The sequence below is a fragment of the Olea europaea genome, chromosome 12 (genome assembly GCF_002742605.1).
Source record: "Olea europaea var. sylvestris chromosome 12, O_europaea_v1, whole genome shotgun sequence".
In the NCBI taxonomy this organism is placed as follows: Eukaryota; Viridiplantae; Streptophyta; class Magnoliopsida; order Lamiales; family Oleaceae; genus Olea; species Olea europaea.
In genome coordinates, this window is record NC_036248.1 from 8019219 (window position 1) to 8091307 (window position 72089).

Below are 72089 nucleotides of genomic sequence, written 5' to 3' on the forward strand. Positions count from 1 at the left end.
GGTTTAAGAACTCCAGTCTAAATTTCTTTTCTTAGCATATTTTTTATCCAAGTAGACGCATGGACAAGGTCTTGCCAGCAGGTGGGTCAACTATCTCCATTTAGAAATTCCCAAAAAGTTGGGTGGAAATATTATTGTTTTTTATTGTTTAGCCTAATTAATATCATTTTTGGCCAAGGTCCCACCCATGTTCACGTTCTTCAGCATTTCAAATCCGCACCAAAATTTTATATGTTCATACTCCTGGGAAATACATAATGGGAAGGCGGAGCTAGGAGCAGAATTTAATTATGAAAAAATTTACAAACAAATTCCTTTTCGAAACTGTAGAGATGGAATAAAATGAAGGTTTGAGGAGGAAATGTAATTGGGAACGAAGAACAGGTCGGAAAATACATGGACCTTTCCTCAACGAAGGACACAGTCATTGCTCTAAAAAACTCGTTTAGACACAACTCGAAAATCACTTAACCACAACTTTTTATACTTTTTTAGCTCCCGTTTGAACCACATTATTGTAAAAATAAGAATGAAAAATATAGCCGTTATGAGCCTCATATAAAAGATAAAAAGTCAAATATAACGATTTGATGTGATGAATAACGATCATATTTTTCATTTTAATGAGAAAATAATAAGGCTCAAACAGGACCTTACGCCTTAATTTTGCCTAGGCCTCACGTACGTTCATCAAGCTTGTTCATATACATTTATTATAACATATCAATTAAATAAGAATATTCAANTATTTAATAAACATAAAGGAACTAAGTAAGAATCAATAATGCATCAGCGTCAAGAATTAGCGACAAAATGTTCAATAATATTCCGCAGAATGACTTTGAAAACTGGAGCTTGCACATATTTTACAATTACACAAGTGAATGACTCCCCAAATATAAAAGAAAACAAGAGCAGAAACAGCAAAATATAAAAATTCTATGAATTGTTAGACCACTGAATGCTAACTTATACCCATCCGATAATTGTAAAGCAGTAACTAGGTATCGGGTTTTACCATTCTTGAGATATCTGTAAATGTCATTTCATTTTAACAGCTATACAAGCGACACCATTTCTTTCTTGCAAGTACAAATGGAAGGTATGATTTGGACCCAAGTATCTTTTAATTTCATGCTTGAAGGAGGCGTTTATCGCCTGTCAATATCCTATAACTGGCATGAGGGCCCTCAGATGTGTCTCGAATTGATACATGCCAACCCATGGCTGTCGCGATCTCTTCAAGTTCATCCATAACAGCAAGAGAATCACGAATGTATACACGTCCACCGGGCCTTAAAATCCGATCCATTTCGAGCATGATGGTTGAGATATTGCATCTGAGGTAAAGAAACAGAAACAATTCTTGTGTACAAAACATCTGTATACAACTAAAACAAAATGGACTACTGAAACAAGATCATCCATGAACTTCTGCATATCAAATGCTTTCAATTGAAATGTCAAAAAATACTATTTTTTGTCCGTCAGTAATTATATGAAATTTAGTTGTTAACGCCAACTTTTAAAACTGAAATTCCTTGAGTCGATATTGCCAATTTGAAATGAAAGTAGTGTCTATGTAGCAAATAAAGATTAAAGAACTAGAGTACCTTTTTTGTTCAATGGAGAACAGGCCAGCAGCGTGCAGAAGGTCATAGGTTCTTGGGTATGTGTCAAACGGTTCACACCTGTAAAGTGGAATACAAGTAAATATACAAACATCTAACGATAATTCATTTGCTTAACAGCAGCAAACACTAATCCATGCCAGAAACCACCAAATACAATTAATGAACATTTTGTGATACAAATTGTGAGAAGGTTTGAGACATCAAGGTCCATTTCCAAGTATATATCTATCCTCTGATACTTGGACTCTTCGAAATGGTTGGAGTACCCATGTCGGACACGACACGACATGGTATTGGCATGGGATATGTATCCGATCCTCCAAGTGATAACCGGATACTTCGCCGTTTTTCACTTCTTCTTTCCTTTATTTCTTTTCCTTTTCTTTCCGTTTTTATTCTCTATAAACCTAGCACCACCACCGAAAGGGTGGAGAAAGGCGACGGCACTAGATTTTCCCTTCTTTTTTTTCTTTCCCTTTTTTTTAATTTATGTATCAGTGGTTTAAGGTTTTTTTTGTATAAATTGAAAATAGGTTCTATATAATATTACTTAATGCTCCGCTAAATTTAAATTGCAATCAAATCCCTCATTTTCTATTTTATGTAATATTTAGTAATTAACTTCTCATAATTGAAAATTAAATCCCAAAATCCTATTTTATTCGTCTTAACCCCTTATTCAATACTATTTCATTCCTTGTGAACAATTGATTTTCATCTATTCAAAATAACATCTTGAATTAATAAAAAAATTGAAATTTGAAAGTCGTATAAATACTCGTGTCCAAAATTTAGACTATTTTTAGCCATATCCCCGTATCCTATATTTTAGAAAATAAAATATCCGACACTTAGATATGTACCCATACTCGAGTCCGAGAATCATAGTATCTATCCAAATAATGCTATCTAGCACCAGATATGCGGCATTATGTGATATGTTCAAGTAAAGGTGAAATTGTGTGATAATTTAATTAAACTTATAATTTAATGTCGCTAGTGCTGCCACCTAGCCCCGGTTCGGCCCTCATTATTTGTAATTTTAATCTTTAGAATAGTGTTTTTTGAAAAAAATGTGGTTAAAAAAGTAGAAAAAGTGTTCAACTTACGTGTATATTATTTTATTAAAAAATGTGTGATTGAAAAAGAAAGAAAAAATGTATTAACATTTTAAGGTGTGCCAGACGATCACCTAGACTGGTGTTAAATACCAGTGGTGCTAAATAGCATTACTCATCTCATCCTCCCTAAAAGTTTGTGGCGTTTCTTTATTATTTAATTTTGGAGTAGGGGTGAGCAAGGGTTAGACTATGTAAGGAAGAAAATGAGCATGTATTATGCAATACATGGAACAAACATGAAACAATAACTATAAGAATATCATACAAATGTATGTCGAATTCATACCAGTCATGTGTAACTCCAATAAGACCACGGTCATATATGACGGGCAACGTATTGGGTCCACTAACAGGGACAACGTTGAGAACCCAGCAATCCAATTGATTTTCAATCAGTGCTGCTGCAAATCTGCAATCAATTGTTTAGAGTCAAATGATTGAACAAGAAATTTAAAAAAATACTTTTACACTTGTTTGGCAAATATAAAAATCAATTTAAAAAAAGAGGAACAGCAGTGAGTCCTACAAATTGTAAATAATAAATGAGTAGTAGTTATGAATGTGTGATTTAAATTAATGTTTGTCTTGGACTGAATTAATAAATTGATATATAAATTGGTTGCCAAACAAAGGCTTAGTGACGTCCAATGTAAAATATATAGATGCATAACAAAATAGGAAGCAAAAAAGCAAGTACCCTCCAAAGCCAGCTCTCATATCCAACACATTTCTAAGTTTGAACTTCTTCCAATGTAACGCGCGTACATAACTTTCAATTATTTCCTTCCAATATATTGATTCTGCCCTGAAAAGCTCATTCCTTGACATGTAAGCATCAATCTGTATGCTCTGGAGCCTATATGGAGGATTATGCAACCGTGCAGGCCAGGTGGTAATATTCGAGCCATATCCTTCCTCAGGCAATCGTGTTATACATGCCTTTAAATCAACATACCTAACATAATCAGCAACAGAATCTGTCAACGTAAGAACTAAGAAAATTTCTGTGTATCAAGGACAGAAAAATACGAAGAGAGCTCTAGTAACCCAACTCAGCTGGATGCAAAATTCAATCACCGGCATAAAATGGAAGGCCTTTACATTCATGAGCAACATTTTACAAATTTTAAATAATTATTATACATTCATAATTGACAAATCCCCATTATCTTCTAGTGTGATTCTTCGCTAGGAAATCACTCAAACAACACGTTTACCACTTGTAGTTCTTTTCACATTTATGTCATGCAAATTAAGAAACAATAATTGTCAATAATTTGTGGAAGAATTTTCTGAATAGAAAGTCATTTTGATGTCTCACATTTATTACTCATATGTCCCTTGAAAAAAATCTCTGCCTAAACAAGCTTTTAAGTTAATTCTAATGCTCAGAGAACAAATGTCAATACACAATCTGCTTTGCACTCTCATTTGTACAGCTTCATAACAGAAGAATATATAGCTGACCAACCATAATTTGCTAAATCTTTCAAAGAATCTACCGATTCTACAATCATTACATGCTAGAAATGTATATGATTGCATGAAGACAATGAAACAATTGTACTAGAAATCATTACATCCTATGTTAATCTGCTGATCACTTACAAAAAGATAAAACCAGAAAACAATAAAATATATACCAAACACCGTCTGGATCGTCATCTGGATCACACAACTGTGGTTTGGTTCCTTCCTCGCGGCTTAAATAGCAGCTATTGTTTAAGGGCTTCTGCCATATAGCAATGTATCCCTCCTTCTTGACAAGCTTCCAACAAAGACGACTGGTAAGCTTGACCATTTCTGGAAACAGTCAAAAGAAATTGATTTATCACAAAATGCTCTTGCTACTAGGAGGGGTGCCATCTGCTAAAGTTCAATTATGCAATACATAATCTGGAAGCCCTTGCTCAATTAGTTAGAATATGGTAACTTCAAAATATTACATTAAATTTAAAGAAATTTATATGAAATAGGGTGAGTTACCGAAAGCTCATGAACTAAGCTCTTTTTCATGGATGACAAGCCAAAAAGATGAACTGTTAGATTCTCATAGATAAACTGTTGCTAAAAGGGTTTCCGAGTTATGCACAATTTCAATGTTCTTTTACCTTCCCATTGCTCTTCGAGAATTGCTTCATGCTTATAAACAGGCTGTGCTGCCCAAGCAAAATATCCCCCGGCACGGAGAAGCCTATTGACCTCAAGTAGCAAGATCCCGTCTTTGACATGGCACATCAAAAGAGAAAGGAACAAATGAGAGTTTAACATCAGTAAAGAGCATTTAAAGCAGTTGATCTCTCACTGAACCAAAAAGAGTACAAAATTAGCAGGGAAGGTTTAAATAAATAATGATAGAAAATAGGACAAGCAATATCATATGGCAAAGATGATGGATAAACATGAAGACATCTTCAAATAATAATATCCTTCCCTCCCGTCCAGTGCAACAAGATGTTGAAATATGAATTGAAACAACTATTTCAAACCTTAAACCTTGGATTTTTCATGAAAGATAACCGAACTCCACTATAACTAGAATCCAATGCAGTCTTCAAAATTAAGATCCAAAATTACGAACATGGTAAAGACACATAATGTATAGCTAAATGGTCAACTTAATTTACAGCTTTATGGATTACAACCATTTACTATGATCTCAGTTGCCAGTTCAAAGGATGGATAGACTTATTTGGATTCTCCAGAAATTCTTTGATTTCTGGGAGCAAAAAAGCTCCATGAACCAAATCTCATTGGAGAACCATACAAAAACTAACAAAAACTTCAGTTGCACATTAATTCAATTTTGTAAAATAGAGAATAATAACTGAAGTACAATATGTAAAGATCATGTAGAAATCACTGAAGCTCTCTAACAAACAATAATATTAAGATCAAACCATAAAATAGCATACAAGATAGGATAACAAACCATCTCGAGTCCAATTGATTCTACATCTTGAACAATGTACCAAGTCAAATGCTTGACTTGGATACAACAATCTTCGTGTTGCAAAAGCCGCCACCATTGCAGGCACACCACGCTCAAGTGCAAATTGAATTTGGTTCTCATGAACGTCTTTTGGAGCTACAGATAAGGTGGTAACATTCCGTGACAATAGATAGGCACCAAAACTTGCCACACCACAACCAACATCCAACGTTACTCGGGTATGGTGGCCAAATGCAATTTCAGGGATCATCTACACAAATATGAATATTAAAAGAGTCAAAGCCCATTCTTTACATTACAATATTAGCAGTTTATGTAATCAACAGGAGCACCTTCTCAATCTGATCCAGATACTGATCTGCCCCATGTATAAATTGTGTGCCACCTCCAGGAAACTTGAACTTGTCCTTGTCTATGGTGATCCAATTTTGACCCCCTTTCTCCTCAGCTAAACGTGCATGAGGAACGTTGCTAAACCAAACCTGCATGTTATTACATGGAAAAGCGACAAAACTTCCCTAAACTGGTTCAAATAAAATCCTAATTTAAAAACTAGCCCACAAATAACACGACTCAATCATATTTTTCGCAGAAAAAGCAGATATTCATTCCCATTTCTGTTAATAAGTGTCAGTTCAAACTCATTCAAGAAATAACATTTTATATGCATTCCCACAAAATAATAGTAAAATTTATTCAAATTCACCGCATCATCCATCACACAGCACAATAAGAAACACGAAAACCAGATCATATACTCGCAAGTTACCTCATCGCGGCTTTGGGGCCATGGAATGGGCGTTTGATATCCTTTCGGAGAGGGGACCAAGCAATTCAATTCCTTGCCTTTTTCAGGACAATGCCGCTCAAAATTTTCCCCTTTCTCTGTAGATTTCAACTTCTTAATTGCCTCCTCGTTGTCCAAACAGGGAATGTACTCCCTCATACTCTCCGGACACAATGGAAACTTGTTAACCCTAACTCTAACCTTACCCCCTTTGCCATGACTCTCCAAATTCGCAGTATCATTTGCCTTCCCCCAATTCTCCACCACCTCCGTATCAAACTCCCCCACCTCAAAATCCTCCGCCATCACCCCATTCTCATCCACCACCCCCATCCTTTTCACCGCAGGAGCCGGCGGTGGCGGCGGCTGATTCGGTGGTGGTGAAACTGATCCTATGCTTTCCTGTTCTTTGTTTTCATTCTTTTGGACTGAAGAGGTGTCATTTATAAGGGCAGTGATATTAAAGAATTTATTGTGATTCGGGGAGAGTGCAACCGAGGACGGTGGCCCAGTAATTTCATTGTGATCTGGGTTTCGGTGGGAGGAGAAAAAAACAAGTTGCTGTGAAGAGCCATCGGAAAAATGCTTGCCCAGGTAGAAGAAAACCACGGATACAAGTATAAATCCTGAGATTTTCACTAAAGTGGAGGATTTGAACAGATCTGCTGCCCCTCCATTGCCCATTTCCTTCATACTCCAGTTTAATTCTATGAAATTGCTGTAGATTCGTATTTTAAGTAGAATTATGCACGTGGAATATAGCTTGAGAGTGAAGGAACTGTGACATCGAAGTGACTTAAACGTTGTTCTTAGTTCTTACGGTTTTGACGATCGAGGGAGTAAAATAAGAATGTAATGTGATAGTAATTCCCACAATCATTTTTGTTTTTCATGAATTGATGAGACTTGAGAAGGGAAATTGGAAATAAAGTAGTTGCAGTTATGAGATTAGAAATAAAGTAGTTGCAGTTATGAGATTAGACGAGTTAATTGTTCCAATGGTCACTAAAATTAAGTCTATATTTTTTATTTGTTTTAAAATGTCAAATTTTGGTTAATGAACGTATGTTAATGTCTTCTATTGCTCATTAGCCACTGAACTTAACTCTATATTTTTGATTTGTCACCAAAGTTTAAAATGTCGAATTTTGGTCATTGAACTTGTGTCAATGTTTTCTATTGCCTACTGAACTTATGTTCATGTTTTCGATTGCTCACTAAAATTTAAAATATCGAGTTTTGGTCACTAAATTTTGGAATATACTGTACGTTATCACTTACATAATTGTTGAATTTTGAAAAATATCGAGTTCACAGTGAGTAATGTACAGTATTTTTTAAAATTTAATGAGTAATGTACAATATTTTTCAAAGTTCAGTGGCTAAAACTCGATATTTTAAATTTCAGTGAGCAATCAAAGATATTGACCTAAGTTTAATGACCAATTAAAAATATAAACCTAAATTCAGTGGTCATTGAAACATTTAACTCAGATTAGACTCTGCTTAATAAATTCTGCTAGCTAGGAAAGGACGATGGAAGACGATAGCTATACTGTTACGCAACTTCAAAAGGTTGGTGTTTTGTCACATTCTATCTTCAATTATATTAGGGTAATTGACTGGTACTTGCCTCTACTTTTAAATACCCCTTACCTTTCAATTTGGTGTAAAATCTCTCTAGATTGCCCAAATCTAGTGAATTATTTCTACTATCCAGTTATGTTAGCTTACTTGTTAAGTGCAATAAATAGGGGCCAAATTTTAAAAGGTTGACAAAATAACCCCTCATATGTGCCTATTTTGCATAATACCTCTTAACATTTTGTTTTGGCGCAAAATCTCCCTAAATCATCCAAACTTTACGGAATACGACGTTTTCATCATTTTTCTTAATAAAATCTTGTAAAATGACGACTTTATCCCCATTTTAAAATTTTTTAAAAAAAAGGAAAAGAAAAAAATAAAGAATTAATTGTATTTATAAACCCCAATTTTTTTAAAAAAAGTGCAAATGAGACCCAATTAAAAAAAATAAAAATAAAAAGTTCTTTCATCTCCAACAATCCCACTTACCTGAGTTACCTCTTAGTCCCTACCCAATCACCACCACCCCCACAAATCCCATCTTCTCTTATTCTATCACGTTTGAGCTATATTATCTAAAAATAAAATTTCCTCCAAATTCATTTTTTAACCACATATTCTCTCAATAAAATAATTTTATACTTAAACATAAAAATTTTTCATATTTTTTAACTATACATTTTTCAGAAAGATCAATATTAAAAAATTCATTATTGGGTAAAAATGGGCTCAAGCATAGCCTCTGAGGAATGTAAATGTCCATAATTTTCTTTATAGGTTTTTGAAAAAAATTCGTATAATAACCTATTAAACCCATTTTAAAGTTACTTTTAGCGACAACTATAAAAGTCACGTTTAAAGAGAGAGACGTAAAACTAGTTTGACCTGCAACACAAGGGAGGAAGAGGACTCCTACCCTTAACTGAATGTGAGTCTCCAATCTATTTAAATTTGTTTATTTGGGTCGTGATTGAAATCGTCAACATGAGCATGTTTGGTAGAGATTTTAATCCAATTAAAATCAATCTTTTGACTATTATTTCACTATTTCAATAGTCATTTTTGAATTTTTCTCACATTAGTAAGACTTAATTTATTTCTAACAGTCAAAAAATCAATTAACAAAATTCTTACCAAACAAACACTAAGTATAGAGCATGTTCAGCAGTAATTTTAAGAATTGATTTTTTGACCGTTAGGGAGAAAAGTGGAGGCCATCTGTGAATGAAGAAGTAAATAATAACGGCTGGAATAATGAAATAATGGTCAGAAAATCAAAATTTTTTTGATGAAAAATCACTGATAAACGGGGGCTATGCATGCAACTAAAAGTTGGAGTGCAAACTCATCTCACGGATGCAAAATTTCGGGGTGAGTTATCATTGTTTGACCTTGAGATACAGGAAAAAGTTCATATGAAAATAGGTGTACTGTCCTGGATTAACTTACGTGAAAATTACGTACGATTTTAACTTCTAAGAGAGTCTTAGCCAAAGTAATTAACATGACATATCACATGCTGATACAAGGGAAGGTAGACCATCCCGTCCTTGTGACATTTAACACGCATGGTTGAGCCTCCCCATTAATTGATATATAAAAGGGAAACCTAACTCAATTAATTTAACATAGAACATAGTGAGAAATTTGAAAACCATTAATGGGGAGCAATGAAAGAGCTAGTGGTTTCTTCCGAGTGCCTCTACACTACCCTAGGTACACTCGAAAGGACTATGAGGACATGCCCGAATGGAAGCTCGATCGGGTTTTGGCCGAATATGGCTTATCAGCAAATGGTGATTTGTCCTACAAGAGAAAGTTTGCAATGGGCGCCTTCCTTTGGCCTAACTTCGTTGAAACACCCAGTAATTCTGCAGAGACGATTACTCAACTCAACATTATTGAATATGCTCTTCTCAAGAAAAATATATGAATAGTATCAAATAGTAATGTGCTTGAACTCCTAGATGATGAAGAAACATACATGTTTATGTAAAAATGAATAATCCTGAAATCTGGATTTTGTATTAGTTTTATTTTCAATCATGCTTTACATATTCAAGTTCAATCTCCTAAGAGTTATTAGATTTATCATTTTGCCGTCGCTTTCAACCAGAAGACATAAATTAACCGACAAACTAGCAACAGAAATAATGTGTAACTGAAGAACGTTGGTAATTCCGTCCCCTATGCCAATAACTATATATCGAGGAGCTAACCAAAATACACTCATGGACAATTTTCCAACTCTTCCTCCTGGTATAAATTCTTTCTGCATTCTTAATCTATTTCTTTCTACTGATCCTGCAGTTGCCATGGATAAAATTGTGATAATGCCAATGCCGATTTGTTGGAGGATTCTAGTGCCTCGCTCATTTCCAATTCATCTGCTCTGAACTGGAACTAGGATCTTTCGTAGATAGAGACTGAAATTATCATCCCAATTGCTGTAAGAGATGACTAGAGCCTGGTGGGATTTCAAAGTTATGGCCTACCTTTCGGTTCATTGTGCTGCTTTGTTTAGTGAAGAATGTTCAGGTTCTTGCTATAATAATAATGGTTGTGCCCCTATAATTTTGGGCCCTGTGTGATCGCATCACCTGTACATCCTTAGGGCCGCCCCTGGCACGAATCTTGCATATATACATGATTACATGCATTTTGGATCTAATACATTTGGTATGTATTCATGAATTTTCTTAATATAATTTATTTATGATCAAGCTTGTAGATTTTTATGAAATATAATTATTGTATACCTATCTTCATGATTTTCTTTTTAATATTCATGTTTCTTCATCAAGGTTCATCAGTAGGTAATTACCAAATAATACCAATATTAAATAAATCGTCTTCAACATTCATGACACATCTAGATAAACGTAAAAGAAGCAATTCACTCTTTTAAGGCTTCTTTTCATGCAAAAGATATAGCTCGATTGCATATTTTCTCACCAATTTTATTGGAGACAACTCGATTTTCACATAAGTTCAAGTTGATGTTGTTGTAGCTACTAGCTACTATCGTAAGTTGGTACCCACCTAAAGAAAAAAGGATGTGTCTATATAGACATAGTGAATATATTCGCAGTGTGACGTTTGTAAGCAAACGCAGACTCATTTAAAGTTCTATTAAATTTTAATATTATCATTGTTTCTGTTTTAACTTACTAAAGATATTTTGTTATAATGGATAAATAAACTAATGTATTGAAATGCAGATCTATTAACATATAGTTTGACTGGAATTTTAACATATTATTTTTTTTACTGAATAATACTATAAAGTTCCAAAAATGAAATCCCAAGGTATACGTTGAAGGCCATGGAAACAAGTCTGTACAGTGCTCCAATGCTCATAAAAGTGAAATAAATGAATTTAAAAAATGAAGCATCGTTAAGTACCTTTAACGAAAATGGTAAAAACTTTGTTGAAATGGATGGAATCTGAATAATTTGTTGTCACGAATACCAGAGCTGTCGCGGAAAGAACCGGATGCAAATATAGGAAATCCAGTTTATTGATAGCACCTTACTTCTTGATTAATCTCAACACATCACCTACTAGATGCAGAGAACCTGTCACTAGGACATGTTAAATACACAATATTATACATTCGAACATCTGATTCTTTACCATCCTAAGAGCCAAATTGCAATATAAAAAAGTGCAACAAAATTTGAAGAAACCGAGGCCAAATAGGCTAAAAGGTGAGGTACTACGGTTATAAAAACAATAGATTCCAATTGCAGCAATGCATCACTTTGCAAACCAGAACTTCGTTAAACACTTCAATTCTTCATCGTAGTGGTTCTACCACATCCTGGTCTCTTCTTCATACATCACGTGCTGCACTTTTGTACCTTAAGTGCACTTTTGATGCGCAGTATTAGACAGGATTCAACATTACAATGAATAAGAATTTAACATTTTTCTTCTCTAATAGAAGAAAGTATTTATTTAATTGTAGAGTACTTAGCTTATAGGAAGTAGATCCGTTACATTAGTAACTGCATTTTTTTTCAATCAGTAAATGTGTAATATATTGATAAAAAAATCATGTACAAGTATACCGGGCAAATGGGATGCCCAAGTAATGGAAAGGCATAGATCCCTTGGCCATATAAGTAAGTACAAGAATATCCTCCAACTCTTGTCCACGAACTCCCACTATATACAAGTTAGACTTTTTTACATTCATCCTTAGCCCCTCAGTAACCGAGTTGTAATGAAGGCAAGAGGCTGAGTAAGTAATAGCCGATATTTTCCTCCCTTCCTTGGGGAGGTAGAAGAGGTAAACAACTAAGAAGACCAATTTAAGAAACCAAGAGAGTTCATAGATAAAATGCTTTTCTCCAACTTCCTACAAAATTTATTTCCTTATTGGATTACTTCCCCCCTAGACTTCCTCGATGAGAGAAGTGCATCTAACCCTTCCTGAACTCCATTTCCTCCCCATGTTTCTGTATGCCAATCGTTGGCTTATCTTTCAAAGGACGAGTAATGAACGGCAGGGCCGGCCCTGAAATTTTTGAGACCCTAGACAACAAATCGTTACGAGGCCCTTAAATATAATTTTTTTAGTAAGCATAGAAGTCTCTTTAATATCAATTATGATAAATCAAATTCAATTTCTATATATATAAATATATATATAATATTTTTTTTTTTTTAGTATTAAGGTTAGGAAAACATTATAGGGAAAATTTCTTTAATTTTTTTAATGCATTGATTCATTTTTTTTTTTTTATTGGGGTAGATCTTGCCATCTTGGTATATAGAAAAATACAACAAAATATATCACTAGGCTATAGTTTAATTATAGATCCATTTTATTTCTTAAACAAGAATGTAAGTTAATGACCCAAGTAATTTGGGCATCTTATTTAGATCAATATTGTTGTTGTATTTTAAAGGGCTAGAAACCCAACCCCAAAAAAAAGGAAATATTTTGTTAGGTCTCGGAGTTTTAATTTTTCTTTTGAGGCCCTTTCAAGTTGGAAGCCCTAAGCAATGACCTTGGTTGCCTTGGGTCAAGGCCGGCCCTGATGAACGGAGATCCTGTAATGTGGGTACCACAAGGTTCAATCACGGTCATGAGAAGATATAATGTAGAAGATTGAGGATGTATGAATTTCAAGGTATAGAAAATCAATTCATATAAATAAATACAGCTGTACATGCCATCAATCTATCCCAACACCACCAGAAATGTGCCATAAACTTCTCTTTGCAAATGTCTACTCTGAAACATCATGGTGAACAACAGAAACATGTCAATCAGATGGATGGAATTTGCAAAATTGGAAATCCCTCAAAGAATAAGACAAGAAACAAAATGACCAAAATTCATATCTAATATGCTAAACGTAAAAAGTTCCAAATCTCTAGCAGACGAGGGAAAAACTTACAACTTACCCATCTATAGAGTTTAAAATGTAGTGTATAAATGATTATTACAACTACAATATGAAAACATAAACTCTCAAAGTGTGAAAACCGAACCAATTGACCCTAAGCTATTTCAACACCGCCAAAGGAGTGTCCCATGCTATTGAGCTCAGATTTGTGTCACACCGGATCATACACTGTCGTCCAAGGGAATAACAATAGATATACCAAGAAAAAGATCCGCCGGAAGCCACCAAGAATTTTGTGGGAGATATGAACTTTTCCCACTTGGTTACCTCTTTATACTCTCTTTTGTTATGACGAGTCCAAATGAAAATAAATGAAGGAGTCTTGTAATTATAGAGTCAAAAACCACTTAAATTCAAATTCAAATATTGTACTATGATTAAGAGTGAATGTTGTTGGGAAAAATTGAGTGATTTGTATGTAGATTTATTTAAAAATTAGCATAATCAATTAAATGATATAAAAGTAAATTCAATAATAATATAAAACAAGAAGAAGGTTAGAAAATCAAGCATTGGGAGTTACGTCGAGAACGCTGTCCTAAAGTTGTGTTGCCTTCCCTTTGTGCTGGTTCTTTCGACACTACACGGCTCCAAGATAAAACTCATGTGGCTCTTCTTCTATGGACACGACCATAGGAAGAAAATTGAACGAGTCTTTATCAATTGCCAAAATTTTATAAAAGAAGAATAGAAGATAATATAAAATGACTAAAGAGTAGTATGAAAAGACTAGAGAGTATATTGCCTCCCCTTCGGGCAGGTTCTTTCGGCACTACACGATTTCAAGATAAAACTCATGTGGCTCTCCTTCTATGGGCACGACCATAGGGAGAAAATTGAACGAGCCTTTATCAATTACCAAAATTTTATAAAAGAAGAATAGAAAAAATATAAAATGACTAGAGAGTAATATGAAAAGAGAAATGCATGAAAAAATTATAGAGTATATTGTATTTGATTTTTTTGTTTTAAAACAATGAGAAATCCATCTCCTTTTATAGGTAAAATCAACCCCAACAATTAAGTCATTAAAATAGAGGATATAACATGAATTATGATGTTTTAATTGTGTTATTAAATAAATAAAAACTGAAAATTAAATGGGTTAATTGTTGAAATGTTAAAACTTAATTTTAAGTTACAACAATCCCCCACAAGTTTTAAACTTTCAAAATAATTAAAATATATAATAGTGGCAACATAATACTGTGCAATAGGTGTAGGTGTCTTTTGGACTTGAACCTCATTTAGTGATAACAATTTCCATTTGAAGGGGCCATAATGGACTAAGTCTTGAATTAGGTCCCTTTAGTCAAATTTCAATTGTTCCACGCACAGTACCGATTTAGGCTCTAGTTTATAGCGGATAGCGCTTTTAATGGCCATACGCTCTAATCTTGATTCTAGTAAAGAGTTCTAGGGAAGAACCCAATCCCATAGCCACGGCCTCATGGCAACTCTTACATAGGTGAGTCCTCCAAAGGTGTGTGGACCCACACCTCGCAAGAATTCTCGCATCGATATTCATTCAGGGTTAAACCCTTCCTAACATCATATTATTATTAGCACTATCACTAAGGGATGAACTCAAATAATATAGTGCTATTACGAGTCACGCAGTACGGGTTGTTTCTACCACATTGAACATTCTTCATTGGATCTCCCATCACAAATGTTGGTTTACTCCTGGAGGTGACTCCCTTATGGGTTTAAACCAATCCCCCTCGATGATTTATGTATGTCCATCTCGGACTACATATATTCATGTCCTTCTTGGACAATAAATCAGTACCATTAATTTGTAAAGTTTTTCTTCTTCACTTGTCCATTTGCATATCTGCAAAGTCATCTAAGAATTTTTTTTCAAAATATCAATATCACATATATATAAGTTTAGTAAGATAAACAAACGAAAGTTTAATATTGATTTTAGTAATACGTTCGAACAGATAAATCCATTATACTCTTGTATTTCACCTGCATGTCTTAAACTCTTGTACGGTAACAATTTACATTCCTACATTCAAAACGGCTTGAATATTTGAACCAATAAATTAGTTTTGCTCCATTACACTCTAGTTCAGTCATTTTTATTTTGAAGAAATTCAAAAAATAATAATATTAAAATTCTGAGACAACATAAAATTTCATGTAAACCCATGAACCCTTTATGAAATTATTGACTGTCATCATATCCAAACATTAAGAATATATGAAAATCATTTAATAGAAAATCCTTGGGATATTAACCCTGATTTCAAAATTCATTTGACACATGAGAAATTTTGATAACAACAAAGAAAATTATCACCTTCTATTAATATTATTCAAGTTTCTTCACAGTGTTTTGCTTGTCTCCTTAAAAGTCAAAGCGAGGCAAGCCTATAATTGGTTCACACGAGAAAGAAAAAAAAATACATGTAATAGGAACATTAAAACCCACTTTAAATCAAAATTGCAGCGAAAATTTGATAAATGGTGCAGATTCCCAAATTAAGAACTTTCAATTTCTCCCCATGCATTCCTTTCACAATTCCCGTTTATAATCTAGAAAGATCACGTCTTTCCTTCAAGAAGAAACAAAAAGGAAAATCAAGATAAGCAGTGAGTGCACTTTCTTTAAGTTGCACCGAAACATACACAAATATGAAAGGTTTGGTATGCCAGTCTAAAACCAAGCAGTCAGGCATTCATGCATTCATCTTTTCATGCATCTCAATGAGAGGGAAATAAATGGTTACTAGGACTATTTAAAACTCTAAATTCAAAGGTATTTAGAAATTTTAATCTATATCCCGACTGCAACTATTTAGTTCTTCTCCTAGAAATGAAGTGTTAATCTGTTAGTTTTCAATAGCAGTTTATGCAACTCAAACATCATGGTCTCATTTATACACAAATCATAGGAAAAACGACTTTAGATTGTTGGGAAAATTTGAGTGATTTGTATGTAGATTTATTTAGAAATTAGCATAATCAATTAATTGATATAAACGTAAATTCAACAATAATATAAAACAAGAAAAAATCAAGCATTGGGAGTTACGTCGAGACCGCTGTCCTAAAGTCGTGTTACCTCTCCTTCGTGCGGGTTCTTTCGGCACTACACGGCTCCAAGATAAAACTCATGTGGCGCTCCTTCTATGGGCACAACCATAGGGAGAAAATTGAACGAGCCTTTATCAATTACCAAAATTTTATAAAAGAAGAATAGAAGATAATATAAAATGACTAGAAAGTAGTATGAAAAGGGAGATGTGTGAAAAGACTAGAGAGTATATTGTATTTGATTTTGTTGTTTTAAAACAATGAGAAATCCACCTCCTTTTATAGGTAAAATCAACCCCCAGTCATTAAAATAGAGGTTATAACATGAATTATGATGTTTTAATTGTGTTATTAAATAAATAAAAACTGAAAATTAAATGGGTTAATTGTTGAAAGGAACTTAATTTTAAGTTACAACAAATGTGACATGACTATAAAAGAAGAATTGACCACAAAACTAAATCCATCTATTGGATTTAATCTATGGTCCAAAATACTCTTAAACCAGCACAATCTCTCTAAACCAATTAACTTGTGATATGTGGATGGAGTGATCCACCTCACACCATCCAATCAGAACCTTTCTCAAACATCAATGAGGTTAGGAGACGTGAAAAGCGCTGTATGAAAACAACAATTACGCAATATGGACTCAGTAAAGCTGCAAGTTGATCCCTTCATGAAACCAAAATAGGAACATATTCAATGGTAAACCCATTACCAACAAAAAATAAAGTTTGAAAATCAATTCTAATTCCTAAAGTATACCATTCCCCTTTCTAATTATGAACCTTTGACAACCAAGAATTACCTTTCCTTTGGGGCCTGCCACATGAATAATCTTCATTTTTTTAATTGGCTCCTCTAATTCCAGAATCTACATTTCATTAAAATCGAATGTAATCTAGAAAAATTTACACCACTCTTCATCAAATTTAAATTTGACTTTATCAACTAGATATAGATACCTCAATATAATCAAATAATAAATCAAAGCTGTCGCCGTTGCTGCTCTTATCGGCACGACTGCATTTGGCGATCAATGAAGACAGAGCCTCCATTGCCTCGTCACGTGGTGACTGTTGCATTCTAACCAAGTTTTACATACCAAAACATTTACACTGATGGACAGTAAACCAACGTAATTTGATGAAGACGCGGAATTACGTACCTGGCGACATTGTATTTGGCGTGAAATTAAAGGTTGAACCCCAGCCTTAACCGTCCCCCACCGCTCCGCCTCTAGAGCATCATGAAAAAGGTTAATCGTAGAATGTGTTCCAATAGATCAGGAAATTAGAGTTGCCTGTACACTGATGCTCACAAAGAGTCACAATCCATATTTGTCGTGAAAATAGTTTAGACAATAAGATTACATAGTGAAAGCACGTAATATGGATACAAATATGTGCATGTGTGCATCGGGAGAGACATAAATTACACTCGATATATTCAATTAAATAAATCAGGTCAGAAAATGACTTTTCATTTACGTGACCCCTACATTTTTCAAAAAGATGTTTCCATAATATTTGGACGACAATCAAACTAAACAAAATTCCTGATAAAAATGTAATTTTAATAAGAGCATGAGTTGCAATGTTCAATTTCCGCTAAATAAGTGAACAGTTTACCATGTAAAATAACACCTTTCAGGTGTTAGAATCTTGGATAAATCTACTTGTACATAATTTTTTGTACATCAAAGTATCCTCCATTCATATGAGATGGGGTCCACCCGCATATTTTATTATAGTGGACCCCACCCCATGTGAGTGGAGGATGCCTTGATGTACAAAAAATTATTTACACCAAGCAAAGTCCTAGAATCTTACATATTAGTTCCTAAATTTTTTAAGAACTTTAATTGGGTGAAGCCACTGGTAGCATTCAGATACATGTGAGAAATTAATCTAAAAACCCAAATTTATTTGGCTTTTATATAAAAGTAATATATTCAAAGAATTTTTAAATTATAATAACAGAAGAATTTTAGGAAAAATACAAATGTGTAACTGATACGGACGATAATTGAAAGTAAGGGATTGAATGGACAACTAAAGTGATGTGTTCTGCAACATTTTCTCTCGCCAATGTCGCCATAATACATGTACCCTACAATCTTGAAAGAATGTATTTTCTATTTTTGGTCGAAATTATAAAAACTATAGTAATCTTCCATCACAACCAAAGGGTGAATTCATGCAAGATTTCAACTGGCGACCGAACTTTTAGGTAAGGATGTCACATTTTCGGACTTCTATGATCATAGCAGGGGAGATGAAGATCAAATTTAGCGTCGCTATGCCGAAAATGCAAATATATTATCACATATTCTTATTCAACATACTACGAGGCAAATTAAAAAGAGAATTTGTTCAAGTCACGAGCAATTTCACAACAAATCCTATGAGAAGCATAAATTCTACTGATAAAATCAACCTTAGAATTTGAAAAATGATGCTGTGAAAGTTCATCATTACATTACAACTGTAAAAGAAAACCACCAAGTCATCTGTAATTGTGAACTTCTGAAAAGGCAAACTAGAAGGTTCAAAACTAATGATCTGCACTTGCATCATAAAGATGAAAGACTGTTGGCTTTTGCTCCTGCAAGGAAATAGAAGACAGCTGAAAAATGTCTTATACACCTAATAAATATTCATTTTCTAGGCATTTGTAAATAAAATGTGTTTCTGATTTTTTTTCCCTTTTCAATTGCTTGCTGAAATTAATGAATTTCATTTCCTGATTATCATGTACAGTTAATATCACTGCTATGTGCATGTGTAATATCTATTAGGTCCTTATCAATTTAGAAGAGAATAACTTTCTCGATTCATATCTGAGGCCGCATCCTGGCTAAAGCATATTAAGTAGAAAGTCGCACCCCTGCCAAAGTCATTTCCTGCATTTCAGATAGAAGAGATGATAAAAGTCAATGGCCAAGACGAAATTTAATAGAACCTAGCAAAGGACTTCCAATCTGACGAGTGTACTGAGCCTGCATCTCGCCATTGAAAATGTAATGTGATTTTAGAAAAGCTTCGAAGAAACCTTGAGATAGGATACCGGGAATTACTTGTTTTCCCTCAGGATGTTAGACCAAAAGTTTCAATTAAATTTGTATCTTTTGGCTGGTTGATAATTTTTTCGAACATATCCTTTAGCTTGGCATGATGGACCATCTCTTCTAGGATAGTATCTTCAATTCCAGCAGCAGGTTTGTTTTTATTCTCATTTTCAATCGATGAAGAAGAGAACACTAGCTCAGATAAACGGTCCTTTTGAGCTTGCCTACAGTACTTATCCCCCTCAGTTGTCCCAGATGTCATAAGATGGTATGTGTAGACTACTTTCTTCTGGCCAAGCCTATATGCACGGCTTATAGCTTGCCTTTCCACAGATGGATTCCATACGACATCCAGGAGAACTATCCTTGAAGCCCCAATTAAATTTATACCCTCAGAACAGCACTTTGTTGAGGCAAGCATTACCTTTACTTCACTCTGTGGATCGTTGAATAAATTTATCCAGATCTGCCTCTGCTTCTGTTCTAGCTTTCCTTGCATCATGAAAACTTGCTTTCCATCCACCCAATCGAAAATCGCCATTAGCTGGTCCTTTATTAATTCTAGAGGCTGAATGTACTGGCTAAATACCAACACCTTTTCATTATTGGCAATGCTGAGGCGGACAAGTTCCATGAGAAATCTTGTTTTCACACCTTCATTCGGATTTAGCCTAGAAGCCTCTAATGCATCCTGGTCAATTTCAAACTTTTCTTTTTCTGTTGAATGGGATCGTAAGAAAAGGAAGGGATGCACAGAGATCAATGCTACCTTGTGTTCAAATTCAAAAGTGTTTGGTAAACCTTCTATCCTCTTAAGTAGAATCTTTTGCATGGTGGGGGGTCTCAGAAGGATTACACAGTCTCTCAAACCAGGGAGACTCTGCTGAAGAATGGCGCCTTTGTGTATGTGAACAAATGGTGCTATTGCAGATTTAAGTTTCTCTATAGAGGCATTGTCAAATGGGTCTCCAACGGAACTAGAGCGAGGTCCTTTATATTTTCCCCTCATTTTCGTCCCCCTGGAAGTAATCATTTCTGCAAACTCTCTCTCTTTTCCAACTGTATCAGCAATTGCTGGTCTCACTAGGCGCAATGTGTTGAAGAGTTCTGCAAAGTTGTTCTGGAAAGGAGTCCCAGAAAGAATGACACACTTTTCCGTCTTGAGTTTCAGGAGCGTATTCCAGATACTACTTCGATCATTGCGAGGAGTGTGCCCTTCATCTAGAATAACCAATCCGGGCTTTTCAAGAAGTATCTTCTTCAGAGGGTCGTACTCCTCATCAACATTGCTTCTCTTTCTCTTCTTCATCTCTTTCCCCTTCACAATTTCATCTCCAGCCAGCTTTTCATAAAGAGTGTAGCTAATTCCCAAAACACTTGGCCTTTTATCCCATGAATATAGTTTTACCCAACGAGCTGCATCCTTGTCGCGGCATGTTCTTTTGGGCAGATGTTTGAGAGCCAGCTTGTTTTCCTTCCCAGAGAACTCAAGACTGCCTAGGTTATGGAATGGGAAATTAACTTCCCATTTCCTGAACTCTTCTTCCCAAGTGAGGAGCATACTGGCCGGAGCAATAATCATAGGTCGGCAGTTTGGAAACAATTTTAAATATGTCTCCAAGAAAACAATAGCCAAACGGGTTTTTCCAGTGCCTGGAGCATGAGATATGATGCATCCCCCCACTCCACTTGGATCAGAAGTCCTCAGTTCAGTGAGATCAATGCTTCCAGCTAAGTTCTTCCACAAAAACTCAAATCCTTCTTGCTGATGTTTGTACAGGCCTTCTCTGAGACAAGGACTAAAATTCCAAACGGATCCTTCAGCTTTACTGATGAAACCTCTAACATTATCCACTGATGATTCTAAATCAAGTCCATCAGGCATATATAACTGCTCTTCGTCAGAACATCTTTTCCTGTCTGATTCTCGGTAAATTTTCTCCACCTGCACGAGTATAACCAAAAAGTTTCACACAAGCAAGTTCATAACTCAATGAAAGAGGATTGCAGGACTAATCAAATCAAAAAACTTACCCATGGGGGCATTACTTCTTCTGCTTCACAATCCACATAAGGACAATACCTGCATCTTACACCAATGTCATCTTGTAAGTCCAAACAGTGCTCCCCTCTAGAGCATCTGTCATGTTGAGTCTCTTTAGCATCAGAAGCTTTTGCATTTTTTTTATCATTCTGTCGGCCATCATCAGAATGGTTAGTCTTTTCACAGATTTCTCAGACGTGCTGATGAACATTTGTTCTTGATTCACGAACAAGCAACGTATGTCTAGCTAGAATAATGAAATACCAGACTAATGGACATTTGTATATGCTTCCAGGATTGTGTTGTGTTATAAACTAATAGTTGGATAATACAAACTCTAGCACACTCATATTGGAAATTTGATACTGATTTTTTCTCTCTTTTTTGGGTCAAAAATAAGTCATTAAAATGTGCCTATAAAGTAGGTGTATGAACTAGAAAATCTAGAATAGAGAAGCTTTTTTGGGAAATACGCAGATGAAGAAAATATAAATATGTAAAAATTATTTCTAAACATTTGTATTTTTTATCACAAATGTACAAGTATGAAATATGTAGTTCAGTTCGAGACAATACAGTACATTATACGGTATTGCCATTGGTTTAAGCCTGTAAACTTACTTTCTTTATAAAATGGTGGATTTTATAGAATTTGCAAAACTAAGAGTTTTTCCAATCTTGAAGCAATAGAAAGTGTTTTAATTACTAGTTGAAGGAAAAAGTAATAAACGAAAAGAATGTGACAATTCTATATTTAAATACAATGCAATGTTAGTTGATAATAGTCAAATACTAATCCCCTGATAACCTAGTCAAAGGAATCTAAAGGTAGCTTCTATATGATAACAAATTGTTTCTTAAAAATTTCATACCTAGTGAAAGCAGATTTCTCTATTTTACATTTCCACATACTGTTTCAGGTCTAAAGTACTATTTGGATAAGAAGAGAAATCCTCTTTCGGGTTCTTTACCAAATATTTTGGAGAAAATGCAGATTCAAAATGATACGTATGGAACTAACTCTAATACTTAAAGCGGTTCATTTCCATGGAAAATAGTTCTTTAGAAGTTTCAATTTTCAAGCATTTTATTGATGTTCTACAATGATAAAGTCAATAACAAAGTGCAAGTCATTTTCGACTTCCCTAAAGATACAGGAAAATTTACTTTCCTGTTATACACATTTAATGCTGGACTTACCTCATGGCAATGGAGGGAACCCATTTCCTCCACTGTGAGAGCTAAGGCAGCTTCGGCAAACAAACCTTCCACCAATTTTTCAAATTCTGATTGTTCAGTCGGTTTTGAGACCTCATCTTCGAATCTGAATTTCAGAGGAAGAGTGTATTGAGGTGACGTTTCCTGCTTAGCTTCTTCATCGCTTTCTTCCTTGTCAAAATATGATCCCTTATTCAGTACAGAATCTGAGAGAATTCTGATGAAATCATAATGCTTTTTTGAAGTAACCGGCTTCTTTTTTGCCGGCTGCATTCCTTCCTCGTTGCCACTCATCTCATCATCCACGAGTAGGTTTTCTTCATCACAATATGAAACGTCTCTCTTCTTTGAGGTATCTTTTGCAACAGATCCTTTATCATTACTGTGATCTTCAGTCGTTTTGTCTTGTAGATTATGTTCCATGAAGGAGCTGGATGACTCCACAGCATCAGAAGAATCAGAAATCGCCACTGAGTTATATTCATAATTCACACTTTCAAATCCACTGTCACTAGGAGAAAGCAATTGATCTGATGAACCCAAAATGGTACTGTCAACTTTCGATTGCTTTTTAAGAGTTCCCTTCTTCAATCGAGCCTGATTTGCAATCAGATGTCCACTGCCATGCGATGATATTTCATCTTTTTGGGAGGAAGCAACTTCATTGTCATATAAACTTATAGTTTTCCCGCTGTCACTGCCAGAACCAGTAATACATTGGACAGAACCTGCTCTTTTGTTTTTGTTTTCATCAATTTCCTTACATTCAGATTGGTTCTCACATTCTGTCAGACAGAGAGAAAAAATTGTGAAAAAATGAATGTAACCTTTTATATCTTTATGCTGAATGAAAAATGATTTTAAAATTAAAAACTCCCAAAGCATCTAAATACAATTTTAAAAAGCAATCACGATAAGAAACTATGCCACTGGCTACCTATTTGTAGTTAATGAACGGAAATATTTAATCATCAGGAAACAGAGCTCTTCAGTTCTAGACTTTCTTCATCATAATCGATTTTTCCAACATCCTTATAAGGACAGGATTCATAGTAATCAGATAAGGATTTTTTTGCTCGTACCTCTAGCATTTTCACTGCAATAAGTCACAGAATCTACTTCATTATTTCCTTGCCAAGTAGAGAAGCTTCTCATGGATGAAGATAGTTCATTTCTTCTGAACTCAGCTTCATCAATTCTTTCAATCTCAATTTCCTCAGAACTTGTGTCTTCATTGTTGTTCCCTACAAGAATACACTAAAATTTAGGAAAACCGTCTTTTTAATTGGCAACTCTGTAGCAATAATAAAGTAAAATAAAATATAAAAAAATAATATATATATATATATATATATATATATATATATAACTTCCATGCCAAAAAAATTTCTTACTTCTATGCCTACTGTCCTACGTATCTGATATTTCATAAGTCGAATAGAGACCAAAAAGAAGGGGCAGTTTACTTCAGACGCACATGTAATAGTGGGCGCCGGGATCTTGTATACGCAACAATTCAAGATCCAAACAACAATGACCAGATAAATTGAGAAATTCAAAATCACCACCTTTTTCTGCCATCAAGCTCTCCTTCAAGCGCCTTGAGGAAACAGAGTTCATGTCAAAATTTTCTTCATGCATACTTGTGTCGCCAGCATCCCGTGAGAAAGAGGATTCATGCATATCAACCTGTGGTACATTTTTGCTCACATGGCTAGGATTAGTAAAGTTGGCTGCAGAATCTCCTCTTGATTCTTGCTTTATTGAGGCAGTATGCAGTTTTTTATTTCTGAACTCAGCTTTGTCAATTTTCTCAATCTCAATTTCCATGGAAGTTATATCTTCGTTTTCGTTACCTGTGAGAGATATAAATATATATTTAATCTGCTCCATGAATTATTATCAAAGATACGTATCATTGACACTTTTGAACGTAACATTACCATTTTATTTCTTCAAAATGACTAATTCCTTATTATCAGAGATCTAAAAGTTGAAAACTAAAGAAAAGGAGAAAATTGACGAAAAGCACTCTTTCATTTTTGCTGTCCTTTCTCGCAAAAATCCTCTTGTTATAAGATTCTATAATGTTTTATCCTTTTTGGCTCAAGTATAGGGAAAAGATAAAAGAGGCGAATCTAACCTAATATCGAATGCATGTAATAATATCATCAAAAGAACATTTTCCAATACTTCGAGACATGCCAAGCTCCACATATTCGTGTAGAGTAAAAGGCGGGTTGATTCTGTAAAAGTTGGGATCAGTGAGTAAGAGGATTTTGTAAATTAAAGTTCACATATATTCCATGGTTAGGACAGAGGTGCTCCCTACTTCAAGAGACATGTTTGGTTGCCAAAAATCTTTAAGGCATATACAAATCCATATGCCCTGGCCTCTTTTTCTAGAGAAGTTTCATTCACTAAATCCTCTCACTTTGGAGAGGGAGATGCTGTAAAAAAATACGCTAGTTAAACATGTCATGAAGAAGCAATATAACCGAAAAGCATCAGTTCTCTGGTTCAATTTGCACAAAATTAACGCTTATATGCTAGTCTTTTGAACAACTTAAATTAGAAAAGCTTAAACGAAAGCAGACATCGCTAAAACCACAAAAGATCTGCAAGTGGCATCCAGAATTTAATCACTGTGGGAAACACACCAAACCAGATGGTTTCCTCACAAAATCAACTACAGTTGCACCGTATCATTAATTATTTGAAAACAAAACACTGATGCAATGCCAATCGAAATAAGAAACAAAATAATAGTTAGTTAAAAAGGGAGCAACATTTTTGAGTAAAATCTAATTTTTCTTCATCGTAATCATTTCTCCCAACATCCTTAGAAGGACAGGATTCATAGTAATCAGATAAGGATATCTTTTTGCTCGTACCTCTACCATTCTCGCTGCAATAGTCCGCAGAATCTCCCTCATTATATCCTTGCCAAGTAGAGAAGCTTCTCATGGATGGAGATAGAGGTTCTTTTCTTCTGAACTCAGCTTCATCAATTCTTTCGATCTCAATTTCCTCAGAACTTATGTCTCCATTTTTGTGCCCTACAATGAGACTAAGATTTAGGAAAACCAACTGTTTAATGTTTTACTTCTATGCCTAATGTCTTACATATCTGATATCTGATAAGTTGAAGAGAGAAACAAAAAGGGACAGTTTACATCTGACGGTAGGCGTGGGGATCTTTTCTACAGAGCCTGTGAGATCGGTAGAAAATTAAGGAATGGACTGGTTCTAATAATTTTGACAAGCTTCAAATTCTTAAAATGAAATATCTCTATCATAAATATGTGATATTGACTAAAACTTTAATGTGACAAAAATTACTAGACAACAATTCAAGATCCAAACAACAATGACCAGATAAAATGAAAAATTCAAAATCATCACCTTTTTCTACGAGCAAGTTCTCCTTCAAGCGTCTCGAGGAAGCAGAGTTCTTCAGGTCAAAATTTTCTTCATGAATATCAACCTGTGGTACATTTTTGCTCACAAGCCTAGGATTAGTACAGTTGACAGCAGAATCTCTTCTTGATTTTTGCCTTATTGAGGACCCTTCCTTGAATGCAGAATGCATTTTTTTCTTTCTGAACTCGGCTTTGTCAATTTTTTCAATCTCTATATCCATGGAATTCATATCTTCGTTTCCATTCCCTGTTGAGAGAATAAATATGTATTTATTCTACTCAATGAATTATTATCAAAGATATGTAATAACTTTTGAACACTTTATTACCATTTACTTCTTCAAAGTGACCACTTTCTTATTATCAGAGATCTGAAAGTTGAAAACTAAAGAAAAGGAGAAATTGGCGATAAAGCACTCTTTCATTGTTTTGTTTCGTGTGCTCATGAAAATCGTTATGTTATAAGATTTTAAAATATGTTTTCTCCTCTTTGGCTTACATAGGGAGAATAGGGTCCCATTTGCGGCATGTGTTGAACAACTTACAAATTGATAAAAAGTTAATGTGACAATCTCATTAGAGAACTGAAACTTCCAATTTGAATATCATCCATGCCCATAACTAGTACAAAACTCCTCATGAGAACACAGTCTAAAAGTGTTTAAAGGTATTTGCTAGAATATGCCATATACACATCTGTGAGAAAGAGGTGCAGGGAGTCAGGCGCCATGGCGCCCATGCTAGAATATGCCATATACACATCTGTGAGAAAGAGGTGCAGAGAGTCAGACGCCATGGCGCCCAAATTGAGAAAAAATGGTCCAGTGATGCAGGCGCCATGGCGCCCAAGGTTCTGAACGATCTTGGCGCCACTCATGGGCGCCATGGCGCCCGACTCAGCTATTTATAGCTGGTGTTTTCCCCTTCATTTTACACACGATTTTGAGAGAGAAAAATAGAGAGGGCTTGGATAGAATTTTACAAGTAAGAGTGTGTTCTTCTTGGGTATAAATTCAAAGCCATTTTTTCTTTCTTTGGAATTAACTTGAGGCTTGTTCAAGTAATCCAATACATTGTTCTTCCAATATACATTGAAAATCATTTCTTCCCCATTTTCTTGTTCTTGAAGTGGTTTGGGATTTTTTTTCACATTGTCAAGCTTTATTTCTTGGGCAATCTTGGGAGGTTGTTTTTCCCAACAATTTGGTATCAGAGCTTCTTCCTTAATCAAGGTGATTAAGCTTCGATTTTGTGGTGAGTTGCTTGAACTTTGTTGTGCACAAGGTGTTTGTGAAAATTTCCAAGTGAACTTTTGTGGTTTATTTTCGGTAAACAAGTGAATAAATCATATCTACTAGAGAAATGGTGAAGATTGGGAAGTATGAGATAGAGAAATTCAATGGGAAGAATGATTTTTCATATTGGAGAATGCAAATGAAAAATTTGTTGATTTCTCAAAAGTTGCACAAGGCATTGGCGGGAAAGAAGAAGAAGCACGTTGATATGTCGGACGAGGATTGGGAAGAGCTAGATCTTGAGGCACGAGCGTCTATCAATCTTTGCCTTGAAAGAGATGTTGCTTTCTTGGTTGATTGTGAGGTAACGGCGGCGGAGGTGTGGACAAAGTTGGAGGCGAACTTCATGACGAAGACTCTAACAAATCGGATCTACTTGAAGTCCAAATTGTATACTTGCAAGATGGATAAAGGTACACCAATCCGGGAGTACGTCAACAAGTTTGATAGGATCATATCGGATTTGAAGGACATTGATGTGGAAGTTGATGAAGAGGATCAAGCACTTCTACTACTTCTTTCATTGCCAAAGTCTTACGAGAACCTAGTACAAACATTGATGCTTGTGGGTGATAAACTTGCGATGGAGGACACTAGAACGTCACTTCTAAGTGATGATCTTTGAAAGATTGCAACTAGTGGCATGTCTACCATTGGTAACAAGGAGCAAGCTCAAGGATTACTTGTAAGGGGTAGAAGTAATGTGCGACCAAATGGCAAGGGAGAAAAATCTAGATCGAGTTCTAGACCTCTTGCAGAAAGGTCTTGTTTCAAATGCGACGAGCTTGGGCATTTCAAGGCGAATTGTCCAAACAAAAAGGGTTGGAAGAAGAACAGTAAGAACAACAACAATGGGAAGGTGCAAGTCAAGCAAGAGGTAAGCTATGCCTCGGAAGGAGGGGAAAGTGATGAGTGCTACACCATCTCTTGTGATGAAGAAACCTCCGGTAAGTGGATTCTTGACTCTGGATGCTCTTACCATATGTGTCCAAATAGGAAGTGGTTTACTACCTATAGAAGCACTGATGGTGGAACCGTGTTGATGGGTAATAACCATTCTTGTAAAACGGTGGGACTCGGTTCAATTAGAATCAAGATGCATGATGGAGTGGTTAGAACATTGATGGATGTTAGACATGTTCCTGATTTGCGAAAGAACCTTATATCTGTTGGTGCCTTAGACTCCGGTGGTTGCAAGATTGTAACATGGAATGGAGTAAAGAAGGTTGTTCGTGGTTCTTTGATTGTGATGAAGGGTATTCGTGAAGGCAATCTCTATGCTCTTCAGGGTACTACAGTTATTGAAGATGTAGCAGTTGGAACAAGTGGAAGTGGTGGAGACCCATGTGAGTGCACTCGGCTATGGCATAGGAGGCTTGGGCATATGTCTGAAAAGGGGCTAGATTTGCTAGTCAAGAAAGGTTTGCTAAAGAACTTGAAGAAGCCTTGCATGGATTTTTGCGAGCATTGCGTGTACGGTAAAGCACACCGAGTTCAGTTCCAGCGAAGCAAACATAGAAACAGAGGCATTTTTGACTATGTGCACACGGATGTATGGGGTTCGGCTTCTGTCACTTCCAAAGGCGGTTCCAGGTATTCTGTTACATTTGTTGATGATTATTCTAGATATGCTTGGATTTATTTTTTGAAGCATAAGAATGAGGTATTCGACACTTTCAAGAAGTGGAAAGCAATAGTTGAAAACAGAACAGGAAAGAAATTGAAGACACTGCGATCTGATAACGGTACTGAGTATACAGTTGGTGCTTTCAAGGAGTTCTGTGGTAAGGAAGGCATTGTGAGACACTGGATAGTAAGAAATACATCGCAACAGAATGGGGTCGCGGAAAGACTGAATCGCACATTTCGAGAGAAATCGATGTGTATGTGATCCTATGCCGGTATAGGCAGAGAATGGTGGGCAGAGTCGGTTACAAATGCTTGCTACATTGTGAGCCGGTCTCCACATTCAAGGTTAGATGGAGATATACCTTACAGGGTATTGACAGGAGAACATGCAGATTATGAGAAACTCAGAACATTCGGATGCACAGCCTACTATCATGTCAACGAAGAAAAGCTTGATGCGAGGGCCAAGAAGGCTATATTCTTGGGGTATGCGGCAGGTGTTAAAGGCTATCGCCTTTGGTGTGTAGAGGATTCTAAGTTCATAATCAGCAGAGATGTTACTTTTGATGAGAACTCCATGGTAGCTTCGTTGAAAGCTACAGTGCCCGGTGGTGATGATGTTGAGACTACAATGTCTCAAGTTCTTGACATAGAACCTAGAGATCAACCAGATTCTAGGCATGTTCAAGAGGAGTATCAAACAGACACTCAAGATGAGAGTGATGATGGGCTTGAACAAGAGGCGGTTCAGCAAGAGAATGTACAGGCACAGCAACAACAGCAGCTTACAGATAACTTGGCTTCCTCTAGGCCACGCCGTACTTACAAGCAAGTTCTGAAGTTGGGGTCAGACGAGCCTTTGAGGCACTATGGGCAGACAAATTTGGTTTAGTATGCACTCTCGGTGGAGGATGATGAGCCTACCACTTTCAAGGAAGCTATTTTAAACAACAATAGTGAGAGTTGGTTGGCAGCGATGGAAGAAGAGATGAAATCATTTCACAAGAACCAAACATGGCAGGTTGTCCCATTGCCCATAGGTAAGAAAGCTATTGGTTGCAAGTGGTTGTACAAAAAGAAAGAGGATCCTACCAAGCTCGATGGTACAAGATTCAAAGCGAGGTTAGTGGCAAAGGGGTTTGCACAAAGAGAGGGAGTTGAATACAATGAGATCTTTTCTCCGGTGGTCAAGCACACTTCCATTCGGGTGCTATTGAGTATTGTTGCTCATCATGACCTTGAGCTGGAACAACTCGATGTCAAAATCGCCTTCTTGCACGGAGACTTGGATGAGGAAATCTATATGCATCAACCTGAGGGCTACAAGGTTGAGGATAAGGAACGTCAGGGATGTCGCTTGAGAAAATCAGTTTATGGATTGAAGCAATCCCCTCGGCAGTGGTACAAGCGATTTGACTCCTTCATGCTAAAGCATGGTTTCTCCAGAAGTGAGTATGACTTTGTGTTTATATTCGAAAACTTCGGGGAGGTAACTATATCTATCTTCTATTGTATGTGGATGATATGCTTATCGCTTCGAAAAGCAAGGTGGAGATAGATAGGTTGAAATCTCAACTTGGTAAAGAGTTTCATATGAAGGATATGGGGGCTGCTAGGAAAATACTGGGTATGGAGATTAGAAGAGAGAGGACGAACCGACGAATATTCTTGAGTCAGAAAGGCTACATTGAGCGGGTTATTGCTAGGTTCGGGTTGCAAGGTGCAAAGTCGGTGGTGACTCCATTGGCTCCACATTTCAGGCTCTTTGGTAAACAGTCACCTACTACAGTGGAAGAAAAGGTACGCATGGATCGTGTACCTTATGCTAGTGTAGTTGGCAGTTTGATGTATGCCATGGTGTATACACGCCCAGATATTTCATAGGCGGTTAGTGTGGTCAGTAGATTTATGGCGAATCCGGAGAAGGCACACTGGGAAGCTGTGAAGTGGATCCTGAGGTACTTAAAAGGTACCGCGGATACTGGTTTATGTTTTGGTGGAGATGCATGTCATATAAGTGGGTTTGTGGACTCGGATTATGCAGGTGACCTAGATAGACGACGATCTACTACTGGATATGTGTTTTGCATACATGGTGCCCCAGTTAGTTGGTGATCGATGTTACAGGCTACAGTTGCTCTTTCTACTACAGAGGCTGAGTATATGGCCATGGCAGAGGGAGTGAAGGAAGCATTGTGGTTATGGGGTCTTCTAGATGATTTGGGGATTGAGCAGGATTGTGTGGACTTGTGGTGTGATAGCCAGAGTGCGATTCACTTGGCTAAGAATCAGGTTCATCATGCTCGAACCAAGCATATCGACGTTAGGTATCATTTTGTGCGTGATGTCATAGAGGAAGGTGATATTTCACTCTCGAAGGTACACACAAATGAGAACCCAGCTGACATGTTAACCAAAGTGGTAACGGGTAGCAAGTTTCAACATTGTTAGGACTTGCTTCACATTAGTCCGTGTTGATATGCCCGAGTGGGCATGGCCCTTCGGGGCGGGGTTGAAATGAGGTGAAGAGTATATGAAGGTGGAGGTGAACTACGGAGGCTTGATCCCGAGTTTTGGGTATGTAGGCAACCATGGTTTGAATGGTGCAGCCGAGTTTAGCGCTTGCTGCTTCTTCTTGTATTCGTCCAAATTTTAAGGTCTATCAAATGATGTACGAGGTGGAGAATTGTGAAAAAGAGGTGTAGGGAGTCAGGCGCCATGGCGCCCAAATTGAGAAAAAATGGTCCAGTGATGCAGGCGCCATGGCGCCCAAGGTTTTGAACGATCTTGGCGCCACTCATGGGCGCCATGGCGCCCGACTCAGCTATTTATAGCTGGTGTTTTCCCCTTCATTTTACACACGCTTTTGAGAGAGAAAAATAGAGAGGGCTTGGATAGAATTTTACAAGTAAGAGCGTGTTCTTCTTGGGTATAAATTCAAAGTCATTTTTTCTTTCTTTGGGATTAACTTGAGGCTTGTTCAAGTAATCCAATACATTGTTCTTCCAATATACATTGAAAATCATTTCTTCCCCATTTTCTTGTTCTTGAAGTGGTTTGGAATTTTTTTTTCACATTGTCAAGCTTTATTTCTTGGGCAATCTTGGGAGGTTGTTTTTCCCAACAACATCCTTTGAAATGAAGGAATATTAGGATGAAGCAGTGATGCCATGAGATGCAAAGTTCTAAGAAAAAGCCTTAAGAAAATAAGGTTTTCGCACCCCTAAAAATTTCTCAAAATTCAAGATGACCCTATCAAATATGTGCTTAACCTATGTTGCTCCCCTAAGGTGCAAATCCTGGATCCTGTGCTACCTAAAAGCTATCCACTCAGAAATATTCAAGTTATCACTGTGAATAAAAGTCATTGCTTCTTAGCTATTGCTGCATCATCAATATGTTTGCTCTCCGTTAAATACTCGTTTGGCCTAGAGCTTCCAAACCTATATAAGAAGAGGACGCAAATCCCATGCTGGTGAATAACCCCCAAAATTTGTTGAGTAAACAGGGAAGGTTTAGTTTGTTATGAATGACCCAATATCGCATACATATAATAACATAAGAAAAAATAGGTTTTCCCATACTTCGAGACATGTTGAGCTCCACATATTCATGTGCAGTAAAAAATGGGGGGGTCGATTCTTTAAAAGATAGGATCAATAAATGGAAATTCACTGGGATTAACCTCACATATATTTCATGGTTAGGACAGAGGTGCTCTCTTCAAGAAACATGTTTTGTTGCCAAAAATCCTTAACACATACAAGTTTATATGCCCTGGCCTCTTTTCTAGAGAACTTTCAGTTACTAAATCCTCTCAGTTTGGCATTCGCAACTAAAATATGTTGGCAATTTGTGGTAAAATAATCATGAGGAAATAATGGACTGATTCTAATAATTATGACAAGCTTCAAATTCTTAAAATGAAATATCACTATCATGAATATGTGATCTTGACTAAAACCTTGATGAGACCAAAATTACTAGTGATATTGTGCAAAATTCAAGTTTCAAACAACAATGACCAGATAAATGAGATATTTAAAAGTATCACCTTTTTCTACGAGCAAGCTCTCCTTGTACAAGCGTCTCGAGGACCCTTCATTGAATGCAGAGTGCAAAATTTTATTTCTGAACTCAGCTTTGTCAATTTTCTCAATCTCAAATTCCTTGGAATTCATATCTTTGTTTCTGTTCCCTGTTCAGAGACATAAAAGTATATTTAATCTACTCAATGAATTAATTATCAAAGAAATGTGATCCTGACACTATCGAACATAACATTACCATTTATTTTTTCTAAGCGACTACTTCCTCATGGACTAGAGATCAGAAAGTTGAAAAGTAAAGAAAAGTTCGGAATTGACGATAAAGCACTCTTTCATTTTTAGTTTCCTGTGCTCGCAAAATCCTCGTGTTATAAGGTTCTAAAATATGCTTTATCATATACAACTTTCATTTACTAAATCTTCTCACATTGGAAACGGAGATTCCATAAGAAACTGCACCAGTTAACATGTCACGAAGAAGCAATATAACCAGAAAAATTCAGTTCTCTTGTCCAGTTTGCATAAAATCAAAGCTTATATGATTTTCTTTTGAACAAATTAAATTAGAAAAGCTACGAAAGCAGACATTGCCAAAACTGAAAAAGATCTGTAAGGGGCATCCTGTATTTAATCTAGTTGCAATCCAAGTCATTCAAATGTCTTTAAAAGGTACCCAAAGTCATTTTCTTCGTTCTTCGATGGCGACGTTGTGCAGAATTACCCTGCACTGTGCCAATTTCCTCCACATCCCCGGAACTACAAGAACTCCCCTTTGCCATCCCAAAGTAGATCTTCCTCTTTGATCTTGTCCGCTTTCCAACACTTGAGTAGAATTCCCTGGTTGCTGCATCATAGTCCTTCGGTAGAAATTTACTCTGCTAAATGTAGAGAATGTTAGATTACAATTTCGCAACAATAAGATTTTGAAGTTCTTGTTATAGAATGCAAACAACTATATATTTTGCGAATTCACAGCCATAAGTGGTCTAACGAGATTTTGCTTTAGGTCTGCGCATATGCAAACAAGAATTAAAGAGCACTATACATTGCAGAACAAACATGTGCCGATAAAATCTGGAGTTTCCAGATACCGGTTACAAAATGCAAGGGGAAACAATTTCTAGTCTCTGAATGCGCCGCATGCTTTTCCTTTATTTATTTACTTGTATCTTCATTCATTAAAAAAATTCTTGTACGTGAATTTATAAGGGACAAAAATGATACGGGTGCTCAGTTGGTAGTATCTGTATAGTGTAGTTTTTGTGTTTGTTGCGTCAAAAATCAACGAAAATCTGTCAAGTGTTTCTCAGTAAAATTTCTATCAATTTGTTCTGTACTTGTAGCAAAATTGATAAATAAATATCAAAATTATCCATCAAAGTGCAAATTCTATAAATTGTTTGGTTGTTATTCATTAAAAATCGTAGATTGTTTTTATCGAGAAAATTCTACCATGCTTGAAACATGTTGGAGATGTTCAATATATATATATATATATTGGTGATATGATATATCATTTAATTGGAGAATCATTAAAGATATAGGATCTGTCACTTATTTATTTACCAATTAAATGGCATGTCATGTCATCGGTACTCAGTGGTGGAGCCAGCATTTGACAAGCTGGCGCGGCCACCCATGCTGGCTCCGTCGAAACTTTTAATAGCAGCAGTCGTCTGTCGGGAAGAAAGGAGAGGAAGAAGTCTGAAGAAGATTAATGCACTGCTTGCTGGTTTGGATTGGATTTGGGCCTTTTTTTTTTTTTGTTTTCCATTTTTTGGGCCTTATTTAAAAAAAAAAAAGAAAAACAAAAACAAAAAAAGAGGAAGAAGAGTTCACAAATCAAGTTTTAACTATGCCTAATTCAAAATTCAAGTTATAAGTTTCATTAATGCAAAAATCAAGTTTTAACTAATTAATTAAAAATATTTATTAAATAATGAAAATAAAGTCACAGTTACACAATTAATGGTCACATATTCATAGTTATAGGTCACAAATTTATTTACTGATAACATATAATCAAATTAATTGGTCACGAATTTTTTCGACGTCACAAATCAAAATTTTAATAGGTCACAGATCAAAAGTTTTATAGGTCGCATGTTATGTTTTATTCACATGTTATCAAATTTTAAGGTTACGAACCAAATCGTTAAGGTCACAGATTATCAAATTTTCATGTCACAGACCAAATTGGTGGTCACATATACTAAACACTCCATTGTCGATCCCAATTCACTACCAATACTTGGTCACAGAACAACCAAATAGTTAGTCACGATCACTATTACACCTCGCCTCCGCCACAACACTACCACCACCAACAACACAAACGACCACCAAAACACAACAAACGACTGCACCGCACCACACTGCACCACCGCACAACAAAAAATTATAGTAAATATTCATACTATTATTTGATTTTGTATTAGTGAGCAATGTATTAAAATTGATACTAATTCAGGAAAAAAAGCCTTAGATTGCTTACATTATAGTAGTTGCAACCCTATCACTCGCTTCAAAGATGAGCAACTGCAATTTAGCAAATTCACTCTATGATTTACAGGTACACTATATATCAAATGACTAGAATCTTGCGCAAGTTAAAAATGCCAAATTTAATGCGTAATTTCTATTGAAACAGAGAGAAAAAGGATTTGAATTCGATGCACATTCAACCCAGCCAACGGAGGCTAGCCTTTGTCTTCAACAGCTCCAGTGCCTATGCCAGCATCGCCTAGTGTTGACGTAAAGGCGCTGCTGCAATGTTGTTCAAATTGTCTGAACAACACCCTAAAACCATGGCTTCGGGGCTCACAAAACAAACACTAAAGAGAAGGCGGGTGCTGTTCCAGCACCGGCGCATCTCCTTCATCCCCTATGGAGTGGTTGAATGGGTCGTCAACATCAAGAGAAGAGAAGGAGGAGATGGAATCGGGTTTGAAATTTGGGAGAAATGATTAGGATTTTTAATTTAATTGGGCGAATAATTAGTTATAGTACCTGATTTTTGCACAAATAAACTTGTCCCCTCAACTTTGAATTTGAAACTTTAAGTACCTGGTTTTATGTAATTTTCCCCCAAAAAAAAAGGCCCAAACTCTTGCAAATCCACCAAAATAGACCATACCAATCCAAAATTGAAGTGGCAAAGTAGACAATTGACGTGCATAAGCAATACGCATGTCACGGACTGTCACTAGGAGTCTGTGACGATGATGAGCGAGTGTCGAGTGAGTTGTAAGCGACGAGGTCGGACCTTGGACCTCTTGTAGGTGGCTGTTGACTGTTATGATACGACTTCTTGGTGAGCGCCCTTTTCCCTATCATTCTCTGTTTTTATTTATTTATTTTATTTTTGTTTTTGTTATGTGTTATGTGGCTACTAGTCATCTGTATTCACACAATCACACTTCACAGTTCACATAATCACATAATCACATAATTTGGTTTAGGGTTTTATTTGTGAGTTAATTTAATTGACAAAGAAATGAGAATTGTGAATTTGTGATTTATGATAAATAATTTATGTCGTATGAGTTATGAGTTATAATTGATCATCTATGATTTTTGACTTGTAATTTGAGAATCTAGGTTTAGGGAATTAGGGATAAGTGATTAAAATTCATTAATAAGTCATGTGTCTCTGAGTCTCTCACACGATACAGTGCCAGTATGGATTGACCTTTGGGCGGTGTGTTGGATGGAGAAAGGAGAGATTACATTAAAGGTTTCAAAATGCCTAACTACAAAAGGTTTCAAGATGCCTAACTACCTAAACTTGACAAGGTCTAGGCCAAGTACAGCCAAACAAACTCCGTACTGTCTGAATTATGTTCGACTGAGTATTGACACCTAAATTATATAGAATTTAAAGCAACGGATATGTACCTTAATTGAGTGACAATGAAGGGAAATGTGTGGTTAAAAAATAAGGAAAATTTTTAAATTTACGTGTAATATTATTTTATTGAAGAATGTGTGGTTGAAAAGATATCAAATCACTGTTGAAAAATATTTTTTTTTTTTAAATAATGTGGCTCAAACAAGCCCATATATATAATTTATAAAATTTATTTAAAGTTAAAAACATTTACAACCCAATGTAATCCAAATGTTCACTTATGTGTAAGAATTTTAAAAAAAAAATCATAAATAAAATGTGAGCATAACGGAAAGAGAAAAATGAAACTAAGTTGATAAGGAGTAAGAGGCATCATGCGAACATTTGCGAAATCAATCGAGAAGTCCAAAATTATTTTATTTTATAACAAACAAAATGGATTCAAATAACAAATAGTATAGTTGTAGGTTTCAACACTTTATTTGTTCGACCATGAACTACTTTATTTTATTAATGACAACATAAGTTTAACCAAAAAGACCTTTTATTATTAAACATTGTTTTCGAAGGCAGTTATAGAGTCAATAATTCAAATGAAACAAGTGATAATGAACATGTGGGAAATCGCTGATATGATTATAACTAAAGTCTCTTATCGCGTTAACAATAAAAGATTTTTATCATATTCATTGAGCACGAGAGATCGATTCTAAAATATACATACCATTTTTCTGTCGAGCTAGATGATTCAATCCCCTTGGCGTAGCTCCAAGTTCAGGTTACGTTACAAAAATATTTAATAATATTTGTCTCGAACAAGATACTGAATCTGGTGCAATAAATAGGAGAGTTTAGTAAAAATAATAATAATCATAATCATAAAGAAATAAATCTGAAGGTACTAAAATAATCTTTTGCGTATGGTTATAATCTTGATCGAGTTTTACGACTTCCATAAAAAACACGTTAATTGCGACAAAAATTTCCTTGTAAAATAAAATTTTTTCAACGACTATTATCTTTATAGCTAATTTAAAAGTGCAAAAAAATAATTCTTCTTTTAGTTTTTCATATCACACATTTATACATTTTCAATATATATATATATATATATATATATATGAAAGCAAATAAAAAATGTATATATATTTATCTAAAATCTCTATAAAAAATTTACACTTTCTGTAGAAAAGATTGATTACCATTTACCTGTATAAACCAGGAAAAGAGTGGACTCTCAAAAACCATACTCGAAAACCAGCAAAGCATGTAACATTTAACAAAACCGATGTTGAAAGAGTGTTGGCAAAGACACATATAGGAAGAGAGAAAGAGATAACAAAATCTGTATTTCAAATGGATTAATTAATTATATCATTAATATTCAGAAAGAAAAATAATTAGGTAAGATAAAGACAAATCGTAATGATGATTACTGTAATAGTTTTTCAGATTTTTGAAGTTTAGATTTCGATACTAACAATGAAATTTTTTTATACATAGTAAGCTATGAATTAATTTGAATTCAAATTATTTATAGCTTGTTTGAGAGGGATTTTTTGCCCCAAAAAATTGATTTTTTGACCGTTATTTTACTATTTCAGCCATAATTTTTGACTTCTTCTCTCACAGGTGAACCTCACTTTTCTTCTAACGGTCAAAAAATGAATTCTCAAAATCCCTTCCAAACGGAGCATTAGTATCGGTGGGAAAGACATATATATTTGACACAATATTTCAGAATATAAGGTAATAAGTATTATAAATTTGATTGTTAATTATAATTTTTATTTCACAGTTGTCAGATGTATTTGAATGGATATGTGGCTAGACAATTTAGCCCCGTTTGGCCTCCATTAATTTTCATTTCATTATATTTTATTTTTCTTTCTCCTATTTTCAACCACATAATCTTTTATAAAATAATATTACACGTAAATCGAAAACTTTTCATTCTTTTTCAACCACTCATTTTTTAAAATAACATTATTCCACCAATTAATTTTTCCACAAATGATGGTTTGCAGGGGGCTTAAAGTCGTCAACGCTGGCAATTAAATAGCGACGTAGTTCATGATAATGAATAAATAAATAACGGAATTAGGTCAATCATTCGCTAGTTCCAAATATATGGTTGGACTTAGTAATGACATCCCTCACTAAAATCGATTACGATATCCATCATCAATTTAAATTCCTTTCTTTTTGTTTTCTAGGGCAAAAATAAATGGATTTGGTGACTAAGAATGTTTCTTACTAATAAATGTTACCAAGGCTGTGTTTGAGCCTTCTTTTGAAAATTGGGTTTTGTAATAGTAATTTCTGAAGAATGATTTGTTAAAAAATAAGAAAATTTTAAGTTTAAGTTTTTAGATAATGAAAATCAAACAGAAACTAAATTTGCCTTGGTGAACCACTATCAAATGTACAAGTTAGTGAAGCGTGCATTGTGTATATTTTTTAAGTCGAACATTTTATGAGGAGTTTGTTTCTCATTTTTGTAAAAATGAGAATGAAAAATATAGTCGTTATTGGTTTCACACAAGGAGATAAAAATTTAAATTTGATGGCTTAATGTGATGGATAACAGTCATATTTTTCATTTTAATGGGAAAAAAATAGGAAACAAACAAGGACTTAAACTAGTTTTAACTCTACGAATTAGAAAAGATAATGCGAGGGTGCCTATAACTACTATGGTTATCAACTTACACTTTGGTATATTTTATATTGGCATTTTTATAGTTTTCATTTATAATTATTTACTTGCCAAATTTGTTTTGTCAAACTTTTATCATTAAGTTCCTGTTTGAGCCTCATTTTTACCTCATTAAAATGAAAAATATGATCGTTATCCATCATATCAAACCACCATTTTTGAATTTTTATCTCTGGTGTGGGGCTCATAACGGCTCTATTTCTCATTCTCATTCTCATTATAATGTGGTTCAAACGAGCTCTAAACATTAACTCCGTCTTTGATAACCAGTTAGCAAAAAAAATTAATTATCACTTGTTTTAGTAACGGATGACATTGACAACACGTCATATTTGATAACTAAGAATATATGTGTTAGAAATGAATGAAAAATATTGAATAGAAGTCTCTTCATATGTTGTAACTCAAGTAACTCAAATCCCTTCATATTTTTAACTCCTTGATTAATGAGCTAGCTTTTCCTCCATTGATATAAATAGGAGTCTCTCTAGGTTGGAAAATTACAAGTGAAATGCAAGTTTCTTCCTCTAAGCATCAATCTTCCTTTCTTCATTTTCAAGTTCTTCCTTGTCCTTATAATTTCTTTGTGAGATAGAGTATATCACAGTTAGTTCGCAGACGGTTAATGCAGTGCAGCGTGAACCAACAACCGGTTGTATTCTGGGAATCGAACACCGATCAAAACCTCTTGCACTCCGGTGAGGCGACGAATTCGATTTAAGTAAACTGTGAATATACAGGCCTTCGATTTGATTTGATTCTCTAATATTTACCTACAATATGTTGCTAATACTTTTATGGATTATGTTCCTTGTAAGTATTTAAGAAGAAAACTCATTGTATTTCTCAAAAAAAAAATATTAATCCTTAATTTTTCATGAATTCCCTCATTACACTGGTAACTGATCTGAAAAGCAAAATTTATTTGATTTTATAGCAAAACTAATAGATTCAAAATAATAATAATAACAACAACAACAATAATAAATATTAAACAATAAGTTTGTAAAGTGGAGTATTTTCTATTATTTGATTGGCCTCGTACGAGTTTATATTACAAATAACTTAACCAAGAAAAAGAAAATAACTTTTGCTACTAAACATTGATTCACAGTGCAATTATATGTCAATATTTCTAACAAAAACTAGTAATAATTAACGAGTGCAATGAAAATAACTTGGAGAAAAACAATTTCAATTATTTCGTCAATCTATAAAAGATTCTATCAAATTTGATCGTCCCTTCACATACAGGTATTGAGATGCACGAAAACATTACTAATGCATGTCTTGAAAATTACTTCGTACACCTAGATGTTGACATCCGTTCCAACGCATGAGAATTTTAGTAATAAAAATGAAAATGTAGAGAAATTTTTGGTTTGTTTAACCTAAGGATGTCAACGAGCCGAGCCAGCTCGCAAATCGAAAGTTGAGGCTCAAGCTCAGCTCGATTAAAATTGTCGAGCTTTTTTCCGGGTCCGAACAGACGAGTCTGATTGACATCCCTAGTTTAACCATATATGGAAATAGAAGGATTTTCAAGTCGATTATTGTAGCGTACTTGATTATGGAAGAAGGGGAGTGGGATGTTGACTGAATTGAGGAGATTTTTTTTTTTTTTTTATGACGGGGGAATGGAGCTTGCAGTCGCTACACTTCAAGTGCGCATTGAGTAAACTCTTGGATTGACGCAATAACCTGCAGACCACTGAATTGAAGAGATTTTTGTTCTACCAGATGCTGCTACTATACTTTTAATATCGCTGAAAGCATCATTAAGAGGTTTTATATTTTTAAAGAGCTTATTTTATAATTTAGAGAGCATTCAAAAATTTAAAAAGTAAAATATTTTAAGTACTCCAACAATTTATTTTTTTATCTTTAACACTTAATTTTACTATTTCAATATGTATTTATTATTTTTCCTTTTTTATTTTCATTAGCTTTCCTCTAAATTATTATATTATTTTTCTCCATTTTCTTTTTATATACTAAATTATTCAATATATGGAGCATTGAAATTTGGAATACTTTGAATGCATTTAATTATAGAAAATCGACTTGACTCTAATTTTGGGGAGTCAAACACGCTCTCTATTTTAAAATGTTAGTTTAAATAGATTTTTAGAGCATAATTTTAAAGTTGACCTTTTAAAATAGAGCATGTTTCATTTTTAAAGAGTTTTTTTGTAGATGTTCGAAATGGCCAAAAAGGAGTGACAATTTAATATGCCATTATGACTCCAAATGTTTACATACCGCGGTCACCAGTCCTATACATTATTATTTTTGCATTCTAGTCTCTGCTTCAACTGATTTATTTTATTATTGTTATTATTATTTTTTTTTTGTAGGAATTTGTTCAAATAATTAACCAAAAATTGGAAAATAAAAAAGTGTGTAAAAGTGAAAAATGAAAATGTGTGACTACGTGCCAACTTCGACCAAATATTCGAACTTGATCCGATGGTCAAATTATAAAAGTAAATAGACCAACTTATTCTACTCGTCGAGTAGATCATCTTGGTATATTTGGAATCTCGAAACCAATTCCGGATGAATGAGAAATTGCAGACCAAAGTTAAAAGAAATGAAGTGTTGCAACTTTTCGAAATGATACAGGTTTTGGCCAAGGGTTGCAACTTTTTGAAAGGAGCATGTTTTATCCCACACTACTTCATTTGCACCCTTTCTACATCTATAAATAGAACCCTATGGATATGATTTTGGGTATACCAATTACATTGAGCATTCATTCTCCTCTTGCGATTCTTTCATTTCTAATTCCATAGCATTTTCATGCATTTCCTTGGTAGAAAGGGAATTCCGTTCGAGTTCGCTGGTCGAAGTCATTTGGAGTGTTCCTATGGCTTGACGTGGTCGTTGTATCTTGGGAGATGATTGTCAAAAAATCGTTAGCACCGATGTGGGGAAAATTCATCTTAAGGACCAAGTGTCACACACTTGCCTCGACCAAAAATTCATCACTTGCATATTTCTTCCTTCATTTTCTGATTTCTCTTAACTATGATTTGATTTCAAAAACTGATTAACATTATTTACATGTTTGTTCTGCGAGGTCTGATTCAAAAGAATAACTTGCTTTCGTTCAAGAATAAAAAAAAAAAAAAAGAATCCATATTCATGCATTCGGATTCAGTAACTATTATTGTTTTGCTTCTCAAATTCTATTTTGGTAAGTCGAAATTACGTTTCAATTTCACGCAAATAAACGCTATGCTTTTATGAATATAATATGCACGTATTCCCCGACAATCTTAAGATGAAGTTTGTGTTCGTTGTGCATTGTATATTCTGTTTCGAATCTGCCAACTGTACTACTCACTAAAGGGAACAAATTGGGTTCAATTCAAAAATTGCAATTTGAAATTCTGCTATATTTGTATCATAAAATGGAAATAAAATCCGAACCGGTGCGTGCATGGGAACCCAATATTATGTGAAAATAAGAATGGGGACGTTTGAAGATAACTGTAATTATAGAGTTTTCTTCATCTTTGCATATGCATTTTTCCTTAAGCATATGCAGATTTCTGCATGCATCCGGTAATATATTTCATGAAAATATTTAGAAAGACAGATGGCATGTGCGACTATAAATATTTGGAAAGACAAATGGCATGTGTGACTATAATTAAATGCATATGTTGCTATAATTTGAACCAATGGATTTACGCTTGACATTCTGTCATACTTTGAACATTCTAGTTTGTGAAATTTTTCTGTTAGCCTCGAAAAATATGATGTTTCTGTACAATGTTCATCTTGGGAACTTGTGAGTGACCATTTTCTTCTATGAGATTGCATTATCTCTTATGATATGGAAGTGAACGTTCCTATAAATGGAATAAACTTATACAATGGATGTATAATTGTTTGGAATATAAGTTGCTCTTCCTTCACTTTGGTCATGATGAATTGGATATTTTTGAAAACAACTCGAGTCCAATAATGAATGGATGGAAAAAAGGAAATTATTTAGTAATGAGAATTAAGCCACTTAATTATTTGAAATCATAGAAAATTTTGCATGAAAAGATATGTCTTTTCATATGAAGAATCATGACTTTTGGTATGATTAATTTCCAATTGGCGTGTCTCTTTATAGAGATTAGTTCAAGAGATATCTCCTCTTGTAGGATTGTATCTTTTGATAACACAACTTTTCAACCAATGGTTGAAATGAAACTATCATGTGAAAAGTCACAAATGTGATAAATTACATATGTTTGAAGAAGTTGCAATGCTTAGGCCTCTTTATTGTTGATTTTGACTTCAATCATGAAATCAATTAAAATTGGTTTATGCTTGGAAAGCATTGCTGGTCTATATGATGGCTTTGATTTAATTTGGATGATCAAATTAAATTAAATTGAAGTACGTTATATGCAAGTTGACGACCACTACTTTAAAAGTATATAGACTTTCACAAAGCACTCGATACGGATATTATGAATTGAACTGTGAAAGAGTTGAGGAACTCTTAAGTTCAAGTATAACCCAATAATGTGGGGGGGGGGGGTTAAACTTAATGCTTGTGAACTTGAAAGTTCAAAACTTGTGGAAGCAACATTACTAGATTGCATATGTATTTCTAATTGAGGAATTGTGGGGATAACTCAGTTTAACAGTTACGTTTGCTTTTATATTATAATCACAGAACGCTATCTATGAAGGTGGAAAGATAGAAAACCCTTATACTAATTATAAGGATGAAATATACTAAGTCTAAAGTAGATAAAATGGGTTGTAAAGCCGATTATGACGTTTGTTTAGACGTGCTAGAACAATTGAAATATATGAAAAATATTCATAAAGTTCAAATGCACGGTAATGTTTCAATGATGATATCGAGTATCCATGAATATGAAATCCACGAGTAAAAGTGATTGACTAGTGTAGTGTTTGATAGAAATCCTTCAACCGTGTTTGGAAATTGATAAAGCTAATGAGGCATATAGCTTCATGAGAGGATTTTTTGGTGGCGAGAATTTGTATCTATCAAATGAATTGATCGTTGGCTAGCTATATTTGATAAGATACCAAGTCATATGTAATGGTAGGTCTAGACGTATAAGTCATAGACATGATACCATTAAGCAGATAATCTCAATAATGTAAACTCGTGGTACCTTTAAAGGGATTTATTAAGAGAGATCAAGAATACTGCATATCAAAGGGAATGAGGTAAAGCCTACTACGTTAGAATCCTTGTAATGGTAACCCTACATTGTTGACTGGAGATCCCAAGATTTTGGTTCAAAGGGACAACAAAGTTATGAGGATTCCATGAAACACTAAGGAAAATAATTTCCTAACTCATTCCTATGACGTTAAAATGCTTTCTGCAGAGTTGCAAGAGGTTAAGATAATCTTTTAATGATTCCTATATCTTGATTAAGTCAAGTGAAGTAGGGCAGACTACTCTTAATAGAAAGTCACCTATGTGAGTGTGAAGTGGGGTCGCTTCAATGAGAATTATTCAAAACTTAAATCCTCTAAACACTCGCAGAACCAAGAAGGGTTCAAGGCCAAAATGAACTAAGTCACGAGAACCATGAACGGTTTAGGGAAGACATTGTGTGAGTATCGTTGTCTTGACTTACACTAAAGGCTGAATGGTTCAAGACATCACGTTCACCAATTAGCCGGGTAAGTCCCATGGTATTTCACTACGGGAGGTTCAAGGCCAAAAGCCATTATCCCCGTTGCAGTGGCTTTCCGCTATCTCTCTACTTGCATCACATCATAGCATTACATTTGCATACTCGAATTTTCATTCATGTGGGGGATTGTAGGAATTGGTTCAAATAATTAACCAAAAATTGAAAAATGAAAGGTGTGTAAAAGTGAAAAATAAAAAATGTGTAACTACGTGTCAACTTCGACCAAATATTCGGACTTGATCCGACGGTCAAATTACAAAAGTAAATAGGCCAATTTATTCTACTCGTCGAGTAGATCGTCTTAGTATATTTGAAATCTCGAAATTAATTCCGGATGAATGAGAAATTGTAGACCAAAGTTGGAAGAAATGAAGTGTTGCAACTTTTCGAAAGGATGCAGGTTTTTGCCAAGTGTTGCAACTTTTTGAAAGGATGCATATTTTGGCCCACACTACTTCATTTGCACCCTTTCTACATCTATAAATAGAACCTTATGGACATGATTTTGAGTACACCAATTGCATTGAGCATTCATTCTCCTCTTGCAATTCTCTCCTTTCTAATTTCATAGCATTTTCATGAATTTCCTTGGTAGAGAGGGAATTCTGTTCGAGTTCGCTGGTCAAAGTCATTTGGAGTGCTCCTATGGTTTGACGTGATCGTTGTATCTTGGAAGACGATTGTCAAAAAATTGTTAGCACCAATACGGGGAAAATTTTTCCTAAGGACCAAGTGTCAAACACTTGCCTCGACCAAAAATTCATCACTTACATATTTCTTCCTTCATTTTCTGATTTCTCTTAATTATGATTTGATTTCAGAAACTGATTAACATTATTTACATGTTTTTTCTGCAATGTTTGATTCAAAAGAATAACTTGCTTTCGTTCAAGAATTAGAAAAAAAAAATGAATCCATATTCATGCATTCGGATTCAGTAACTATTATTGTTTTGTTTCTCACATTCTATTTTGGTAAGTCGAAATTACGTTTCGATTTCACGCAAATAAACGCTATGCTTTTATGAATATAATATGCACATAATCGGTGTATTCCCCAACATTTTTTACTATTATACTTTTTGGTCTAAATCTTCAATATCGCTCCCACAGCTCTTCAAAAGCTTCCACGTTGCTTTTCGACTCTCAATAATTATCCTGATTGGTTTTCCTCAAGTTCTAGAAGTGTGCAAATTTGTCCTATAAACTTTTCATAATCTGAATTTCACTCTTGAAATTTGTGAATTTTCTCCAATTGCTCAGTGCTTCCCATCAATTCGTGCAATCAGATTATTCCTCAATTACTTTAAGCCAACTACAATTAAGCTTGAAATCTTCATTTTTACTTCAATATTCTACATTTGGATTTTATTAAAAATTTACAAATATCAAGTTTATAAATCATCGTAAGTGTGTAAAATACACCTGTCATTTTTCTTAAAAGGAGAACTTGATCATATAGTTTTAAATGAACAAGATAATTTTTGGAGTATCTATAACATATTTAATTTAAAATTTGACACAAACATGAGTTGTTTGTAACAAGAAAATCAAAAATAAATTGAGAAAAACATGAAGAGTAAGTTAATTTGAGAAAACCGAAACCTTCAAGGATCATTGGTAGTTTGATGAACCAATTGTTGGTAAATTTAATTGGTAGTGTATGGAGTGAAATTGGGTTCTCATATACTGTATGTGATTTAGACACCAGATTCACACTTATCGTATTTGACAATTGCTTACCGTATTTGACAGTTCAATTCATCGTATATGACAGCTCACCATATATGCCAGACAGCTCATCATATTTGCATAAAATTTGCATAAAGTGTTTTTATTCATACACTAACTAAAATAACGCAAATTTTTTCACTTACAAATCTATTTTTCACACATATAACGAATTGAAAAAAAAAACATATATTTTATTTTATTTTTCTTTTCCTTTCAGAACTCTATTTCTAAGATAAATTTAACAAACAATATCTGAGACGTGTAAATCGCTAAATAAATAAATTTTTAAGAATAAAATGAAAATTAAATAAATAACAGATAAGTTTTCAACTCAAGATCTGTGCGAACACAATTTCCTTAAAACAGATTCGCCCCCTTACCGTAAGTGCTTGAAATTTAATCTGAGCGTCTGTTTTTCAGGATACAACAGCAAAATCCATAGAATCTGAACACCACAAAAACTACTCCGACGAACTAATACAGTGTCTGAACAATATCACAACGACCTTACTGGAATGCAAGAAATCAAGACCTTACTAGATAAAGACACAGACAAGAAATGTAGGGGACGCTTTTTCTGAACAGCGAGGAAGAGAACGTTTTTCTTTTTCTTTCATCTGTGTAAATTGCTGGAAACTTGAGATTTAATATAACATAAACCTGTCATTAACTCTATGGCAATTAACATTGGAGTCACTTCAATTTCTGGGAATTTTGGAAGTTTCAAAACTCAAAAGTCAGTGGAGAAAGCAAAAAAAAAATTGCAAAACGTGTACTCTCCAGAGGGGCCAATTTTTGCTCTGTTCAGTCTGACATTCGTGTATGCAGGTCGCGCCCGCACACAAGTTCAAGGTCCGAAGGCAATTCGGTCTGAGATTTGCATCCCTTGTGCGCGCACGCGAAGAAAACCTCTATGCTACACATGATTACACCCTTTCAATGTACAACCATATTTAAAGTGATTTTTGCTTTCATATTTTTCCTATGTGGGACTAACTTCAATTTTTCCCACATAACCATCTTCCAATGGTCATCTTTGAGCTCCAGTTTCTCATTCATCCATTCATCAATTTTGGCAAATAAATATATGGTTTCGATGCTCTCACAGAAGAGAACATGGATCAACTTTGATCTTTCAAATTTGACCAACGGCTCTCACCGAAAATCTTGCCAAAAGTGAGCTATTACTCATTTTTTCCAACAATCCCCCACATTAATGAAAATTGGGAGAGCCATGAGACCGTGAGACACGAGACTTGATGATCGTGAGACACAGGACTAGATGATAATGTTCAATGGTTGAAGCCTGCATAAGATAGGTAGGTATCACCCTTTGAACCTTCCCTTGTGAAAGCATATTTACTTTACTAGCTCACCGTAGACATGTTGTCATTGAACTGTTCTGCTATTTATGTAAATGATGATATACTTCACACAGGATTTTTCCTAACATAATTCAGTTCTCATTATTATGTTCGTTTTGGCCATTAACATATGTCTGGTTCTGTGAGAGTTCTTAAGAATTGAGCCCCACACAATTCTCTTAGAAGCGACCCCACTTCTTTCTCACATAGGTAATTTCTTATTACAAGTAACCAACATTACTTGGCTCGAATTTCGACGCATAAGAATTATTAAAAACCTATTGCTTATCCTTCATCCTCACGAGCATCACTGTTACATCACAGAAATAGACAGAAGGAGACACCTTCCCAGTAATTTTATTAAGCATTTACAATTAGGTTGTCCCTTTGAACCTAGATCTTAGGATCTCCAGACAACTAGGTTGGGTTTCCTTTATAATGACTTATTCATCCAAGGGCTTAAGTCTTATTCCTTTCGATGATTTCCCAACTAACTCTCTGTTTAACCCTTTGGTTAGCGGATTCGCAATATTATCTTTAACCTTACATACTTAATAGTGATAACTCCTGTTGAGAGTAGTTGTCTTATGGTATATTGTCTACGACATATATGTCTAGACTTACCATTATAGATGTTACTCTATGCCCTTCCTATTGCTGATTGACTATCACAATATATGTAAATTGTTGGCACAGGTTTTGACCATCTTGGAATATCTTCTAAGAAATTGTGTAACCATTCGACCTCTTCACCACATTTATCTAGAGTTATAAACTCAAATTCCATCGTAGATCTGGCTATAATTGTTTGTTTAGAGGATTTCCACGATATGGCAGCACCTCCCAATGTGAACACAAATCCATTGGTAGACTTTGAGTCTTTTATATCAAATATCCAATTAGCATCACTGTATTCTTCAACGACCGCTGGATATCTGGTATAATGTAGTCCATAGTCACAAGTATATTTTAAGTACCTTAGTACTCTTACTATTCATTTCCAGTGATCAGCTCCTGGATTACTCATGTATCTGCTCAGTTTACTGACTGTGTAAACTATGTCTGGTCTTGTATAACTCATCAAGTACATTAAACTTCCAATAATTCTCGAGTATTCTACTTGAAAGACACTTTCACTTGTATCTATCGGTGTTCTAACCAAACCAGTATCATCCTTATTGAACTTTTCCAAAATTTTGTTCACATAATGTGACTGACTTAGAACAAGCTCATCTGATGTTCTTGATATTTTGACTCCAAGTATAACATCAGCTAAACCCATATCTTTCATGTCAAATCTCGAATTCAACATATTTTTAGTGGATTCAATCATCTTATTGTCACTACCAACAATAAGCATGTCGTCAACATAAAGACATAAAATGACATAACTATCTTTAGTGTCTTTGATGTCATTTGTCACACTCATTGATTTCAAATTCACTCTCTATCATGACATTATCAAAATTTTCATACCATTGTTTGGGTGCTTATTTCAAGTCATTTAGTGACTTCACCAATTTACGAACTTTCTTTTCCTGCCCTGGTGACGAAAACCCCTCGAGTTGTTCCATATAGATTTCTTCTTCTAAATCTCCATTTAGAAATGCAGTTTTAACATCTATTTGATGTACTTCAAGATTTCGCAAAGCGACAATCGCAAGTATCAATCTAATGGACGTTATTCTCATCACTAGAGAATACGTATCAAAGTAATCAATTCCTTCCCTTTGTTTGCAACCTTTTATTACTAATCTAGCTTTGTACTTTTCAAAAGTTCCATCTACTCTCATTTTCTTTTTGAAAATCCATTTATAATCTAATGGTTTGCTTTCTTGAGGAAGATCCACTAGCTCCCATGTATGATTTTGTAGTATAGAATATATCTTACTTTTAATGGCCTCCTTCCATTGAGGTCCTTCCGAGGAATTCACAGCCTTTTGATAACTTTGAGGTTTACTTTCTAGCATATATGTTAGAAAATCAAGACCATACGATTTTTCTGTCCTTTCCCGTTTGCTACGTCTAACCTCAGTCTCCTCTTCTAGTTTTTCGTTATAACTATTTTCAATCATAGTCTCATATGTTCATTTGGAGGAGCTTGCTTCCTATTTGGACTTGTACGAAAATATATGTTCAAAGAATGAAACATTTCTTGATTTCAATATCGTGTTTTTGTGTATGTCTGGGATTTTAGAATCATACACAAAAAATCGATAAACACTACTATTGTGTGCATAGCCAATGAAGATGCAATATACCCTTTTTGGCCCTACCCTTACCTTCTTTGGTGTTGAAACGACCACTTTAGGAAGACACCCCCACACTCGTAAGTATTTATAGGAAGACTTTCTTCCTTTCCATAACTTATAAGGGGTCTTTTCTGTTTTCTTTTGGGGCACCTTATTTAAAAGGTAATTTGCTAATAACACAGCTTCCCCCCCACATGTTCTGAGGTAACCAAAAATTTTCTAGCATTGCATTCATCATTTCTTTTAAAGTACGATTTTTTCGTTCAGCAACACCGTTTTGTTGTGGTGAATAAGGTGTGATGGTTTCATGTATGATTCCGTGTTATGCACAGAATTTCGCAATGGTGATTCATACTCACCGCATCGATCGCTTCTTAACACCTTAATTTTCTTATTAAGTTGAGTTTCAACTTCACTCTTATAGAGAAAATATTTCTCTGTAGCTTCATCTTTCCTTTTTAGCAAATACAGATAACAATATTTGGTGCTATCGTCGACAAAAGTAATGAAATACTTCTTGCCACCTCTTGTTTGTACAAGTTTTAAGTCATATACGTCACTGTGAATTAAATCAAGTGGTTTTGTATTTCGTTCAATTGATATAAACGATGACCTTGTCAATTTTGTCTCAACACAAGTTTCACACTTATGTTTTGAATCAATGTGAAACTCAGGTATGCAATTCAAGTTAATTAGTCTTCGTAAAGTATCATAGTTAACATATCCTAGTCTACCATGCCACAAATTGGAAGACTCAAGCAAATAAGTAGAAGAGTTTGCTTTATTCATTTTTGGTTTAACAACTATTATATTGAGTTTAAACATACCATCGGAAACATAACCTTTTCCAACAAATATTTCACTTTTTGACAAAATAACTTTGTCTGACTCTAATACAATGCGAAAATCATGCTTATTAAAAAGCGATCTGGACACTAGGATCTTGCAAATTTTCGACACGTAAGCACATTTTTAAGAGTCAGCTCCTTCCCCGAGGTCATTTTTAGAATCACCTTTCCTTGACCTTTGATTTCAGAAGTTGCTGAATTTCTCATAAACAACTTTTTTCCATTCTCATTTGCTTCGAACGCAGTAAATAGCTCCTTATCAGAGCACACATGTCTGGTAACACCGGTGTCAATCCACCACTCTTTAGGGTTTGAACCCACCATATTCACTTCAAAAACGACGATTGAGAGATTCAGCTCCGACACATCTTGTGCCATGTAATCAACCAAAATTTGCTTCTTTCTTCTTCTTTGACAATCTGCACTCCGAAAATTTGTGACCCATTTTATCACAATTGAAGCATTTTCCTTTAAATTTCTTCTTAGAAATTTCACATTTTGGTCCTTGCTTGGGTCTTTTGCTACCGGATGATCTAAACTTGTTTTTGTAGTTCTTACTACTTTAACCAAGCTCCACAACATTGGCTTTAGCCATACCAGGATTGAACATTTTCTTTTCAGAGCTCTTTTTGTCTTCTTCAATTCGAAGTCTAACAATTAGTTCTTCAACGTTCATTTCCTATCGCTTGTGCTTCAAATAATTTTTGAAATCTTTCCATTCGAAGGGCAATTTTTCAATAATTGCAGCCACTTGAAAAATTTCACTCAAAATTATCCATTCAGCGTGAATTTCGTGAAGAATTACTTGGAGTTCTTGCACTTGACTAATAACTGTTTTAGAGTCCACCATTTTATAGTTTAGGAATCTGTCGACAATGAACTTTTTAGCCTCGACATCCTCAGTTTTATATTTTCGGTCCAGAGACTCCCACAATTCCTTAACAGTTTTCATAGTACTATACACATTGTATGGCGTGTATGTTAAGCTATTCATAATATAGTTTCGACACAGAAATTTCGAATGGTTCCAAGCATCAAGTGCACTGATGGCTTGAACATTTCTCTCACCCTCATTGAGTTTTAGAGGAGTCTCAGTTAAGAATCTCACAAGATTCAAAGTGGTCAGATAAAATAATATTTTTTGTTGCCACCTTTTGAAATTCAAGCCATTAAATTTCTCCAATTTTTCTCCATGATTAACCGGAACATTAACGGTATGGCCAGTTGTTGGAGCCACAGTTTGACTCACAACATGACTTGACAATCTAGTCACAGTCTGAACCACAACAGAGCTTGTCCCTTGAGCTACAGTTGAGCCCATAGTTTGATTTTCAGTAGGCACAGTTTGGGTCACATCCATGTTGGTCGATTCGTTTGCCATTTCTGAAAATCAAACAAAAAAAATTAGTTTTCAAAATTAACCGTATAAGAAACCAATTTTTTCCTTTAGAAATATGTTTGAAGTTTTTTGGTAAATTTAATTGGTAGTGTATGGAGTAGAATCGGGTTCTCATATATCGTATATGTGATTTAGACACCGAATTAATACTTACCGTATTTGGCAATTGTTTACCATATTTGACAGTTCAATTCACCGTATATGACAGCTTATCGTATATACTAGGCAGCTCAATGTATTTGCACAAAATTTGCATAAAGTGCTTTTATTCATACACTAACTAAAATAACAAAAAAAAATTCACTTACAAATCTATTTTTCAGACGTATAACAAATTGAAAAAAAAAAACGTGCATTTTATTTTAGTTTTTATTTTTTCCTTTTAGAAATCTATTTCTAACATAAATTTAACAAACAATATATGAGACATGTAAATCACTAAATAAATAAATATGTAAGAATAAAATGTAAACTAAATAAATAGTAGATAAGTTTTCAACCCGAGATCTGTGCGAACACAATTTCCTTAAAACAGATTCCTCCTCTCACCGTAAGTGCTTGAGATTTAATCTGAGCGTCTATTTTGCAGGATACAACAACAAAGCCCGTAGAATTTGAGCACCACAGAAACTACTCCGATGAACTAATACAGTGTTTGAACAATATCATAACGACCTTACTGGACAAATATGTGTATGCAAGAAATCAAGACCTTACTAAATAAAAACATGGACAGAAAATGTAAGGGATGTTTTTTCTGAACAGCGAGGAAGAGAATGTTTTTCTTTTTCTTTCATCTGTGTAAATTGTTGGAAACTTGAGATTTAATATAGCATAAACCTGTCATTAACTCTATGGCAATTAACATTGGAGTCACTTCAATTTCTGTGAATTTTGGAAGTTTCAAAACTCAAAAGTCAGTGGAGAAAGCCAAAAAAAAAATAAAAAATTGCAAAACGTGTGCTCTTCGGAGGGGCCAATTTTGCTCCTTTCGGTCCAACATTCATGTACACAGGTCGCGCCCGCACACAAGTTTAAGGTTCGAAGGCAATTTCGTTCCAAGATTTACACCCCACTGCGCGTGCGCGTGGAGAGAGCCTCTATACTACACATGATTACACCCTTCCAATGTGCAACCATATTTAAAGTGGTTCTTGCTTTCATATTTTTTTTTTATGTGGGATTAACTTCAATTTTTCCCGCATAACCATCTTTCAATGGTCATCTTCGAGCTCCAATTTCTCATTCATCAATTCATCAATTTTGACAAATAAATATATAGTTTCGATGCTCTCACGGAAGAGAATAAGGATCGACTTTGATCTTTCAAATTGGACCAATGAGTCTCACCGAAAATCTTGCCAAAAGTGAGCTATTACTCATTTTTTCCTATACCAATAAACCTCCAAATACAAATATCGTGTTTGCACAAAATAATTTTTCGACACAATCTTCATTAACTTTACCTCTTTAAGTAGAGGTTTTAAGAAGGGATGTTAATAGTTCGAAAATCTCTACTCGACTAGGTTTGTAGCAGGCAAAGAAATTTGCCTTGAGTCAAGAACGAGTGTACGATGAAATTTCGTGTATTAAAATACGAAAATCGTTACAAATTGTATTTTAATAAATACAAGTGATGTTGACTTTCTTGTAATTGCAAAATTGTAAAAATCCTCCGATTAATGATTTGAATGTTTGAAGACGAGGGGCCGCATGAATTGAATCCTGATCTTCGAGAATTTGTTGAAAATTTGATTTGTCGAGATTTAACTTGTTAGGAACTTGAATCTTGGGGTTTGGACTTGGATTTAGACTTGGACTTGAATTTGATTTCATTTGAAGAAGACTTTGATTTTCTTGGACTTGGTGTGAAATTGTTTGATTTGAAGAAGATTTTGATCTTCTTGGGGTTCACCGAGTTTTGGGTTTGAGAGAATTTTCTTCCTTTCGTCGGTTTTGGAATTTCTTCAACACTTTCTGATTGCATTCTCTGCTTATTTTCTTGCTTCTTCTATCCCTGTCTTATGGACCATTGGTCATATTTATAGGCCACGCCACGCCACCCCAACCCACCCGCACAATTGGGAATGTGACGAGGATAGGATAGTTAAATCTCCAGAGAAGCGGGAACATGAACGAGGAATAGGGTTCTCGCCTATTATCATTCCTAATATATGATCCTATAATTAGTTGGACTAATTCAAACCAAGACATTATTAACATAAAAGTTACAATTGAAAGATTAATTTACTAATGAAAAATATTTATTTTAAATTAAAAAATATATGCTCGTAACATAAACTAACATTTTAATGACTAAATGTGTGTTTTCTTGTTAAATCGTTTTATGAACAAATCTTCTACGGCGCCTCATTAACTAAAATTTCAATGTTGTCACATATTCAACTAAAAAGAAAAATAATTTTAACGATGAATTTATAATACATTTACTTTTAAGTTTTAACAATGAAATCCCCACTCATTCATATTGAACAACTAAAAGGATCTACAAATTAGCTTGTCAATGAAGAAAAATTATATTTGTACCAAATAGAATGTACCAAAAAAATTTCCTCCTCTCACAATACATACGGGCCTGCATGAATATAAAAATTTCCAAATGTGGTCTTCATCCCCCATTGTGAGGAGTATGTAAAGGATTAGAAAAAAGAATTATGTACATGTAACATTGTCCATCAACAAATATGAAATGGACACCTAATTCACTGTTCATTTAGCTAAAAAAATTAATAATAATTTAACTTAAAATTAACAATTATTTTTAACCATACATTTCGAGCGAATCAAGTTGGCTTGAATGAATTTTTCCATCCTCTTATGCATCTAGCTCTCGACGCAGAGCTACGCTTCAACTATCAATTGAGCTTAGGAAGTTAGGTTGAGGAGTTGGCTTTTTTAATCACATGGAGACATACATATGTGACATGGTTGGATAAAGCTTAGAGCCACCACGAAAGAAGTGAGGATGGGGAAATCATATCGATATGCATTCTTTCTATCAGCCTTGTGTTTCAACTAGTGCTCCGATGTCATGTAGTGGTCCCCATGGGTCCTAGTTTTTTCTAACACTTATTCGATATCTCTTGATTGGAACCTCACGAGACAAGGTATCAAGGAAAAGAGTAAAGTAGATCAGAGTTGACGATCGAGACCCTTTTGGGCGGAGAAAAAACTATTTCAAACCCGTAAGAGAAGTACTTTTGACAATAATATATTTTTATGGAATCCACAATTTTTATTAATTTTTTTATTATACATTTTATTAATTTTAATCAAAATTTACTAAAAACATGATTTTTAGCAAAATCAAACATAACTTAAATGTTATCTTGCATGGTTGGTTAGCCAATGGATACTGATTAAGTCATAGAACAAACTTGTTATCAGCCAACTAAGGTGTGTCAAGGGTTCGAATTTTTTCTGGCATATCGGATGTTGCATTGCTATTTTTGTATATATTTTTTTAAACGTAATAAAAAAAATTTACACGATCAAGTCGTTGACTAGAAGACACAAACCTAGCACGATTCGAGTTTCAAAACTCGGATAAGTGCTGAAATGTCACGAACTTGAGCAACTCAACCTTATTACACGAGTTAATAGTTACATCACAAATATTAACTAATATTTAAATTGCTCACATGCATGAAATGGCTACTAATTATTCTCTTATGAACGAGTTGTGCAATTTTCAATTTAAACTTCAACACATTAGACTAGATATATTCAATATTTTTGAGCTAATAATTTTATGATCTCAATACTTTTATTTATAAATCATTACAAATTGACATAGTCTACCAAGTTCAATAGAATACTTCTGGTTGATTTCTATTAGACTAATCCCTTTGGTTAACTTTCCTCAGCCAAAAGGAAATAGTGACAATACCAATTATATGGGATCAATGACCTTTTCAAATGGGACTTGTTCAACATTAGAAACGGATCTTAGAAATCTTTTTAAAGAAAAAAATAATTATTATTTTTATCTATGTACACTCTTTAACCACTCCCTAATTTTCCAGTTAAAATACCATTAATTGGAAAAATAATTTTTATATAAATATTTTATTTAACGACCAATTGTTCGGCACTTAGCAAACTACGGAACACGTGGCGCGCTAAGCAAACGCTTGATTTCTTTTCCAATAAACTAGAGGTATCCCGCCTAATCTTTCGTTTCGAAGTTGCCACGTCATCTGTAAAGACCCAAAATCACCTGCTGTGGCGCCTCGTGATATTCATTATAGAGTTACTGTTATACAATATACACAGACTCTTATTCCTCCAAATAGAAATTCGATCTAATCATTCATCTTCAAAAACAATACGAGAAAAAAACGAATTACGGTTTTAATTTATTTATTGATTTGTAAGAATCTATTTATTTTTGTTGAGAGCGAAATCGAGAAGTAATGGAGAGTGTTGATTCGGCTCGCGCATTTGTTAGAGACGTTAAGCGTGTCATAATCAAGGTTTTTTTTTCCCTGTTTAGTCTCTTTTTTCTGTTTAATGTATATTAATTTTGTACTGCAGGTAATATTGGGTTATATTGGGTGTTTTTTTCCTTTGTAATTTATTTTAATTTGCGGATTATTGATGCTGGATTCAAATGACGATTTGCATTTAGTTGCATTTTATAAAATTAAGATCTTTTATTTAACAACGCACTCTGATTTTGGAAGTTGTAATGAATAATAGTGTCTAAGGTTTATCTGAGACTGCTTCATTACACACACACACACACACACACACACACACACACAAGATCTGTGAGAAAAGATTGATATGGGTCTCAGGACATTAGTGTTTTGTTGTTCTCAGTGTTATGATTGTCATAGATTGCAAATGTATTGAGTTGCTTTTGAAATGAAATTGGTAAATCATCCTTTTTCTATACTAATATCTGTGAAACTGATAATAGTCAATGGCTCCTGCATTTAGAATTGTGAATTTATGGCTGATCAATTAGCTGTCGAATATTTAGCCCTTGTTTGAGCTCCATTTTTTTCCATCAAAATATATTTTTCAACAGTGATTTGACCCTACTTCAACCACACATTCTTCAATAAAATAATATTACACACAAATCCAAAATTTTTAATTATTTTTCTAACCACACATTTTCCATCAATATACTATTTAAAAATGCATTTTTTGACAAGAATGGGGCTCGAACAAGGGCATAGTATTGGAACTAGTGTGTTGAACCACTTGATCTAAAACTAAGCTATTAAACAAGGCTACACATATATCTTTTAAAACTTATTTTCAACATGTCTCTTTAGGTATAGACGGGATACTATTTTTTGTGACTAAAGACTAACACGTTAAAGGTTTTTAATAAATAGTTGAACTCGAGACTTGAATTTAGAACTTTTGCTTGCCCTGAAATCATGTTGAACCACTTGATCTAAAAGTTTAAGCTATTAGATAAGGCTCCATGTATATCATTTAAATTCCTATCTTCAACATAGTGACATGGCATAAAGTGAAAATTTTGGTGTTGGATATTGATGAGGCACCACGAAGAACTAAAATTGATTATATCAGTAATTTGTTGTAAGATCATGCAGAGTTAATATATTGAAGGCAACAGTGCTGCTTTACTAAAAAAAAAAAAAGCAAAAAAGGGAATAAAGAATAGATTTTTGTTCTCTCATCTTTCCTTTCATCCACTGCTATTCTTTTCATCCTATTTATTCTATACCTCAACAAACACTAACTACTGAATTTCATTATTTTCATCTTTTGCAATTTGTACCTCTCTTTAAATTTGGCTCCACTTCACATTAACTTAAATGAAATCTTGGCATTTTAACACATTGTTGCTAAACTTATTTATAATAATCGAAGGTTGGAACTGCTGTTGTCACTCGAGTTGATGGGAGATTAGCACTTGGAAGGTTAGGAGCACTCTGTGAGCAGGTGACTAGGACTCGGATGTTTATGGATTTATGCCTAACTTTGATTTCTTATTGGAGTTAATGCTTTAATTGGGACTTCTTACATTGTTAAACTGCAACTGAAATGCAGATTCTAGAACTGAACAATCAGGGATATGAGGTTATTTTGGTGACATCAGGAGCAGTTGGTGTTGGTCGTCAACGGCTTCGATATAGGAGATTGATTAACAGCAGGTTTCTGAACTGCTAGTGCTGACTTTTGGAGTTTGGTTTGGTCAAAATGGGAAACACGATGGACTCTTTTGCCTTTTAATTTACCAGAAGACAAATATATAACTAAGATTTCTAATGGATACTAAAGATGGAACCCATTATATTAAATTTCAGGCATTTGCAAGAAAATACTTATTTAGAAAATGACTGTAAACCTTAACTAGATAGTGTAAGGTGCTCTTTTCTTTTTCCCCAGTTGAGAGCCACTAATATTAGGTGACTTCTGGGTATTCACAGCTTTGCTGATCTCCAAAAACCCCAACTCGAACTTGATGGGAAAGCTTGTGCAGCTGTTGGACAAAATGGTCTCATGGCTGTCTATGATATTTTGTTTAGTCAGGTGAAATCATTTAATATGTTGTTTTGGCTGTCTGTCTTGCCTTATGCTATCTAAAAAAATAACCTTAGATGGTTAGGTGCTATTTTAATCACATTTCTTTGGATCTTGAAAGTTCTGTTTTTCTTCAGTTGGATGTGACATCAGCACAGCTTCTCGTGACTGATAATGATTTTAGGGATCCAAATTTCAGAAGACAACTCAATGACACTGTAGAGTCTTTGTTGTCTCTGAAGGTTGTTCCTATATTTAATGAAAATGATGCAGTCAGTACAAGGAAAGCTCCCTATGAGGTATGCTTGTATGAATTGTTGCTCATTGTATCTTATTGCTTTCATTATTGAATCAACAGTATAATTAGGTACATATGCTGTATACACCCACCCTTTTGATGCTCACTAGTCAAAATGTGGGCAGGTGAGGGCTGTCAGCATCCTGTATTATATGTTTTTAGTCACCTCAATTTGACAGCAGCAGAGCTCATTCCTATTTCTAATATGCCACTATTCTGTAGGACTCTTCCGGAATATTTTGGGATAACGACAGTTTAGCTTCTCTACTAGCGCTGGAGCTAAAAGCTGACCTCCTCGTTCTGTTGAGTGATGTAGATGGTCTTTATAGTGGGCCTCCAAGTGATCCACATTCAAAGCTAATTCATACATACATTAAGGAGAGGCATGAGGGCTTAATTACTTTTGGAGACAAATCTCGGGTTGGAAGAGGGGGTATGACTGCCAAAGTAAAAGCTGCAGTTCATGCTGCTCATGCTGGTGTCCCTGTTATTATCGCCAGGTAAAATGCATTCCTTCATAGAAATGTTTCAATTTTGAATCAAAACATGCACCAAATTTTCTTATTTTCCATGCTAGAGACTAAAGTAGAGTGATGCTTGCATTTGTTTTACTTCCTGAAAGTGGTTTTTTCATTCTTACTTTCTATTAAAACAACATAGTTTTATCTAAGGAGGAAACTAAATCTCACGTTATGGAACTAAAAAGAAAAGTGAAAGAATAATAATCACATAAGTAGGAGACTTAATTTCTTGATATTCTTCGATATATAAATCACAGAAATCCGGAAATTAAATGATATGCTTAATCATTCAATCACCAAGATGGGGGTATTAATTCCCATATAGTCTTTACTCTAATTCTTCAGTTGTCAGGGAAATAGTTCCATATCAATCATATCTGTCAACGCAATGAATTTTGTAACACTCCGAAATCTATTTCATTTTTTTATGAAAAATAGACTTGAAGTGTTACCAAGAATCTTCATTAACTAATTTAAGCGGAAATTCACCTCTTTTTTTTTTTTTTTAGATTTGATTGGTCAATCGCTAATGATAAACTAACAATTTAAGAAAAAATTTCATATTAAATAAAAATCTTGAAATGTTAAGATCTCAAACCATCAATTTAAATCTAATATAGAACGTTAAATGTTCGAACTTCGAACACTAAAAAAATATTAAATAACATGCATAAATTTAACATAAAAATGTTCTTTAAATAAAAAAATTTCAATTCATCATTTCTAGAAATTTTACTTGGCGGTCATGAGCATTACTCAATCAATCAGCCATGCGGCCATATGAGCCGTTTTAATTTGAAAAGTTATTGTAAGAGTGAATATTTTGAAAACAATTAGTAAAAATATGTGTATATTCTTGTTAATATGATATAAATATAAAATGACATAACATACTTACATTTCTTAAATTTAGAGCAAATTTGATGCAATGTCCTATAGCTCAAGGAATTTCTTAAGAATTGCTGTATTCCGTGGGATTTATATAATTGACCAAACGGTCTATCCGTAAGATTTAACATTGAAATTAACCCGAAGGCCTTATAGTATTTCATGCTAAAATTTATATAAATACCAAGAAATAAGAATTTACCACTTTGCACTATGTATTTTTACCTCAATTGATATAAAAAATTTTGAAAATATTCTTTGAGACAATAATTAAAACTGGACAGAATGTTTCTATCTTCTCACATATTTTATATATATAATATCCACTTGTGTTAGTTTTATGCTTGCCAAATTAACTATCAATTCAAAACGTCCAAACATTAGGTTTGAAAATTCAATAGGTTAAATAAATTTATTCTTTATTTCAAATCAGTCATGGTGGATGGTTAAGTGTGGGAATTAATATTCCAATCAATCATGGGGACGGTTGAGTATGGGAATTAAAAAGGTTAATTACATAAATTTATTGTATAAATTAATGAATGATTTATGTTTTCAAATTCCAAGAAAGACGTGCATGAAGTGATATTACATTTATATATATATAACTAAGTATGACTATTCCAAATTTATTTCTTCTTGAGACAATTCATGTTATTTAATACCAGCTACAAAATGAGTATAATATGGATGTATATATTCTCTCAATTTTTATGATACTTAAATATTCGACCCAAATATAATATACGATAAATTTTATAAAATACACATAAGAAATAGGCTTATCACTTTAACTTTTGGACTTTGGTTTGATGACAAAGCTAGACACGGACTATTCCACTTACTAAATGACCAACATTAAATTTAGGCTCATGTGAACAGTAAATAAAAATTCGGGGTGTTACAAAAACAGAATTGTTTACTAGTGGTTTTTTTAGATTCTTCTGATGTCAAACACTTTTCTCTTTTGTAGTAGATGGAAAGACCATAAAGTGTTATGAGTAGATGACATTGCTGGATGAAAATGTTCTGAGGGTCAACTTCAGGAAATACTGACAGTGGTATTAATCAATCATGTTTTTTATGTGTGGAAACATGGAAAAATAACAGTGCTAATAACTGAAACCATTTTTTGACTATTATGTACCATTGAATTTTGAGGAAGAATGTTTTCCCCAATTCAGTTGCAACATATGCTGCAAATGATTCTAGTTTTTAGTTTCTAGTCCTTGCAATTTGTATGAGGTAGTTTGCAGATCTTTTAATCAGGAATTGATAAACTGGATGCATTAAGGTATATTGAAAATTGAAAAGAGCCGCTTGTAAGCGTGCTGATGAAGATAGCTGCTTATAAACCTGATATAGAGGAAGCTCCTTATAAACTTTCTAGATGGACGGATTAAAGAATTTTTCTGTATTCCATAATAGATCATTATCATGGTGGATGCCTTATATTCGGTTTTGTACTTTGATACATACTGTGCAACACCAATAGTGTATTCATGATACAGAGTAATGTCTCATGAAAGTGTTTCTCATTTTCTTTGTTTGTTAGGATGATAGGAAATAGCTTAGGACATATCTAATTATCACGTTTTCTAGAAATTATTTCGACCATATTTGTGTAACTAGTTTCAGAAATTACAAAGCCATCTGGAACTAGCCATATTTGTTATAACTTGTTCATATCCATGAAGAAACATCTAAGATGATGGATTCTATATATTTAACAAATTCAAATATTTTAGCTAAAAGAAGAAATTGATTCTTGTTTTTGCTAATGGAAGATGGTTACATTGCATGGCTGTTTTTACTAATCATTATCTAGTCTTCACGTCATTTTGTAGGGAAGCCATATGGGACTAGCTATATTTGTTCGAACTTGTACTGTTGTCCATACCATAAAGAAAGATCTAAGATGTGATCTATATATCTATCAAATTCAATATTTTTAGCTAAAAAACGAAATGAATTCTTGTTTTTGCTAAGTGAAGATGGTTACACTGCATAGCTGTTTTAAGGTTACTAAAACTATCGCCTAATTGAATGTCAATTGAGCTGTAACTATTCCCACTCTGGGTAACCATGTCAAGACAAAACATTAGTGTCAACAAATGATAAATAATTAAAATTTGAACTCTGCTGATAAGTATTCAATTTAATTAGCTGGATAGCGGTGGAAATTTCTTTGGAATTTATGTTTCTTGCATCAATTGATTGATGTAGGGAACTGAAATGGCTTCACAACTGGATTGGTCATGTTATGATGTTCTGTTATTAGTTTGGATCAGAAAACATAGCACTGTAATTAGAGCTTAAGAAGAGGAGTTTAAACAACCTCAACCAGGTTCAATCTCTGACAGGAAAACGGCTTTTAACATGTGTTATAGCCTTAAAGGAGAAGAACTAACATTATCATTTTTGCTGCTCAAGAATCTATTGACATTCTATAATTAATAAAGACTTGTTTCATTATCATTTAGGATTCCAATATTCTCCATTAAGCATATTATGAGCATTAAGAAAAGTCACCCTAAAACTACCTTGGGAAACTAAAAATATTTCAATCATGATATCTCCTCTTGGCTTCTTGACTCTTGTCTTATCCATGATAAAAGCACTATGTTTATGATGTAAAGCCTTGCTTGTGTACATCTTTATGTCTAGATATGACAATTTGAATTACACCTAAGCCTTATTTTTATAATAAAGGCATCATCATTGCGCCTGCACTATGATTTGTTGATTTCTACTTTTTATTAATCCTTTTCTAATTGATGACTATACTTCCTCCTTTTCTCCATGGGTGAAGTGGCTTCTTGGGTGACAGTATTCTTAAAGTACTTAACGGGAATAATATTGGTACTCTTTTTCATCGGGAGGCTAATGAATGGGTCCCGCTCACAGAAGTTGGAGCACGTGAGATGGCAGTTGAAGCTAGGGAAAGTTCCAGAAGACTGCAGGCAAATATAATTAACTGGCAATTTGGTTACTAATTCTTGTGAAAAGAGATGTTCATAATTTTATTAGTACTTTTACCTGCAGGCTATGTCTTCACAAGAAAGGAGTAAAGTTTTGCTGAATATAGCTGATGCTTTGGAGGCAAGTGAAAAGCTGATAATTGCTGAAAATGAAGCTGATATTGCTGAGGCACAGCTGGCAGGATATGAGAAGTCTTTAGTTTCTAGGCTGGCCTTGAAGTCTGGTAAGGTAAAACGCAGTTTTGCTACTTTAAAGCACGTAAAAATTAGAGATCAGATGATCCCTGAATGATTTCGTCAAACTGCATCTTCTGGTTGGACAATTTTTTCATTACAGAAAACAAAATTGGATATATACCGAGTTAAGTTGTTTTTCAGAACTTTGCCTCACTTTGATCACTCCATATTGTTTATAGGTTTCAAGTCTAGCAAAGTCTATTCGCATTCTTGCAGATATGGAGGAGCCAACTGGGCAAGTTTTGAAGAGAACAGAGGTACGGAAATGTGGTTTCTAGGTTCTGATGCAGGCTTGAACAATTTTAACTAGTCTAGTTACTTAACATTGAAAATAACTATTAGTATATAGAAACATGCTTTATTTTACTATGTCATAATCTTTCTGATGATTGTTTCTATATCCAGCTTTCACAAGGATTTATCTTGGAGAAAATGTCTTCTCCTTTGGGTGTTCTTTTGATTATTTTTGAATCTCGGCCTGATGCACTAGTGCAGGTATATTGCAGTGGCATTCTCTCCATCAGAAATTTCTTAGGAGATGATTTATTAGGTTCTTGCATGTAAAACATTATACTATTTTGATATTTCAAAAGATTTGTGTATTATGCGTGGAAATCTCATATTGTAACTTTGCCTGGTTTTCTGTGTTCGGTTTAGATGGCTTTCCATTTCATGTTTGATGTACAGAGACTGTAAGTTTCATATTTTAGCTTAGAGCAATAAATGATCGGTAAACTTGACCCTCAGTTGTTTCCAACAATAATATACAATTGGTTTTTAATTATTCTTACATTTGTTGTTGATTTTCCTTTCCTCCTTCCTATGTGTACATATAATGTTGTTTGCAGATGTCCAAAATAATAATTAAAAAAATAGAGAAACCGTAGACGTGGCATTTTTGGTACATCAATCAGTGTGCTGATACNTTGCAGATGTCCAAAATAATAATTAAAAAAATAGAGAAACCGTAGACGTGGCATTTTTGGTACATCAATCAGTGTGCTGATACGGAATTTTATCATTATATTTATTCTTAATTATCTTAAGAGCATAACTATTATAAGAAACTTGAATAAACTACTATATTAGAGTTAATTAAGCTACAGGCATAGACAAATATTTAGTAATTTGTTTCTTTAACCATACAAGCTGATGGTCTTTCTTTCTTTCAAATAGATAGCTTCATTAGCAATTAGGAGTGGAAATGGGCTTCTATTGAAAGGAGGCAAGGAAGCCAAGCGCTCAAATGCTATCTTGCATAAGGTTTGATCTTATGTATACCATTTCAAAGGTCATTTTGACCTAAAACTCAATCCTTATTTTGTCATATATAATTTCTGCCTGCTTCTAAATTTGTTACTTCATTTCCTATTACTTTAGGTAATCACTTCAGCTATCCCCGAAAATGTTGGTGAAGGACTTATTGGACTTGTAGCCTCCAGAGAAGATATTCCTGAATTGCTCAAGGTAGCTTGATTAAGAATTTTGGTTAATAACTCTAAATTCTTTCAGTTTATCGATTACAAATCTTCTGAAATATGAACTAGAACTGAATATTAATGTGTCTCTTGCAGCTGGATGATGTAATCGATCTTGTAATTCCTAGAGGAGGCAATAAACTTGTTTCTAAAATCAAAGCTTCTACTAAGATTCCAGTTCTTGGTCACTCTGGTAACATATATCTCATTTTGAATTAGTATATTATCTTTTGATAGCATATGCTTTTATGTTGGAAGGAACACTTTTCATGCGATGGTTGATGTTGATATAGATCTGTTTTTTGCTTTCCAGATGGAATTTGTCACATCTATGTAGATAAGTCTGCTGATATGGTTAAGGCAAAGCACATTGTTTTGGACTCAAAAACAGATTATCCTGCAGCCTGCAATGCCATGGTATCATTTCCATTGATACTATACGCCTTTGTAAATCATATTTTATAGTATGTTAGTATATCTTTAGCTCGTTGCTCTTGTTATTTTTAGGAAACACTTCTTGTGCATACTGAGTTGGTGAATACTGGTGGCCTTAATGAGCTTATTGTGGAACTTCAAATCAAAGGTTGTTATTTCCTTGATATCCATCTTGTTAATTGCTCATATTCTAAGTATAAATATTTTGGGTAAATTCAAAAAATACAGTTACAAGCTTATAGAGAATTTAATTCTAGAGTATCATTAAGGAATGAATAAATACATTGTGCAATTACACATTCAATAATCCATGTCAATTAATTATGTTGTTGAGAAATAAATCCTACTGTCCCCTTTGGGTTAAATATATACTGCATTTTTCTGCATTGCCAATTTTAAGATCACAATTATTCTGTTCAGTTATCGCTGGCTATTAGTTTGAGGAATAAGTATAAAAATTGGCATCTGGAGGGATTATTTTGCCCTAAAAAAGCTTGGAGATCTGGAAATTAGTATAATTATGTGCATTTGTTTCAGGGGTTACAATATATGGTGGATCTCGGGCGAGCTCTATGCTGAATCTTCCAGAGGCATCTTCATTTCACCATGAATATAGTTCTTTGGCTTGCACTATTGAAGTTGTGGATGATGTGTATGCTGCCATTGATCATATACATCAGTATGGAAGGCATGTTAGCTTTACAAAATTCTTTGCATGTCATGTTCATTTGTGCCTTTATACAAATGCTGCTTGCAAGTGGTTGTTATGACTTATGAGGATGATTCACATAAAGTAATCAACGTTCTCTTTTAATGGCAGTGGGCATACTGATTGCATAATCACTGAGGACCATGACATTGCGGAAATGTTTTTACATCAAGTAGACAGGTATTTTTCCTCTTGCTTGTCTATAACTTATTAGGGTGAAATACTGTGGAGCCCCAATTTTTTTTTTTTTTTTTAATCTGAAATGTCCAGTATATATTTTGACTATCTGAAAATCAAATATGGGAAATTTCATCTAATATATCCTATCTATTAATTCATCAAGGATTCTTATAAAAAGTTATGGCCATGTGGACTTAAATGACCTTCAATTCAAGTATGATGAACTGCAGTTGAAAAGGACAACCATTCCTATCTGTCTTGGCTATATACCTTCCATCATTCTGGGCTTTTGAATCACTTCTCTTGCACTATTTTATGCTATTTGATTTGAAAGGTTAAGAAGTGAAGACAAACACTCATGACCTTCAATTCAAGTATGACGAAATGCAGTTGAAAAGTAAAACCGTTCATGTCTGTCTTGGCTATATACCTTCCATCATTCTGGGCTTTTGATTGGATTTCTCTTGTACTATTTTATGCTATTTGATGTAAAAAGTTAAGAAGTGAAGACAAACACACTAACAAATTGTCAATTTCTCAGACTACCAATTTGGATTAAAAATAAATAAAAAACGACCAAAAACTCTCAATTGTGTAAATTATTTAATTAAAAAAATCCAAAATGATATTCCCAGCTGCTGACATTCTCTCCGGTTTGATGAAGATTTTCCCTGAATCTTGTGGTGAGTTTATTTGACCAATTAATCTGCACTGTTTCATTATAAATCTCTAGGTCTTCGAACAATTAATTTTCATGCCTTTTCCCCTTAGCTTCCTTACTTATTTTCTCTACTTTGACGCTATTTTATGTAATCAAAATATTCAAAGTTTTGTTGCCAGCTAAGTCGAGCATTTATGTTACAAATAACACTGTTTTCTACTACAAGCATTGTTTGGAGCATCAAAAGTAGATTCAATAAATGGTAGGTCAGAAATTTGGCCGCCTCAAATTTTAAGGTGGCAGGTTTATCAAGTTAATGAAACAACATACCCCTCGAAACTTATACCTGAACAATATGCTTGAGACATTTTCCTAACAGAAAGCCAAGGGATCCCTCCACCCCTTACGGTTGACCTATGGTAATCAATCTCAATTTTTATCATTGAAGAGAGAAGTCCTTAAATTCACATCAGAACAATCAAAATATTTCCTGAAACATTTAATAAATAAGAGAACTGCTGAATTCCTAAGCTGTTGTATTCTATATGTTGGATGCGTCTGTCCATTTAAAGGGATATTTTTGTCCAAAAAGTGACATCTTGTTAAATTGTTGATTAGTTTTAAAACTTCTGTCATGCTATTTTCATTTTAAGTTCCTTAAAATTGTCTTGAGTTTTTTTTTTTTTATAGATACAAAAATTATGGGCTTCTTAGTATTTTCCTTGGTGTTATTAGAATTTAGATTATGAAACATTATGTGTAATATATTTTTTACTTCTAAAAAATAAGAGGTGAATATAGTGATACCATAGCCTCTTGAAAAACTTAACATCATTTTTTACACCTGCAGTGCTGCTGTTTTTCACAATGCAAGTACAAGATTTTGTGATGGCTTTCGTTTTGGACTTGGGGCAGAGGTATGCCTTTTACCATTTTTGTTAGCATGATAAGTTGTTTGTAAATTTTGTCCTATCATATATTTTTCTGTTTCTGAAAAGGTTGGGATCAGCACAAGTCGAATTCATGCTCGTGGACCAGTTGGTGTTGAAGGATTGCTAACGACNTTTTCTGTTTCTGAAAAGGTTGGGATCAGCACAAGTCGAATTCATGCTCGTGGACCAGTTGGTGTTGAAGGATTGCTAACGACACGATGGTATGCTGCAATATCTCTTTTCATAAATTCACGCTTTTCTGTCTGATATTTACTTTTTAATGTAACATATATATATATGAGATAACATCATGACTAGCACAAACTAATGAATACTTTGCAAACTAATGCACGCTTGGTTAGTTTTCAATGGATAAAGATGGCTGAGGAATTCGACTTCAGATATGTTTTATGCATTTACGTTTTCTTGGATGTAGTTTCCATTTAGGTAACAATATGGAGCATGGTATTCTTGTGTCTGTCTAGATGACAATATGAAACACGGTATACTTGCATATGTGTGCATGTATCTTTGGGTTATACCAATTTGGTTCACAATTTAACTAGTTTACTTGAAATTTGTCAGCATGATTAACCACTGCATTGCTGTTATTGCATAGGATTGCGAGAGGAAGTGGACAAGTGGTGGATGGTGATCACGGAGTTGTTTATACTCACAAGTCCCTAACTCAGGATTGAGACATTGCAATTGATCGGTGCATGTTTGGTAAGCAATATTAGATAGTACAGTCAAAGTATTATCTAATCTCCTTTACGAAATATGCCGCGAAAGTGTTCAGCAGTTTATGTTCTCCAGGTTGTCGTGTGATATATTCACATTAATGTTCAATTACTCTCAAAGCAAGGTGGTTGTTGGTTCTTTTCGGCTCTTAAAACTAAAGGAGGAATGAACCAGCCCCAGTTAGAGTTGTCAATGGATCGGATATGGAGCGGATCTGTTCAAATCCAATCCAATCCGATAATCCAACGGATATTTGATTGTTAAATCTATATTCGATTTGCTATGTTATCGGATATCCGATCCGAAAATCCGATCCGAATTTTTTTCAAAAAAAAATATTTTAACTATCTTGATGGGCTCACCTAATATACTAGAAGGTCCAAATAAATTTTTTATCCAAGTGATGCTCATTTAGTTCCTTTTAAAGAAGATTTCTCTTGAAATGTTTTAATAATCTTTCTATGTGGGAGACTACATTTTTAAAGGGTACTTCTCTTCTAATGTTTTAGGGTCTTTCAATATGGAATACTACTCAATTGTCAATTCTAAGTGTTTACTAGTTTATTTTATTATTTCACTAAAAATCATAGCCTTAACAAAATTAAAATAAAAAACATCAATTTTAACAAAGTAAATTATTTTTTGACATATTAATTATTAGTTTTTGATGTTATAAAACAAATTACTATAGTTATTTTTATCTTATTTTAATTGATAAAAAATTAAATCTCTTTGAATATTTCAAGTAAAAATATTATACTATTATCTAATATTACTTATTATTTGAAAATTATGCGTAAAGCATAATATAAGTTTCAAAATAGAAAAAATTATGTTTAATAAATTATGATATAATATATAAAATATGTTATATTATTATAATAAATCGGGTCGGATTGGATCGACATATATTCATATTTGCTCCATTTAGTTAACGGATTATCGAATTCGGATCTTAATCGGATTATGAGATTGAAACTTTAAATCCATCTCTCGTTAATTTCATCGGATTCGGATCAAAATTCAATCCATTGACAGCCCTAGTCCCGGTACACTCGTATTAACTAAAGACAAACTTGACGTCAATTCATTATATTTAGTAGGTTCGTAAATTGCAAAGTTCCGTTGCTAACAGGAGCAAAATATTAAAGTTAGTCCTGTTCAACGGTTAGTTTTGATATTCTAGTTTTATGTCCCCAACATATAAGAGATTTTGGCTAACATCGAGATTTGATGGTCATCACAAGTTTTGTTAGGATTATCAATCTTTATAGTCGCTTCAATTTCTTGCTTTCTTTGAAGGTGGTGACATAATTGGTGAAGCTTCGCTTGATAGTTCATTGGCCATTTATTGCTTTTGCTAGAGAGAATTATCGAGGATAATTTTTTATATTCGAAGGTATTGTTGGGAAGAAATAATAAAGTTTTTCAGACATAAATGTAATAGAATAATATAATTCGAAATATATAACTACAGTAGAGGCACATGGTTAGAATAATAGTTTAACTTTGTAGAAATTAATTAGAGTATTATGTAATATGAGAGAGTTATTAATAGAAACTTTCATATAAAAAATCTTATTCATTTGGCAATCAATCAAATACTACTAGCTAAGATAAATCTGGACCGCTTATAAAACTTGAATTCACGATATATAATGGTTTATATACACATAATATGATGAGATATGATTGGATCATAATTTTTTTAACCAAAAAAATTTCTCCACCTTGTTTTTGACTTATCATATGTATATAAATCACTATGTAACTTCATTATTACATGTAGCATTATTTATATACAATTATGTTACATGTACTTTGACATCTTTATTTACATTGTGCTATATGATAATACATAACAAACATACTTTCCCGCCCACAACTCTTTGAACTGTAATGGGATGTGTACACTTAGCATTATTCTTACTTTAAAATAGAGCAGTCTCAAAATTATAATATATGTTAGAAGTATCTTAAAATTCAATATGACTCATTTATAATATATAAGTTATTATTATTTATCTATTGGTCATCTTCATTTTGTTTCTATATGTTCAATTATTATCACCAAAATAAACAAATAATCTCAATCTTGTAAAATTGGAGTTATTTGAAGATCCCAATTAGCAAACTTCACGCCCCTAAAATTATTGTAAAATTCAATTTTGAATCTCATCTCCATAAATTTTATAAATCATCCAACTCAACTCTTAACACAAATAATTTGCCATGAAAGTAAAGTGTAACTAAGCTTGAGGTAGCATTTGCCTTAGAACTACATAATTTTTTTTTTGAAAGATTAAAATGTTGCGGGGCTATCGCATCCTACCCAATTGTTGAATATTTAGACTAATTCTT

General features: G+C 34.2%; 4 protein-coding genes across 6 annotated transcripts; 2 read left to right on the forward strand and 2 right to left on the reverse strand.

The window, feature by feature from the left end:
* Window positions 1-772: 772 nt before the first annotated feature.
* LOC111405475 (probable methyltransferase PMT11) lies at window positions 773-7410 on the reverse strand. Its single transcript, XM_023034374.1, has 9 exons — window positions 6478-7410; window positions 6041-6190; window positions 5688-5958; window positions 4867-4977; window positions 4399-4558; window positions 3453-3710; window positions 3042-3164; window positions 1614-1691; window positions 773-1340 (listed from the first exon to the last, which is right to left on the reverse strand). Exons 1-9 carry the CDS (start codon window positions 7186-7188, stop codon window positions 1133-1135), a joined length of 2070 nt encoding a protein of 689 aa, XP_022890142.1. The 5' UTR covers window positions 7189-7410; the 3' UTR covers window positions 773-1132.
* Window positions 7411-9716: 2306 nt separating this feature from the next.
* On the forward strand, window positions 9717-10805 carry LOC111405476. Its single transcript, XM_023034375.1, has one exon. The coding sequence runs from the start codon at window positions 9743-9745 to the stop codon at window positions 10013-10015; it is 273 nt and encodes a 90-aa protein (XP_022890143.1). The 5' UTR covers window positions 9717-9742; the 3' UTR covers window positions 10016-10805.
* A 7949-nt stretch (window positions 10806-18754) lies between these two features.
* LOC111405477 (SNF2 domain-containing protein CLASSY 4-like) lies at window positions 18755-34239 on the reverse strand. 3 transcript variants are annotated; one of them, XR_002704794.1, is made up of 10 exons: window positions 33955-34239; window positions 33287-33430; window positions 26292-26555; window positions 25781-25945; window positions 24455-24742; window positions 23969-24130; window positions 22869-23671; window positions 21659-21817; window positions 19382-21569; window positions 18755-19161 (listed from the first exon to the last, which is right to left on the reverse strand). XR_002704794.1 is itself a non-coding variant. In XM_023034377.1 (10 exons), the coding sequence occupies exons 1-9, from the start codon at window positions 34058-34060 to the stop codon at window positions 19644-19646; spliced, it is 4017 nt and encodes a 1338-aa protein (XP_022890145.1). In that variant the 5' UTR covers window positions 34061-34239; the 3' UTR covers window positions 18755-19459; window positions 19634-19643. The 3 variants fall into 3 exon arrangements, 2 of the variants coding, with proteins under 2 accessions (XP_022890145.1, XP_022890144.1); XM_023034377.1 differs by having other exon boundaries at window positions 18755-19459; window positions 19634-21569; XM_023034376.1 differs by having other exon boundaries at window positions 18755-21569.
* A 23024-nt stretch (window positions 34240-57263) lies between these two features.
* LOC111405478 (delta-1-pyrroline-5-carboxylate synthase-like) lies at window positions 57264-70242 on the forward strand. The gene is made up of 20 exons (XM_023034378.1): window positions 57264-57632; window positions 59014-59085; window positions 59194-59297; window positions 59574-59676; window positions 59805-59966; window positions 60188-60465; window positions 64187-64337; window positions 64420-64584; window positions 64772-64849; window positions 64998-65087; window positions 65769-65855; window positions 65973-66059; window positions 66167-66263; window positions 66384-66487; window positions 66578-66653; window positions 67043-67193; window positions 67326-67394; window positions 68906-68972; window positions 69138-69208; window positions 69607-70242. Exons 1-20 carry the CDS (start codon window positions 57573-57575, stop codon window positions 69683-69685), a joined length of 2151 nt encoding a protein of 716 aa, XP_022890146.1. The 5' UTR covers window positions 57264-57572; the 3' UTR covers window positions 69686-70242.
* The last annotated feature ends 1847 nt before the right edge of the window (window positions 70243-72089 follow it).

Coding starts and splice junctions, on each gene's coding strand:
- LOC111405475 (XM_023034374.1), bottom strand. CDS start 7,188: ATGAAGGAAATGGGCAATGGAGGGGCAGCAGATCTGTTCAAATCCTCC. Junction 5,959..6,040: donor ATCTGGATCAGATTGAGAAG/GTGCTCCTGTTG, acceptor ATATTTGTGTAG/ATGATCCCTGAAATTGCATT. Junction 4,559..4,866: donor TCTCGAAGAGCAATGGGAAG/GTAAAAGAACAT, acceptor GACTGTTTCCAG/AAATGGTCAAGCTTACCAGT.
- LOC111405476 (XM_023034375.1), top strand. CDS start 9,743: ATGGGGAGCAATGAAAGAGCTAGTGGTTTCTTCCGAGTGCCTCTACAC.
- LOC111405477 (XM_023034377.1), bottom strand. CDS start 34,060: ATGGCAAAGGGGAGTTCTTGTAGTTCCGGGGATGTGGAGGAAATTGGC. Junction 25,946..26,291: donor GAACTTGCTCGTAGAAAAAG/GTGATGATTTTG, acceptor GTCTCATTGTAG/GGCACAAAAATGGAGACATA. Junction 21,570..21,658: donor AAGAAGTAATGCCCCCATGG/GTAAGTTTTTTG, acceptor ATACTCGTGCAG/GTGGAGAAAATTTACCGAGA.
- LOC111405478 (XM_023034378.1), top strand. CDS start 57,573: ATGGAGAGTGTTGATTCGGCTCGCGCATTTGTTAGAGACGTTAAGCGT. Junction 64,338..64,419: donor AAAGTTCCAGAAGACTGCAG/GCAAATATAATT, acceptor TTTTACCTGCAG/GCTATGTCTTCACAAGAAAG. Junction 67,194..67,325: donor CATATACATCAGTATGGAAG/GCATGTTAGCTT, acceptor TTTTAATGGCAG/TGGGCATACTGATTGCATAA.